Genomic DNA, 72089 nt, shown 5'->3' with positions numbered 1-72089 from the left:
CACACCAGAGACAAGCCTGATCCTTTGTTTTACACCAGTAGCATATAGCACATAGTCAGTGCCTTAAAATATTTTGAAAATTCTACCTATAACTGGTGATATCACTGTGGGAAAGAGATTAATTTTCAAAACTGTTTAGAATCCAGCAGAATGAATTGGGTCATTCAAATAAGAATATAGGGGTTCCCTGACACACTGGTTTTTAAGACAGAAATATTTTCAAACATTTGGGTTGCTTTTGATGTATCAGGAAAAGCACAGAGAATAATCCAGGTTCCAGGAAGCCCTCAGTGCAGGAGGTTGACTAATAGTCTAAAAAGTTTCCCTTCCCAACTGAAATATATGGGGCAAATTTTTGGGCCTCTTGAATAATCTCAGACTTTTGATTGTTCTATGCACTCTGGCATAAATAATTAGCTGTAATCAGGGCTGCTGTGGTGTATGAAGAACAGAAAGGAACCTCAACTTAAAAATGCCCATACTACCTCTGAGAGGAGGAGTGAGATTGAGGGAGATCATCAAAGGTTTGAAAATGCATGTAATAAGCACTTATATTTTTCAGTAGATTTGCCCATCACAAGTCAAGGTCTTATTCTTGTATCACAGGTATCTTCCCTGAGTAAAACTGTCTTTTCTTCTGGAAGATACATCTCATTTAAAATAGTTGCCAACTCTAATCAAAACCACCCACGCAACAATACCAAACTTCTTTTCTTTTCTTTCCTTATTTCCATCTCAGCCTGGTTTTTCACTGGAAAACCAGGAAACTGTACACAAGCAATTCAATATGTAGGGACAAAGAATTTAAAATTTGTGTTGCTGTTCTCCAAAGCAGTTTCTGAAAGAGACCCAAATGGTTATCCAAGGGCTAAAGTGCTCTGTTGTCATGTTCTCAGCTGCATAAGAATATTTGTTACTGCTAGTTTCATATTGGGTTTAATATATTTTTCTGCATGAAGTATTTTGATCTGCCACAAATTATTTCTAAAATTCCCACAAGACGATGTGATGGTCTTGGTAAGTATATCATAATGGTATTTTACATTATGTGATAAAACTCTTGAAGTGTTTTAAAGTGGGGCAGGTAGGATAAAATTTATTCTGGCTGTCTGGCCTCATGTGAGTGATGAGGTAGGATAGACATGCAGGCTTTCCAGCTGTAAAGTATAGCAGGGAATACCTCTACTAGTAAGGACTGACTTTTTACTGAAAGTCATGTTGTCTACTTGCTTCATATAAGGCACCAATGTCACAAACTACCTGAGCTTTCCGACTTCTTGGATTGTGAACTTCTATTTTCTATTTTGGATTTTTCCACTTCTCTGAACTCCCATTGCTCTCAAGCTGAACTAACATGCTGATGCCTGAAGTAATTTTTTGAAGACCTGAATCTCGTTTACTCTTTTCAAATTAAGCTCAAAGTAGCATTTTCTGTCATATAATGAACAGATGACGGGCTCTTCACATAATTTTTACCATGAGAGGTGAAAACATTCATATGTAGCCTGCTCATGCCCCAGGAGTGACTCATCATGGGTTCAAAATGTGTGAAATTTTACAGTGGTTGAGGATTTCCAATACTTCCATCTAACCTTAGTGACAAAGTATCTCATTTAACTTGGTCACAGATAATTACCTTGCTGAAAAAAAAGACTCTGAAAAACCATGACTAACTTTTTTGTGACTGACACTGAGGTTATGCTCTTTTACTGCAGTGTAAGTAGAGCTGCAAAACACATTCTGTAGCAAAGCTGGGTAATGGTCTCCTAATTGGAAAACAGTGACTCTTACGTCTATTCTCATGTCCACTGGTTTTATGTCTGTGTAACCATTGATGCTGGGGTTACTCCTGGCTTATACCAGAAAGACAGAAGATCAGGGCCCCTTTATGTCAACTGTTCTGAAAATGCTCCAGAGTAGGTAACCTAAACTAATTTCCCCCCCCCCACACTTTCTTTGCTCTAGCTTAAAAATAATGATTGCAGAAACTTTATTTTTTCTGGAGTGTTCTTTCAGTTGTGTTTGCAATTTACGACCATTTAATTCAACAAACAAACTGTAATTACTGCAAATTGTGGTAAGCAGTGGTAATTGAAATGCTTCAGCATTACTGGCTAGTTTTAAGATGGCCTTTAAGGATATTAAATAGTAAATTCACCACTCTAAACCATGTTGTTTCAGGTTTGGGAGTACTTAAAACATAGAACACAGCTATTTCTTGTACAGTAGAGAGTGGGAACCCGTAACAAAGTGATTTATGGAATATACAAATAGGTTACCATGCAGTGTGTGTGCAGCTGACCCTGTAGAAAGCTGCCATGTCCATAATGTGTTTCTTGGAGAGAGTCTGTCTTTACCTGTCTGTTTCTGCAGCTCACTAGAAAACAAAGGAGTTCAAAGCACCACCAGTATGCATGAAGAAATGCTGATTTAGGCCACTTTCAAATAGTTTTGACATTTATTACTCATACTTCTTTTTTTTTTTTTAACTTAAGGACTATAAAGCTATATTCATAGGCAAGTATATTAATTTTACAGAGAGGGAAATATGCTCCCAGAAACTCTATATAAACACTTTATTTCCACATTATTTCTCAGGAGGTACATTAGTCAATGAGAAGCCACTCAATAGCTATACAAACTGGGTCACCTAATCATTGTGCATCACATGTGAGCTGATTCCTCAGCTGAGTGTCAAACTACCTCTGATTTTCTCATAGTGATAATCTCTGTCCATATCTATATGAACCACAAGAGTTCTGATACTGCTATGCATTGCTCCAGTGAGCAGACTTACACACATTTATGTTTGTGTAACCATATATATATATATATATGTATGTATGTGTATCTATCTATATATATATATACACACACAAGGAATTAAGACTTGTCTGGAGGTGTGCATAAAGGCTAGTAAGGCAGAGCTAAGAAATGCCAAAAGGCAAGTTGTTATATGATCTTACATGACCATTCTCATGTGTGTGACACAATGTGCTTAAGAACACTAGCTGCGTTTTTTTCACACTCCTACATTTTTGTTACAGTCCTTTAAGCAATTCTGCATAATATAACAATTGCCACAACTACAAAAGATGAACAGTGCAAGATCCTTAGGCTGGATCTTCATAGTCCTTTATCTTATTTAACTCACCATTTTGCAGCTGGCCTGTGGTGATTTCTAAAGGATCTCAGGTTCTTTAGAGCAGCCCTAAAATAGGTAAGTCATTAAGTGTGCCATTTCTGAATAAGTTTATAAATAAATTATTCCACACAATGAATATTCATTGAATAGACAGGAAAAAAGGGGAAGAATTTTAATGTTTCTTGAGTAATGAAATCAGAAAATCATTCCAGGTGAAGAAATGGCTGTCTAAAACTGTGTATGCTCTTTGGGAATCCACTCAGTGGTAAGAAATGTTTTCAGATGTCTGAGAACATCTCAGCGTAATGCAGGTAGAAACAACAATCCTTGGTTTCTTAAATCCACTTCTGTTCTGATCTTGGCTGAGTATTTCAGAGTAATTATTTGTCCATGGCAGAGACTAAACATTAGAAAATTCTTCTTTTCGACCATTTTCTTTTTACTAATGCAGTCTTAGAGTCACATTCATTTTCTTGAAATCATTAGCTTTTTTTTTAATTTTGTCTTGGTGTAAGAATGAAATTGAGGACATCTGAAGCATCATAAACCTTCCAATCTAAACTTCTCTTTCAAAAAGTCTTTCCTTTGAATAGGGTAACTCCTGCCTCTTCCATCCTAACTCCTTAGATAATACACTTTTGTAGTGCAATACAGGTCCTCAAGAAACTTTTAAGAGAGCCTTCAGGGAGTTGTGCTCGGCCAGTGAAGCTACCATAGTCATCATATCTACAATAGTTGAAAGACCTTCACACTTGTGAGAGTTGTGTAGGAAAAGACTAAGTGGTCCTTAGTTTGGTGAAACTAAAACCTTCTTCTGTTGGACCTTTTTCTAGTTGGAATGTCTTTGATTAAATTTCATTGAATCTTTGAATCTAGGTACCGGGCAAAATACTAAAGTGAGTAGTTTAATGCTCTTGTCCATATATAGGCAGAATATGTAAAACATAAGATGTAATAAACATCAGAAAAATAGCAGCACATTTAGAAGGAACCCACTGAGCCATGTGTAGCTATAAAAAGTTTTCACCCTGCTCTTTTCTTTAAGTATACTGAGTTATGCTTAGAATGAAGATGTAATGTCAAAGGTACATAGAATTTAGAACATTTACCATGCCAATATATATTTCTAATCCCTATATTTATTTGACTCATTGATTAGAAATACTTACTGAGTTGTGCATGTTCCAGGAGTGCTTCATGATACAACAAGTGCTGTCTAGAAAATGTCAGTACTGATCTGCCTCGAACCTTTTCATGTCATTCTAATCTTTCCAATGCTTTCATAAGCTTCATCTTGCTCTGTGTTATTTAACCAAAAATCTTCTTTAAAAAAGAAGTTTATTATGCTCAGCAATTCAGTGAGAGATCTTAGCCAGACTAAAATAATATACACTCTGAAAGCACCTAAAATGCCATATTTGCATACATTTTTGTAACATGTTCAGTGTAATCATGCCATTACTCAACCTGCAAATGGATTTATGAGGAACAGAGGGAAGACTTTAGTTTCTGAGCCCTAAAGAAAACAAAATGACATCTGTCCTCCAGCAATGCCAGGTATCATTTAGGAGGGAAAAACACCAAAGTGACCCTCAAAACTGAGTGGGAGATTCCTCTCTTGGAAAGCTCTCCTTGTCATTGGCAGACATGAGAAGAGAAAGTTTGAATGGCTTCCCCTTTTGAAATTACATCAGTTCTGGCTATGTATATTTAACATCTTGTTAATTTTGTTTTCCTCACTCTCACAGCATTAGAGCATTTTGGGTTTGTTTGGTTGGTTTTTGATTTGTTTTGTTTAGATACCCTGGGTGTTGTGAATCTTTGTTTAAATGAATCAGAATGAAAATTTGCTCATTTGGAATAAAAATATACAAAGATTTTAAGTGTTGAGTCAGGATTTCAGTTTATTTTCTCTTTTCCTCTGTCAGATGGATAGGCAATTAAATTAAATAGGCAAAACCCAGCAAAATAATAAAAAATTATTTAAAAAAATAAAATAGTTACTTAGTTGCTTGTATTTCATGGTCAGTATATCATTCAGGAAAAAAGCTCTTTAGAAATAAAATCTACAAGTTTGTTGGTAGATCTTAGAGCTTGTGAAAAGGCAAAAAGTTCCCACAACCTTTATCATGGAGGAGTTAAAGGTCTAGGCGTACCTGAAGACAAGGACACACATGCCAATGTCTGCTTCTAGGCAAATAGAAATTGATGCAAGAACTGGAAGTTACAGACTATCACTTTGAGCCGAACTTTTGACTGTCTTCAGATGCCTCATGGTGGAGATCAAACTAGGAACCTTGGCATTTCAGGACAATTGGAAAAAAGTCATCATTCCATTCTTGGTCCTAAGTCATACATTTTTTTGATATTTCAAAGTCATCATGCAACCTCCATTTACAATGGAGGATAATAGAGCTATTTTCTGATAAAGCCACATTTTATTACTAAATGCCACACTATGTTACTAAAAACATTGAAGAAAACTCCTTCGGCATTTAGCTCTCTTGTGGATGCTTTCTTTTCCCTCTGCCTTGGTTTTTTTCTCCCTAGACCTGAGATGACTGAATGACAGTATCCCCTTTATGTTATCTAAGTGGCTTCCTTCATAGTCCAATGTTCTAGTCAGGCATCTTCAAGGAGGGGTGGGCTTCCATGGTTGTAGATTCTTTATACAGTTTTTGCTGTAATGGGCAAAACTCCTCCAAAGCAATGTTTAAGGCATGAACCATTTCAGTCTCTGACAGCTTATCCCTTGTCCTCTTGAAAAATCTCACTTGTAGTCCCAAATCCTGTGAGATGAGTGTCCATTTTTAGCACTAGTGAAATAGATAAGAATATTGACATTTACTGACCAGTAACAGGGAAGCTGTTTTATTTCACTCACTTTGTTTCACTGCTCAAATTAATAAAAATTGTTTCAGTGTGATTTATAACAAACGATATTTCAAAAAGAAATAGCTTTTTTTTGCAAGTTGTGACACCAAATTTCTAGGCAGCTTTGCCTAACACCAGAGTGTCTCTCCATGCCATTTTATGACAGTAATGAGTTCAACTTGACCTAAATTCACATTGCCTCACTATTTAGAGTATTTCACAGAATAATTAAAAAGAAATATTTATATTTATTAGAATGCACAAATATTTAGGCAGCATTGTTAAATAATCCAGAAAAATCAAAAAGTTTAGTAGGACCATTCCATTTATTATGGCTTCATCATTATTGTTAATATTAGTCACAGAAATACATAGTAGCTCATCCAAAATTAGAGATTTAAATCTTTTTTGGTAGAAAAAGATCACATCATCATCATGTTATATTTTACCATGGTTTCTCCTGCACTTCTGTGCAGCGTATGCTGACAGAAATTCAAAAGTTAAAAAGTCTAACTACACAATTCATTTCATTGGATAAAGCTTCCGCATGGTTTCTAAAATATTTGATCACATTCTGTGATTAAATTTGTCACACAAATTATTGACAATTCCGTGGACAGGGCAATGACCCAATATGAAGTTTAAAAATGAAAAATGCCGGATTCTGCACCAGGAACAGTGCAATCCTGGATGTATGGATGGACAGAGTGGGGAATGAGATGCTGGAAAGCAATGCTATGGAAAGGGACCTGGGAAACTTGGTTGACAGAAAGCTGAATATGAGTCAGCAGTGCTGTGGCAAACAGGAGGGTAAACCATGTCCTGGGGTTCATCATGCCCAGCATCACCATCCAGGCAAGGGAGGGGATTGGCCCCACCTCAAGTGCTGGGGCCAGTTTTGGGCACTGTAATAAAAAAAAATACGATATCAAGCTATTAAAGAGTGTCCAGAAGGATGATGAAGGGCCTGGAGGAGAAGCCATATGAGGAGCACCTGAGGTCATTCGGTCTGTTTATACTGGAAGAGATGGAGGGGAGATTTCTTTGTGAGGGGAAGAGGAGGGGCAGACTGTGATCTCCTCTCTGTGGTGACCAGTGACAGGACTCAAGTAAATGGCATGACGTTGAGTCGGGGAGGTTTAGGTGGTATATCAGGAAAAAGCCTATGACAGGATGGCTGGGCACTGGAACAGATTCCCCAGTCACAACACCAAGCTTGAAAAAGTTCAAGAAGCATATGAGCAATGCCACAATGCCTAGGATTCTTGGGTGTTCTGTGCAGAAGTAGGGCTTGATGATCCTAGTGGGTTTCTTCCAACTCAGCATATTCTGTGAGTTTATCTATAGTTTATTGTATGTTTGAAATAATGTCATTAATGTAAGGATGTTGATTTAGATGCTCCATCATGAAGACTCTAATAATGAAAGGACACAAATTTGAGTACTTGGAGCAAGAGGTTAAAAGTTTTAAGTGCAGCTTTTCAGAAGAACAGTTCTTCCTGACAGTTAAAGACTGAGCCAGAAAAAAAGGGAAACCACTTAAATTGTTTAGGCACCTCCAAATTTAGGCAGCATCAGAATAGATTTTTTACTGAATTTCGCAATAAACCCTCATTATATATACTATACAATATATACATATATATTATTTATATTTACATTTACATTTATATTTATATTTATTTATATGCATTCTGTATTCACGATTTGTGAGCCTGCACCTTGTCCAGTTCTGGGCCTCTCAGTTCAAGAAAGACATTATAGTGCCCTCTCCAGAAAAGGGCAAGAAAACTGAGGTAGAGTGTAGAGAAAAAATCATACAAGGAGCATCTGAGGGAGATAGATGTGTTAAATCTGGAGAAAAGGAGGCTCAGTGGAGATCTTATCACCCTCTACAACTGCGTGAGAGGAGGCCATAAACAAGTGGGATTGGGATCTTCTCCTGTGCAACCAGTGAAGGGATGAGAGGACATGGCCTCAAGCTGTGCCAGAGGAGGTTCAGGTAGGACACCAGGAAGAATTTCCTCACTGAAAGGATTATTAAGCATTGGAATGGGCTGCCCAGGGAGATGGTTGAATCGCTATCCCTCTAGGTATTCAGTAAAAGACTGCTCATATCACTTTGTGTGAAGGATCCTCCTTCTCATAATCCCATGAAAAGAAATACATTAAAAAGTGACATGCTTAGGTACCATGGTTCAATTTGTAGAGTGAAGGATCTCAATGCTCCATAATTCCAGAAAATATGATCCTGCCTCAGATTACATGCTATTATCAGTGTTTCTCCATTAACTACACTGCAAAATCACACACTGCCTAACTGTTTACTTGTACTTGGCTTAAGTTATATTGTTTTGCATTTGGAATACATATTTCCATTATTATTCTTCCTAATGTGGTCAGCTCCAATGAGCTAAAAAATACAAGATTTTCAAGAGTCCATCCATAGAGAGGTCCCAAATGGATTCCTCACTTGCAAATAAAAAAAATAAATATAATCCATTCCAAATTTCAATATATTTCATGTTTTTATTCCTCTTTTAGAAGACTAAGACTTCTAAAAACTATTTTGGATTTCTTATGTCTTCATATATTGTGCCAAAGTCTCAGCATTTTAACAAAAGCTTTAATCACTAAAATCTGGGTGAAAAAGTTTATAACAAGTATAATCATTATAAAAAAATGATCTGCAGAAATTACATCTCCTAAACAGTTTCCCAGAATCCCCCTTGATTTCTCTATGGGTCTCTTTCTTTCTGCAGTAAAGGAGCAATATTTTACCTAATATTCAATGGGTTGTGGGTCTCTCACACAAACTTGGACTCACAGAAGTATAAATTAAGCTAAAGGATAAATTCTTTAAGCAGTTCCATTCACATCTGAGATGAAAGATTAGGCAAAATGTCTCTGCAATTATCAGCTTCATTGTCCATCACACCACTGGAGTTTCTCTTCAGTAATTTTAGGTATCTGGATTGTCTGTACATTGTGAGATTGCCAAGGAAACAGAATTAAATATATTTTTAAAAAAATCAAACCATGATGTGGAAACTAGCTTCATACTAGACAGGTTGAATTTTGGCTGTTGCAACCCAAGCTCAAAAAACATGCAGACTTCCCAGTAACTCTAGGTGTTGCCAGCTTTCCCTTACTCCATAAACACTCCCCAGGAAAAATACCTCTAACCTGCTCTTGCTTCAGGGCCTGACTTTCCTTAGGAAATAGTGACAAGCTGAAATGCAACACAGGAAGTTTTTTTTACCTTTTTGCTTCTGTGGAGGAAGAAAGATGGAAATATAGCAGCTAAAAGGGAGCACATATAAAAACGTGACATGACAATAGTAGAGAAACTGCCAGCAAAATATCTTAAGAGGAACACTGGGAGGTACTCTACTCAATTGTCTATCCACTATATAACTTGAGATTTTGGCTGCCCTTCCAAATATACTCTCTACCCATCCCACCAAACAGTAGTGCTTTTGGTAAGGAATGTCTAGTGACTGTTACCTATTTGATAGGAGCAAGGAGAGGAATTTTTAGTGAAGTATCAGTTATGGAATTAATTTCATTGTTGGCCCAACAGAGCTCAAGAATTCTGACTCTCAGGTCAAATTTCCAGCTGAAGTCTTCCTAAGAAAAAAGAAAAAATCTGATAGGTTAAACTGATTCTTGGAGGAGCGAACAGTGTTGCACATAAGAAAAGTTGTCTAATACTTTCCATCAGATTTCAGGTCACTACTTGCCCAAAATATTTAAACTTTTACTTTTACTTTATTCATCTATATATTTTTAATTTCTCTACTACTCTCTTGTGATGGCAAAATACCAAATATTTTTGATGGATCAAGGATCCTGTTTTCATATTTTTCAGCTACTGTTATTAATTTTTTTTTTTTTTTTTTTTTTTTTACATTTTAAGGCCTTTATTGCTGGAGGTGATATACCTCAAGAACAGGAAGTAGGCAAAGGTGTTTTTTCCTTCTACTTTTGTAATCAAAGTGCTAAAAGAAATCACTAATCCAGTCAGGCTATGATCCACAAACACTGCCCTCATGGGTCAGGATGCATATTAATTAAAAATAAAGCTTGTGGAAATTAGGTAAAATCTGGGACTCTCAGCAACCTGATGTAGTGGGTGGCATCCCTATCCATCATATGGGGTTTGACACTAGGTATCTTTTGGATTCCTTCCAACACAAGCCATTCTATGATTCTGAAACTACACAAGAAACATGAAATCTGGAAAAAGAAACCTAGTGACCAGACTGTTTTCTTTGTTTCCCCTCTGTTTTCAATATATTTATCATTTGACCATGAGATTAGCTTAGTTGGTTAGACCATGATGCTAAGGGTATAAGCCATTCACTTAAGAACTGGACTCAGTGTCCTTGTGAGTCGCTTCCAACTCAGAGTATTCTGTGATTTTCTGCCTGCTTAAATTTTCCCTCTGTATATGTGGATAATAATCTTTGATCCACCACATTGGACAGAAAGATCTACAGTTTATGAGAAATGGATCCATGTTCCAAGAAGGCTTGAGGTCCAGAACCAAGTGCTGCCAAAAAATCTCTCCAGTGTTTAGAAAGGAGGGCTACAGCAAGATGATGGGAGTAAACCTCCAAAGCCACTTCAACTTTTTTTCCACAGTCTGACTTCATTCTTTTACTGGAGGAAGTCTCTTAGTACAAGACTAAAATATCTGTATATTCTGAAAAGTTTAGTGTCCCTAGGTCTTAAGAGAAGTGACACTGTTCCCCTTTCACAATTTTTGTGTCAGCATTAGTCCAACACTCCCACGATCAGAGGAGGCAATCACAGTAGCTCATTAGTGACCTCCTGAACTGCATGCACATTTGTAAGACCGTGCTTTCATTCATGGTCCATTTTAGGTGTAAAGTTGAGCAGAGACTATAGGTACCTTTATATCTACAAGAAATAATTCAGAAACTTTGGGGGAAAAAATTATTCCTTGAGTATTTTTTAATTAATGTAAGAGCTATGATATTTATAGCATTCCATAAATAAAAATACCATGAAATAAAAATAAATGCAGCACTTGAAACTAAAACAGTTCAGTGGTTTGATGGCAACTTTAGAAGTGGGTAGTGGTCATAGTGTATACATTGATGTTTATTTATGCTTTGACACCCTTGGCCTGGAGGTAGACTGTAATTTATTTCTTCAGTGGTCAGTTTCACAAAATATTCAGACATAAGGTTTGCTGGGGCACTGTCCCAAAGCCAGTCATGGTAAACATTTGGTTTAGAATCTACATAAATTTAAATGTTTTTATTGGGAATTCATTCCAATATTCAAAGATGTCATTAAGAGAACAAACAAAATTGCCATAAAAAGACAAAAGATTTTTCATATATACATACAGACATTTATGTTTTGGGGGTTTTTTTTGTTTTTTTTTTTCAAATGAATGTAAAATTCGTGTTGATATCATAGATATTCTCATTGTCTGTGACCTCTGACTAATGCAGAGGCAAAACAGTCTGGGGTTTTTTTGCTGTGGATTACTTTTCAACTGAAATCATTAGATTTTTTCAAATTTCCTACTATTTTGAGTTTATTGTCTGTACTTTTCAGCTAGTTGTTAAAAGTGCGAAATTTAACACAATGCATTTTGGAAAAATTTTTGATAAAAAGAAAAGACATTTAATTCCTATTCCTCCTGTACTCTACTCTGAATTAACACAAGTAACTGAAGATTCATCCCATTAAAGGAGAGTTAAATTGATGCACACTGGGGAAAATTGCATGTTAGTTAAAATATTTTTTTAAGAAGCCTGTAGTCACATTAATGCTACTGAAATCCTGTATTCATATCTGCCACAGCCAGGCAGTTTCCCCAAGATACAGCTTCAGAGAGGGGGTTGGATCCACAAAAGATAGGAGAAAAGGAAGGTGTTGGAGAAGATCTGGAATTTGCAGCATTTATGGAAAATAAAAAAAAAAAATTAAGTCCTCTGATAGCTCTATTGAAAAGAGCATAGTATATTAATAGGGCTGGAAGACAAGTAATTTCTGCCTCTTGTTTTAAACAAAACCTTGAAGTCAGTGACACCAGAGGGCCAGGACAGCATTTTCTGGAATTGTTCTCTCTGGGGTCTTGAAAGGTGCTGGATCACGCCCAAATTGTTTACTGCCAGAAATGAGCAGCCCAGCAGAGTATGATTTCAAGTTGTGCTTTCCCAGGAGAGTTGCTTAAGTTTCTGCCTCCTCAAAAGGCCTTTTTTCATGCAGACAGGAACCGTCTTTGATCCTGTCTAGGGGTCTACCATTTACTGCTGCTGGGAGTGGTTTCAAATCAGCAGGTCAACCTGATCTTTTGAAGAGAAGGCCATTTATTTAGCAGCTAGAACAGGAAACAAAGAGAGCCAGAGGAGCCTAAATTTTATGTCTGGTATTTGTCATTAAAACAGGGCTTTGCATTTTGTGGTCTCCAGCTGACTCAGTAGCACCACAGGAGTATTGCAGCAATAAGCATGTATTCATCTGTCTTGTATAATTTGGTTATTGAAGGACTTTTATTGTGGGTGTTTAGGGGTGGACACTGGACTGCAGGTCCATCCTGGTGCCACTGTGTAACTCTGCACAAGAAAGGTGTGAAATCAAAGGGACTGTGGTGACCGACGTGATGGATCTGCCCAAGCTGAAGGAACTGGGGTTTTTCCTGCTCTCTATGTCTTACAGATGAGCAGCTCCAGGTTTAACATGCTTGCCTCTGCTGCAAGAAGTTAGTGAAGAAGGCAAAGTTGTCAATATCAGGCCCAAAACTCTACTAATTAAACTACTAATACTCCAATGAAGGCTTTCAAAAACAATGAATATTTTTATAAAATAGGTAGGTGATGTGTGCCAGAAAAGTAGGGTCAGTTGCTCACTTTGTTTATCTCCAAATTAAGTTTAATACAGCTGCATCATGAGCATTTACCCATTACTGCCCAGAATCAGAATATATTCATGATTTATGGAATGAAGTGGGATTTGAGGTAGTTAGTGTGAAACTTGTATTTTAATTATTGAGATAAATTACTTAAATGTGTAGCTCTCAGAGGCAGTCTTACATATCTGTAAAGTTCTCAGATGAGTTGGGAGTCTATGTGTGCAATTTTTAGTAATAAAATAAGGCAGCCAGTCTTCTGGGATTGTTTTTCTTCTGGTTTGTTTTTTTTTCCATGAGCTCAAGCCAGATGTGAGAGTGTTGCAGTGTGATGCCAGTTCCTGTTTCAGCTATCCCGGTAGTTTCCCAGGTGTGGCAATACCTTCTCCCTTCCCCTCCCCCTTGCCTCCTTGCTAAGCGCTGTCAGTCAATCTTATCATTCCAGCAGGGGCATAGTGTGATTGGCAAAAGTTCAAAAGATGCCCCTCAGCCCTGGGGTCATTGGCTCGTTCAAGTGTCATTGTCCCCTGAGCCTTCCCCCCCTCCCACCTGGTTGGTGGCTCACCTGTCCCTTCCCTTCCCCTGCCCCTGAGCTTAAAAGACACGGAGACCATGCGGTTGGGATTCTGTGGAGCTGTTACAAGTTTCAGACATATGTGACTCTGGAATAAAACTCTGGATTAAACCCTCTGCAGAATCCATCTCCTTTTCCTCTTCACCTAGCCTGGAGCCTTTCCATCAGAGGTAAACTGAGTTTCTACCATGCCTGGACTTGTTCCGAGTGCCTAACTGCAACTTCCAGCCAGCCAAAAGTGTCTCTGAGGTGAAATACCACAGCTGCCGCCCAGCAGCAAGGGTCAGATGAGCCCAGGCACGTTCCACCTGGTAACATTGGGATTTTATTCCAATATGAGAGTCTGAGGAAGGCTGCACTATCTTTTCAATGCTTGCCATAGGTGAAAACTATTTTGTATTTAAGTAGATTGCGTCCTGTGAAAAGATACTTTTGCATGCTAGACTTAGTGTTAATCCACAAAAAATTTATAAAAAATAGTAAATGAATGGTGAAAAAAAAAAAAGGAAAAAGAAAAGAAAACCACCTTCTATTTGAATTGTATATTTTTATTACAATCAGGAAAGCAAAGCAGACCTAGGAGGAAATTAGGATTCTTTGCAGGTACTGTTAGTTTTGGAAGGTAGCAAACATATGACCATGTCATCAGAGATGACATTTTTGCACTCCTTGAATTCTTTATAAAAATTATATTTGCAAAGTGGAAGAACGGTGTCCCCTAAACAAAAATATATCCCTTCTGTGTCTTTTCCAAGGTTGTATTTCAGAGTTCTCTCTTATTGTCTGGTGACCTTGTTCCACTAGTGGTTTATTGATGTTCAATAAAAAGCTTAATGTGTTGGTCTATAACATGCCTGTGAGGAAAGCTGCTGTTGTGGTAAATGCAGTGTCCACAGATTTATTAGGAGTTCTTTCATCTCTGGAAGAACCAGCTCTGCTTCCAAAGTTTTTAAAGGTTTCTTGCACACATTATGGAAATGAAAGCCATGACTGTACTGCAGCCACTGAGATCAGTTCTTCACTTGTTATTGGATCACATTGTTTTACATTTATCTTGTGTAAAAGAAAATGCAGAAAGCTGCTGCGAGTGTAATTTCTCATGCCTACGCTAAGCTCTGCAACTGTAAAGGGCTCCCATTAAAGACTGCATTAAAGTCATACTTTGTAGTATAACAAAATCTACAATAATTGTTGAGGCAAGGAGAAAACAGGGAAAGGCTGACATGAAAAGGAGATCATATTTGCCCTGTGGACTACTGGTAATTTTCAAAAGGATGGGAGCAGAACAGTATCAAATTGGGTACAATGTGCACCTGTTGCTGAAGCAAGGTGTTCCAGCTTAGTTCCATGTACTTCATGGAGAAACTGTCAGCTGTGCAAAGAAAAATAGTCAAATGTTGTGCTTAACATTTTTTTTAAAATCCATATCTCACAGCCTAAGTTGATTTCAAAATATAGTGGCCATCCAAAAACTGGTTCTGGCTGTAACTTGGGAATTTTTTTGTGAAGACTTGGAGCTTCTTTACTCATTTTCATCATAATTAGCATGAAACCATATCACAGTATTCAATTACTGTAATTTTAGGATTTTATAGTGATGGCTTTCAAATTTCCTTCTTTTTCCTTCCTTATTTGCAAGTTTTCTCTTTCAGAATATATCTTGCTGTAGAGCCAAGCAAACCATGAAGAGGAAAACATCTTGTGTTCATGCCTCCATGTTTAAGAAGTATGGACAGAAGTTTGAAATCTATTACATCAACAGCAAAATATTTTAAGTGCCATTTTCTTGTCTCTGTTGCGTATTTTTGCATATGCTTAAGGCTAGAATTACTGATTTCAAGATACTACCAAATTTATTACAAAGGTATCTGGTATCCTCACCTGTTGTTTATCTACAGCTGCTGTGATTAACATTTCCTAGACTGTAGAGGAACAAAAAAACAGAAAAAATTTATCCAGAAAAATAACCAGAAGTGCTTTTAGTTTATCTGGTGGATAAAAGAAATAGTATTTTATTGCAAAACAGATCTCTTCCTATTTATGAAAATCTTGTGTTTTATACTTGCACTGTATCTTATGCTTTCGAGATTCATCTGGTGTTTCATTCTGGTTTGTCATGTCATAAATTCTCCCTTGAATATGTCCATCTTCAAAGCTTTTAATGATTGTTATTAATGCAAGAAATATTACCCAATTTATAAATCCTATTTCACAGTGAGTCAAATATTTCTTACCTCTAATTCAGTGAAATGTTTTGAAACTTAGACATCTACTCCTTACAACTTTTTGATGTCAATCTTCCTTTTGGATAAATCATGAAGATGCAAACATACTTAGAAAATTAGTAGTCTGGTGATTTTTATCTATCAGTCTTGATTTAAAATTCCTTTGTAAAGAACAGCCAGAAAACAAAAATATTGAACAGAACTGATACAACTCCCACAAAATCTTCAGAGATATGCTCCATTTTCAGATTAATAATCAAGATCTTATAAGGCACCAAAAATCCATCAGATATAAACAAATAAAATATTGAGGAAGATGAGATGAGCTCTCAATGCCAGATTTTTCAAGCATGATGACTTGGGGTGATTTTATGACGATATATTCTATTTCTTAATCATCTGCTCTATGCCCAGAAATCATTGCTGTAATTCGAAGGTGGGTCCAGTGAAGGGGCAGGAGCCCAGGGGGCTCCTGCGTGGGCTTTGTTCATACACTTACTCTGGACATGCTGGGTGCAGTGCAGACTGGACATTACTTTGTTGCTTACCTAGCTTGGGTTTTTGTTAACTTAAGCAAGAAGTTTCTCTTTTTTTTCCTTTTTCCTGGCCTCTGCTACAGGGAGAGGCTACAGCAGCAGTCTTTTGGCACCTTCTGTGGTTTTTTACCTTCAACAGTCTGGCTTGGTTTTGGTATGAGATCAGACAATCACTGAGACCTGCAGGAGTCCTGGGAGACACTCTGACCAGCCTGAGATCTCGGGAAAAGCTGAAGCAGCAAGAGAAAGGACACAAAAATCCATCTGCTTCCACTGCTGTGAGGAGAAGACCAACGCCAGAAGTTCAACAGGTTCCCATCTGTTTTGCCCAAGCTGCTGCGTGAACCCTTTTTTCCCTTCCCTGAGACAAAAGCCAGCTGCCATTTTGTCTCCCCTTTGCCACGAAGACAGCCCATCTATTTCTCCCCCTGCCATTTTGGGGACTTTGTGTTCTGCTGTGGGGGGTGTGTGGGGTAAGGTTCTGAAAGTTCAATATCTAGTGTTTATTCATTTTTTCCCCATGCCGTGCAAGCACTTTGTTTGTCAATTAAAAAAAAAAAAAGTATTTCACGTTTACTTTTTGGTAGTAATTGTTCTCATTGGCAGATAAAGGATTTATGAAGCCCTTTTTCTCAGATGAAACACTCATTCCAAAGCATTTTCTCCTAAATTTGTCTCTTAACTGAGACACATGGGCATAGATCTTTTCACACAAAATACTGTTAAGACTGGAAAAATCTGTCTCTCCTGTTCCCAAGCATATAGAGATGGGAAAATGTGTAAACTCACATTAGCAGATTTATTGAAAATACACTATTGTTCGAAAGCCAAATTAACCATTATCAGCAGTTATTAATATTAATTCTACGAAAGCACCACATGGCAGGTCAAGTAAAAAATTGTTGTAGTGTGTTTTGTTAAGTTACTAGGTTGGTTTATTCCAATCCCCTTCTGTCTGAAAATGGTTCTGCCCCAGTTCTCCCTTCCCGCCTTTGGAGCTGTCTGTCTTCCTGGCTCCACCTCAGCCAACAATGTATCCCCTAAACTCCGCCCTGGTTTCCCTGGAAACCCTTGTATTTTTTTCTTCTGATCCCTCCCCGGTACCGCGCCAATCACTCTCACTCCCCACCCTTACTGCTAGAATGTTCCAGCAGGGGAGTTCGATGGTTGGCTGAGGAACCGGGGCCCCTCCCCAGAATGTTTCACGTTGGTGTTACCCACGTGTCAATCCCTTGGACCCCACTCCCCACTGCACCCCCATTGGCCCAATGCCTGGCACCTCCCTACCCCTTAAAACCTGTTGTCAGCCCCCCCCCCCCCCCCCCCATCTTCTCCTGTCGGTCCCTCCGGATTCATTGAAGCCTGGATTAAGCCACAGTTGGAGTCCGCCGTCTTCTTTCCGCTGGTTGCCGCCTTTACTAGACTCTGTCCTGCACAAGGCGTGCCTACAGCCGCAAGCTGGGCGCTGCCTTAGGCGCTATCCCGAAGCCAGCTCTCAGGAGAAGTGCCCCCTCGTGCTGCTAGCAGTGCTGGAGCTAGCCGGATGCTGACAATTCAGAGTCACTGCTGCAAAAAATAAACCCATTTTTTTAGGATTCATAAAATATAAGATAGATTAACTGAAAAGCAAAATACATTGCGAAGGGTAAGTGAAGAAAGTGATACATAAGTTGTCCAAATAGCCCTGCAGATTTGTAGAAAGGCTTTTTGTAGAAACGGTGAAGAATTCAGGCCTACTAGTTGCCAGTGTAATGTTTTTTTCTCAAGACCAGGCTGGCCTCAAAATTTCCTTAATGTTTACTGAAGATTTTCTAAATATATTTTCTTGAAATGCCTATAGTCCTTGTGACAGGAAGGAATGTTGGGCCCTGCATGGAGAACCAAGATAGCTGTTCCAAAGACATTAGTATTAAAATTAAAAGTTAAGTCATCTCTCTTCAAAATACATACTGAAAAATCATGCCCAGCTTCAGATAATTTGGAAGATTTTCTCTAAATGTATCAATTCCTTTAAGAGTGCATTTAGACAGAAAAGCGTACTTAAGACTTAGAGTCTGATAGGTCTTCCTGAAATCTGATGAAGTGTCTGATTGATTTTCCTCTGTTTCTAAGTGGGTTAAGCTTTCATTTGGAAATATATAATAGACATGTAATACCACATATTCAGAAAAAAGTGCTGGGACTTTTTGGTTCAACTGTGCAGTTACTTTCATTGCAAATGCAACTTTTTTGTTCTAGGTCAGCCATGAAAATTTTCCCAACACTACAGCTTGGAAAATAAAGCCTTCCTTTCAAACCCATAGTAAGCTAAGAAATTAAAAAATATTTCAGCATTCAGTGAAGGCAATAGCAATTAGAGCCATTAAAAATACTAAAAAATTGCAATTCTTGTTTAGCTATGGTTATTTATCAACAGTCTAGACAAGTAAAACCTCTTGAATTTACCCATGTTGCAAAGTTTGAAGTTTCTCAGGCACTCTCAGCTCAGCTATCAATGTCAAAAATGTGTATGTATGGTATAGGATGAATGAACATGCTTTGTCTCCCCAGTGCTTCTAGGGAATCATAATCACTATCCAAGGAAACTGTATACCCTGCAGAGGTAAACAGCCCCTTTGGTTTAATTCTTTTGCCTAATTCTTAAGCACCTGCACCGAAATCCTCCTGTCTGAGTAAGGTGGTAGCTCCTTGTTTGGTACATCAGACAGGTAGAAAAGGCTGAAAAGTGAGAGGAGAAATTAGGGTAGGCAAGAAGGGAAAGAACATAGGGATATCTTCAAAGCATTCTGTCTTGGGACTTAGGAGCCTTTATCAGAGCTAACTGTTAATTGTTCCTTTTGTTACCATTCCAAAACTTTTCCAGAAGAGATACAATGTTGTCTTTTCTTAAGAAAATAAAACAAACAAACAAACAAAAAAAAACCCCAACACAGCAACAACCAAAAACAAGCAAAAAACCAGAAAAGAGTGGCTAATTTCTTGTGAAATACAAATAACAGAGAAGGTGGCAGGTTCTCCATCACATAATTGCTCTGTGTGATTCAAACCATCACTAAACATATGGGAGACCTTAATTCAATTAATTTCTTGGCCTCCAAGGTTTCCAACCCATACCTCTCATGAGGGTTGCTGAACTGTGAAATTATAGTAAATTTATGGTAGGAGGGAAAATGTGCTCCTTGTGCTGTGGTGGAGCAGTTTCACTGGCTATTGGAAGGTGACTCAGTGGTCCAGGGAGAAACAGCAAAAAAGGTCTGGATCACCCAGCAGAGTGACTGAGGTTTCTCTCCCAGAACGCATGCCAGTCTTGTCCTGTTCTGGGATTATTTGGATGATTTTTCCAGTGTTTGTTCCCCTTGCACATCTACCCAAAGAGTGGTGAGTGGCCTCCAAGTCATCCAGTTTCTGTGCATGAATAACTATCATATTCTGACCAAACTTGTTTTCTTTCTTGCCTACAGTGTCTGAGGTTTTAGGGAGGATGCAGGTTGTTACTCTGGGGCTCTACAGGAGTCGATCAAAAAGCTGTTCCTCACCTACCTTCAAGAAATGCAACTAAAAGTAGCATCACTGAAAAAGGTGTGATATTTATTATAAATTATTTACATCCTATACTTACTCTACCATCTTGATTAGTTTAAGTTCAAGAACTTCAGTGCTTATACACTGGCAGGCAAAGTATTAACACAAATCTAGGTATTATATAGGTATTGTTAAACAATGAACGATTAGACTCTATAAAATTATAATATCACAACTCTTTTATTACTGGGTTGCTAAGAATGTGTTTGTACAATGCATTTCACACAAGAAAATTTTATTCAGAGTCATAGAAATTAAGTTTAAAGTATAACTATTCTAATTCTGTAGAATTTTTGTTTCATTTTGCCATCATTTTATCCAGGTAAACAAATGTAAAAGGTGCTTCCTAGTAATATTCCTTGGGATTTGTTTGTTCACTAAGCTTTGTCCTAAAGCAGGATTGATTAAGTTGTAGGAATAGTAATCTGTGGAGCATTGTGAGCTCCTCTAGATAACCACTGAGGAAAAGAGTTATTTATTTATACACTGATCCATTGGTTAACAGTCAAGAAGAAAGAATATTTAAAAAATTGATACTCTCAGTGTAGTCTGGCTTTAATTTTTGAATTTACAACACTACACAGAAAGTTCTACGCATTTTTAAAGATTATTAATTAAATTTGATTTAAATATACATTACATATAAAAATAATATTTAACTAATATTTAAAAGGTTGGATGTGAGATATTTCAGTGTCCCAAGCTTTTTAGCTCTTCACATCATCTCTAAAGTGAATAATGTAACAACTCTATTAGGAAGAAAGGAAATGCATGGAAAAATTACATAGGCTGTAAATTCAATATAGAGAGTAGGAGGGGAAGAAAATTCATTTTCCCAGTTACTCTTTCATTAATCAAAATATTTTCTTGGCTAATCCTGTCTCCCCTTCCCTCTTATATCCAAAGATCTATTGCTATATAAATTCTATAGTATATTTCTTTATAATCTTGAAAAATTACTTCCTTTTCATTTTAATTATGGAAGTTGCACTTAAGTCCCCTGTTTATAAAGATCATTTATATATTAGGGTTCTATTAGAAGAAGTAGGAGACAATCAAACATGGTACCTATCCTTTGTTCTCTTATATCTTTCAACAAATAATATTTTCAATTACTAAAGTAATCTAGTGCTTTTCTGTCTTTTGAGGGTGGCCCTGGATGCACTATATTCTTGAACTTCTTTGTACAGCACCAACACTGCAGATAAAATTCCTGTTCTACTGTGGAGCCTCCAAAATGATACTTCCCAAACACTGCTACTGTTCAGTTTGTGCTGACCAAGGGTAATCATGTTTACTTTTGTGGGCTCACCCACACAGATACCTTAACTGAGGCATTGAGGTGATCCTTTCACAAGAACCAAAAATGATTGATACACTTTTTAAATGTCAATCCCTTAAGGCCTGAACAGATGCTGTGTTTCTGAAACCAGAATCTAATTTCTATATTCTAATAGAAATATTAGGTCATAATTTTTTTTACAATAAAGTGTAATGACTGATAATCAGTCGTAACCACAGCACATAAAAATAGATAGTGGCTATTTCTGCTAATATTTTATGCAGTCTGGAAAGTGATCTAGACATTGTTATCTAGCATACTCAAATTATATTTGTGATTTTACTGTCCATCTTAACTACATGCGACTGTTGTGCCTCTTTCTTCATCTATGAAAATGGAAAGACAGTAATGAGTTCTTGACATCTCTAAAAGGATTTCTGTGTCTGTCTAAAAATAATTTTCTATATAATTTATCCATCTATGTATCTCTGAATACTTAGAAAAATATTAGCCCAATCTGTTTCAAGCACCAAATTTTCACATTAAAAAATTAAATGCTTTAGCACAACCATAAGTAGACATACATTTCAGTAAAATTTTTATTTGGTTGGAACATTGAGAAAAAAACAAATTCCCCTTTACTAGATTGTACTAAAGCAGCTGAGGCTTTTATCCAAAACCTGACTCTTAAAACCTATTAATTAAACTTTTTGGGTTTGAATATACCATTCTCTCTTATGCTTGTTTCTTTGTCAAACACCAGTGAAGACAAATCTAGGGAAGCCAAATGGAGAAAGCAGACTGTTTTCGTGACCCCTCAACTGTAATATTTACTGTGCTCATCCTTTCATTGACCTTTATTAAACAATTTTTGAAAAAAAGCCTATTCCCAGTACTTTAAGTATTAAAATATCTATTTGCTGCAGTATATCCAGGATTTTTCACCCCAGCAGTTCTACATTAAGATGGAAAACAGTCTGATAAAATCCCTTAGGCACCAGGCTGCCATGTGTTGCTCATGTATGAGACACTGCACACAGTTCTAGAGTTTTTTTTCTGATTTTGGTGGGTTACACAACCTTACTAAAGTCAGTAAAATCTGTTGTGATTAACAAACGAGGATTTTTTTTAATGGCAGTGATTCCTGTTGAGTAGTACGCCATTCAAGCCTGCACAAAACAATACCTGGGCAGTATGTCCAGAACAGCCAGTCTTTTTATGGCCTTTGGAGAAGAGTTGATCCCTGTTCACTGGGAAAGTGAATCTCCTTGCCTTTGACACATGCATTTATAGCAACTTTTTGGGCTGGGTTATTGAAAACACATGCCTGCATTTCTCCCATTACCCTAGTGTTTCTGTCCAATGTGGGTATTTCAGCTTTAAAACTTGACAGTAACGGAGTGGAAGTGCAAAGTCCACGTACACAGAACTGGTAAGCAGAGGTTAGACGTGTGCCTCACACAACTTGTCAGTTGAGGATGGTGGTTTTTCTCATGACATACACAGACGTTTGCATACTAACTGTGGAAGGTTACTGTGACCCACAGGAAGGCAGGACAGTGACAGATACAAATAGAGTTGTATGGAGGAGGAATCTTAGAGCTCCCACTCACCCTATCCACCCAGACCACATTTGTCTTCCAACACAACACAGCTCTCTGGCAGCAGCTGCAGTCTCTGCACTCCTTTGAGGCTGATAAAGTGAGCAAAATGCAAGATATCCACATTGCTCTTTGGCCAGCTGCTAGAAGGCAGCCTCCCACAGGAGGTGGAGAGCATCCCATCCCTAACATCTCAGCATCTTACTGCAAGCCAGAGAGGCTCCAGCAGCATGGGAATAGACAGTTCCAAAAATAAGATGGAAAGATCTGCAGAACTACATATTAAAGCTGCATTCCAGGCCCAGATACTTGTATGTCCAGCTCCAAAACATCATACAGAGAGAAGAGTGGGAGTTATTTTGACCACCTGTCTCTGGCAAAGATCAAGACATAGCATGATGGCTTATGCCAGTTGTTGCTTTGCCTCTCTGCTGCTGGTTGAATATCTTCATGTATGGACTTTGCTAAAAGATTACCCCTGTTGTGCTATTGCCTTTGTTATTTGTCAACTTCTAAAAGCTCACCAAAAAATGGTGCTCTTATTAGGCACTGAATTCCTCCAAATATTACATCTCTGACATAAATATTTCTACTGTCCTCTCTTGTTCCTGTTACTTTGAGTCTTTGCAGACATAAAAGTCTAACAATAGAAAGGCAGAGATGTGAAGGTGAGGGATTGAAGGAAAATAAAAAGAGGATCACATGGTCTTTCTGCTTCTTATCCTGACTTTACACTTTTTGAAATGTGTCACATCTCAAAAGCATTTTTTTTAACTCCTGTGACTGCTAGAGCATGGTATTGGTGTCATATTCACCTTGTTATGGGTTTGAGATTTTTTTTTTTTTATATCACAAGAAAACTCTCACAAATATTGAGGGAAAAGCTGGAAATGAACTTGTAGTCAGAGGTTGTTTAAAATATAGCAGCTGTTGAGTGGCTGGTGTGCTGTTATCTAATGCTTTACAGAATGGTGGCCAGAGCCCAAAGTTCAGCACCAGGTTATTCCAGGTTCTTAGACAGGAGAGTGAAGCAATTCAAAGCTTCAATGCAGTTCAAATCCTCTTTTGATGCACCAAAATAACCTACTTTCTTTCCTCTTGAAAAGCTTTGATAAGATATTGTACTGCTGGAAATTTGACAGCATCGTATTGGTGGAAATTATTTAACCCAATTACAATATGGTGATGCAAACCCCTTGCTACCAAATTCTCTAATACAGAACCACAAAGGTCTAGGATTTTTTGTAGTCATCTGTGGACATTCAAATATTTGGAAGCATTTGTTAGTTTGCATGCTTGACAAATATATTTTCATTATACACAACAGATGCCAATACTCTGCAGTACTATTTTTAAAGGACGGATTAAAAATTGTTTTCATTTAAAAACATGTTGAACATGAAAACTGTCCATCTAAAATAAGACTCAGCAGTCATCATCTTACTGATTGTGCCTGAGTTTACAAATAACATCAGCCAAATAGCCAAAGCAGGAGAGAAGCCTGAGGCTTGCTACGTAGCTCTTCTGTAACACAGGAGCCAAAGTAGGATCCAGTTTCATTTTTTTTCCTAAAGCAGATTGAAAACAGCTTCCATCTCTATACTGTTTAAAGCTTTTCTCTTCATCCTAGAATGTGATTATAGTCTAAGCAATGATTTCCATAATGCCATGCTGGCATGCTGGGCTCTCTCCCTGATTTATATGACAGATATAACCAGTTTACAAGGGAAGCACATGGATCAGCTCATTGGCTAGCATGAATAGGTGATGTGATTCTTCCCCAGCTAGCATAACTTCCTAGGCAAATTCCTGAGATCTAAAAAGTACAGCCGAATAGGATCTAATGGATTTACCAATATACTGACATCTTTTTGCATTATCATGGTGTATAAAAGTTAAGGATATTGAACTTCAGTCTTACTGAAAAATGTACATGTAGATGACTCATTCATACACACAGTTTAGGCAATTGCACAGATCAGATGATTGAGTCCTGCTCACAGGATTGAACTGGCTCCTGCAAGTCCTGTAAAAAACTAAATCAAGAATGGCTAAACTGAGCACAGTATCTTCAAGGTAAATGCATTGTGTAGTGCACTGTATGTACAAAATACCTTTTGAAGATGAGGCTGTATTTTAGACAGAGTTCACATATTTCAAAAAAATCAGAGATTTTTTTAAACTAACCTTCTATTTTCTTATTTATATATGTCACAGAAATAAATCTTATTCTTATTCTTAATTCTGTTCATCTACTGGAAATACAGGTATCTTTTTTCTCTCTTTTTCCATTTTAATATATTCATTTCATATTTAGAAGTTAATTTAAAGTGTTTTAAATTTATGAACTGCAGAGTTGCACTGTTTTAAACACCATCATCCCATAAAATGCAGAGTTTATTCTTATTCCAGAATGACTCTTATTATGGAAAAAAAAGAAAAGACCAGCAAACATCCTCCTGACCAGCAAAGTCATTTCCTGACAAGCCTGAATGATAATGAGAGTTGTCTAGTTTTCTGCAGGAAAAAAAGGAAGAGACCTCTTGGCACCCTTCTTTGTGGAAGCAATATCTTTGTTTTCTTCTTTCCAGGGGGCACACGCCTGCCTTGACTGAGACTCAGCTCTTCCCATATTCCCTCTCTTATCAGTGTTAACACTCAGAGTCTCTCATAAGTATTCTTTTGCTTACAGTTTCAACATTAGTTTCCACTATACTACCTTGGACTGCACTGCTTGGCTACTGCATATATGGATGTTTCTCTCAGTAGTTCTCATCACTTTCCTCTAGATAAACTAGCAAAAAATATTTGTTTGTGGTAAACTTTAAATACATGACTTCCCAGCAGCAACTGTAATGTCAAATAGAGTTAGAGAAACATCAAGTGGGTTCTGTGGCAATTAAATATTCTACTGCATATTTGCATGTGCAAACTGAGGTTTTGTGGTAGAATCTGTATTTTTTTCAAAAACACACATTTTTGGAAATGATTGGGGTAATAGAATAAAGATTCTCAGCTTTTTCATTTGATTTTGAATTCATTCTAGCTTCTCTGATAACAGACATGATCAACTACCTAGGAGAACATAAAAATTTATTTACATATAAAGAAATGCTCTTTTCCTTTTGTCGTTGCTAGAGAAATTGCAAGGCAGGGGAATTGCAGGTGTCTCTTCTATTTTTATACATTTCTAGAGGATAGAATCACACACCAATATGTACCCTCACAAGTCACACATTTCTTCCATCCATCTTTCATCCTGTTATTATATCAATCAACAGTTTCTCCTTTTTTGTTTTTCTTCCCTCTGTCCCTTCATTTATGAAAGTGATTATGTTGTAGCTGGAAAAACAGGGAACTTTGAAGAAACTAGAATAAACTGCAGTTGAAAATCTGGGAAATTGAGGAGAATGTGCAACATATTTTCCCTTGATAATATTGTGAAAAGCACAAAAGTACTCTTGAGACATATGTGTTTCCTTCTGCTGAGTGACAGCCTTAAGGACAGTACATGTGAGAGAGAAGTTTTAGAGGTAAAAATATTTTTTCTTTTAACTGAGTAGCAGAGAAACAGGGGTATTTGAAGCATATGCAAATTGGCAGTACAGTCTTTGTCCTCTTATATTATTTTTCCTCTTTCTGTGCTTGCACAGGTGGATTTTGCCCTTTGCCGTTATATGCTTAGAACAAGAACCAATCTCAGAGCAAAATTAGAGGTATAAGATATAGGATTTTGAGGAACTGTAATAATAAAAAAATAATGTCAATTTATAAGGATATTTTGTCTATTTTAAATAAAGCATCACTTCCACTATCAGTGTTGCATAAATAAGAATTGAATGATTTGTTGGAAGGTAGGATGGCTCTGCAGAGAGACCTGGAACACTTGGATAGATGGGCAAAGTCTAACAAGATGAAGTTTAATAAGTCCAAGTGCCAAGTCCTGCATTTTGGCCGCAATAACCCCCTGCAACGTTATAGGCTGGGGATGGTGTGGCTGGACAGTGGCCAGGCAGAAAGGGACCTGGGGGTACTGGTTGACAGCTGGCTGAATGTGAGCCAGCAGTGTGCCTTGGTGGGGCCAGCACTGTGCCCTGGTGGCCTAGAAGGCCAAAGACATCCCAGCCTGTATCAGGAATAGTGTGGCCAGCAGGAGCAGGGAGGTCATTCTTCCACTGAACTCGGCACTGGTGAGGCCCGCACCTTAAGTACTGTGTCCAGTTCTGGCCCCCCAGTTTAGAAAGGACATTGAGACACTTGAGCGCGTCCAGAAGAGGCTGGTGAGGGGCTTGGAACAGAAGCCCTATTAGGATCAGCTGAGGGAGTTCGACTTGTTTAGCCTTGAGAAAAGGAGAATCAGAGGCAACCTTATCACTCTCCACAACTTCCTGAAGGGTAGTTGTAGTCAGGTGGGAGTTGGTCTCTTTCTCCAGGCAGCAACTGACAGAACCAGAGGTCACAGTCTCAAAGCTGCATCAAGGGAAATATTAGTTGAATAGTAGGAAAAAGCTTTTCACGCAGAGAGTGATAAAGTTCTGGAATGGTCTGCCTGGGGAGGTGGTGGAGTCACCATCCCTGGATGTGTTTAAAAAAAGACTGGATGTGGCACTTGATACCATGGCTTAATTAAGGTGTTAAGGAACAGGTTGGATGCGATGATCTTGAAGGTCTCTTCCAACCTTGTGATTCTGTGGTACAGCTGATTTCCTCTCATAGCACAGATTTCACTGAGTGATGACATGGTGGAAGAAGAAGAGTGCTGGCACAGTGGTATTACTGACAGGGAGTAAGACAGAGAAAAATCTCTAATAATGGTATTTTTTGACTGAGTGAGAAGAAGCAGCCATGAAACCTAAAGAAGATCAAATGATGTTGAAAGCTGCTGGTGGTTTGAAGGAGAGCAGAGCTTAACCTGATAGCATTGTTGGAAGACTTCATGAGACGCCTTGCAGAGGTTAAATGCCAGATCTTGTAGGAATCCTGGCAGGAAGTTACTTGGCACAAGTAGATGAAAGGAAGAAAGTGACATTAAGCATGGAACTAGTGGTTCAAGTTTCTGAAAAAAATCAGAGCAAAACCATTTTCATTGGAAAGAACATATCTCAGGTTAAAACTACAGAAAGTGAAGAAATAAGAAGAAAAGAGAGCTGAAGACTCATGTGCCAAAAGACCGAATTAGAAATTTCCAAAAGGGTAAGAAGGATAAACTAAGAAAAAATGAAGGCAGGAGGTGGAAATCCATTGTCTAATGGATTTAAGAAAAGTCTTTGAATAAGCAGGAAGGGAGTTGTGGTACATATATGAAAGTCTTCAGCCAAACTGGAAATGTTGGTGAAAGAGATGTATTGTTATGAAATTCTTGATAGAAAGAATTCTTTGATTTTTTTTTTTATTGGAAAAGCTTTGTTTAACTGAAAATTGGCATTCCATCTGAATATGATAAAAAACTTCACTTTGAGTGCAACTGAGCACTGGAACAGGCTACCAGAGAGGTTGTGAAGTCTCCTTTTCTGTAGATATTCAAAACCAGATCCTGTGCAACCTGCTCTGGTGAACCTGGTTGAGCAGGGGGATTGGATTGCACAGTCTCCAGAATTCCCTTCCAATCCCAAACATTCTGTTGTTCTGTGATTCTGAATCTTCTGTGATATATCAACAGAGCAGACAGCATGAACAGAATTTAATTTTTGAGTGAAAATAACCACTTGCTGATAAATATTTTCAAATTTGACTTCAGTACTATGGAATTTACAACCTGTAATTGGTTGTAAATTGTGCATAAATTACCTTAAAATTAATCAAAGGTCCTGTGAAAATCAGTCTCAAAATTCTGCCCCTTTGTCAATGTGTCTGCAACTGCACAGCACTCTCCATTGTCTATTTTTCAACACAACTCTACTTAGAAAGATGTGAATGCTCTGTACCATCCAGAGACAAAAAATTCTCATTAGATTCAAATAAAATTACCGAATGGCAAATTTTGTTAGCAATTCTAGAGAATGTCTTTACAATTTCCAAAATGTTTTTAGGAATCTTAGTTGGCTGGTTTCCACTCTGGCCTCAGAGTAAAAAAAAAAACTTAAATGGTCCAGAAACAAATAGAAAAAAGGTTTTGAGGCAGTAACCAAAACTAGGTTACAAAAGGTCTCAGAGCAGCAGCTTTATCTGCTGGTGAGTACTTGCTCAGTTCAGTAGTCACATGATTCACACACTGGTTCTTTTTTTTTTCCCAGAAATAGAATCAATAGAGAACAGACAAACCCACAGTTGCCAGTTTGTAGAGTTTTGTGGCTTTTCTTGAGGGCTCCAGGCATGCACAGGTCTACCAGATATTAAAGAAAAACTGTTTCAGTTCCTGCATGTCCATATGCTGCTCTACTGGGGAATAGTTATCCAATAAAGGCACTAAAAATAAGTAGTGGTGGAAACTGTCTAGATAAAGTTTACAACGAGGAAAAAGAGTGTTATTTAAAAGTCACCTTTACATTTTCAGCGATATTTTATTTGCCATGCACTTAATTAATCACTTATAATTTATGTTAAAAGTCTTTTAGCAGAAAGTTTTAGTCTTGATGAAAGCATATTGCAGCATTAGATGTATGGTAGTAAATGTTAAGCCTTTTGGATTATGCACAAGAATCTACCTTTCCTGACAGCAGACCATACTAAGAAAATGTTTGAGTCTTTCAACAATTTTCAGAAACTTCTATGACAACAGATTTTGATGTCTCTAAATATGTGTATTCCACTAAATAGAATACTGCAAGCAGCAAACAGGAAAGTTTAAATATGGATGTTTAGACTGTTTAGACAAACGATAAATTTTTCTTTAAATAGTGAGTGAAAGGGACATCAGAGTAAAAAAAAAAAGAAGACTCCCAGAACCAATGAGATCTGCTAAGACTGTAGATTCAGAGAAAACAATAATTTTCTTTGCTTTTAAACCCTAATTTCTGCAACTGTCCCTAGGAACCTGGATGTGTATTGCTTAAATCCTAATTGAAACTCTTTTCAAACTCTTTGAAAGAGATGCAAGGAAAAAAAAGCTACAGATGTTTTTCAAAAGCAGGAAAATTTTCCTCATGATTTTTTAGAAAAAACTGTTAATGCACTTTTAATACCTAACAGTGTGAGAAAGGACAAAGCATAAAGGACACAGGAAGGAAAAGGAAATTATGATGCTTCTAGAGAGCTGGTTTATACTGATCCCAAATTCATCACTGAATCTATTTGGAGGTCCACATCACACTAAGATATTCTTCTGCCTTTCTATATTTACAGCATTCCAGCTGCATGATAACTTTCATTTGTGAGCAGGTACTAAAGGAGCAGCATTTAAACACTATGTTTATAGTCCCAGTCTGCTGTCTTCTAACACATGTTGTAAATGGCCTCACACCACCAACTTCTGATCTTCTGCAAAACTTACATATATTTCAAGCATGGCCCAGCATGTATAAAAACCAGCAAAAACGTTGCTGTTAGGATTAAGTATGAATTGTAAAGAGCCTGCATTAAATATTGCCTGTGATCTGTCATTACAGAAACAGACATCCAGTGAACATTCTTTCCTTTTTAGAACACAATTCTCCATAGTGCTGAACATTAAAACATCCATTAGTTTCAGTAAGAGCTGAAAGTTGCCTCATTAGCTCCCAGCATTAGGCTTAAGGACTGAGCTAAGGGATATTAACAGAATCCCTGTTAAGATGCTGGGCAAAGATAAGACAGTTTCAGATCGTCAAGTACACTTGAGTAGGTATTTCCTGTTTAATTGATTTGAATAAGAGAGAGTCTCGGTATCAGTGCTGTAACCTTAAGTGTATTGTATAGTAGGATGCTTTGTGAGCTGCTCTTTTAAGACAAAGACTCATAAAATAAGAACTGTTCAGACCTCATTTGTTTTGAAATACTGGTTGCACCTCTCCTCAGTACTCTTGCAGCGTGGGGTGGTGCAGATTTTGGCTTTCAGAAATGCCTCGTACACTCTAGTTACAGCGCTTTCAAATCAGACAGCAAAAAAAAGAAAATAACAGAGATCTCTCAAAAGGACTGAAAGTCTCTATTCACTCATATTCCCGAGGTCTGGATGGGCTCCGGCAAGTAGTGAAGCTTTTGAGTAGCTACCCAAAGGGATAGTCAGAGCTTCATCCTGCTGCTTTGTGGATTCATTTCAGGGAAAGTTCAGGTCTGCTTCTGCAACCCCTTTTGGAAAATGTTTCAAAGTCATATGAGGTTCTGACCAAGCGTTGTAGCTTGCAGAGTTCAGACAATGCTGAGTACACTTTCAGTTTTCTGAGAGGAGTTGTGATTTTCTACGGGAATGACAAACTCTAGAATTTCATTTCAATTCAGAATTTTAAAGTCAACATTTTCAAAAGGTTCCACACAACAGAGATACACTTTAATTAATATAGCTGCAAAATTCCATTCCACTACTTGTTCCTGAAGAAACAAATGTATATTTCTAAAGCATACTGATGCACCACAATAGCTTAAAAACAGTGATATATTTTAATGCACAGTTATTTGGATCTCTCTGATCGGCAGACTCTATTTGCACTTTGCTTCTATTCCTCTTTTGTATGTAAGTGATTTGTTTTCACTGAGAACAAGATCAGAACTTGCTAATATGTACTGTAGCTTGCAGGTTCACTGGGAAGTATTTATTTCTTAATCATGTACCTGTTAAATTAATTGTTTGGGATGATCAAAGGCTCAGCAGGTGGTGGGGATGATTTAGAAAGCAGAAAATTGATGCTATCTTTCTGATTGACATCCTATTATTGTGGCATATATTTCCTGTTTGTCAGGAACGTAAAGCCTGAACATTCAGTAATAATATCTAGTATTATTTTGGAAAGGGAAACCATTGGCTGATTGCAGTTTAACAAGATGAAAAAATCTTCAGATTTCCTTCTGTCAGGTTTGAAACAGAAGCTGAGCACATGTAGCCCAACCTTTCCTGAGAGAAAGAAAAACTAGCTACATGGCACCTGCTGCTCCTTTTTTCTGCTAGCCTGAAGCCACAATCCCTCTCTTAGCACCACTCTTTAAAAACAATCAAGCCTGTGAGGTTTTAGAAATATACAAAATAATTATCACAATAAAGTAAAACATATTGTTTAAGACAGGTTTGAGGCACAACTGAAAAAAAAACCCCTGTCCTGAGATCAACTTCCTCTCACCTCTCTCAAGCTGCACTTCTCTCCTCCATTTTGTGATCAGGTTTTTTAAGATCATAGCACTTCTCCTTACAAGAATAATTGCAGCCTCTGGAGAAATTTCAGGATGCAGCCATTCAAGCTCCTCTCTGAAGCAATAGAAATTCTGGCAGTTTTCTTTCCTTATTTCCCAGAACTCAGACAGCTCAAGATATGCTTCACTTCTTTTTTCCTGTTTGATTTTGGGGTTTTTTCCCCCAAGTTATTGTCTCTCTTTTTTTATTTTTTAAAATAGAACCTTAACTCAGCACTCTTGCACCCCATGCTCAGTGTGATTTTTTTTTTTAATGTTGCTATAGAGAAGCATGATCCCATAAATTTCCCATAAATTTGTGGGATTAAAAAAGGAAATGAAATAAAGTAGCTAAATAGTCTGAGTGAAGAAATAAAGAGAGCAAAACTGGAAACTAAATGGTGTTTGTCAGTCTATTCTTTTAGAAAAGAAGCCTCTCTGGGGAGAAATCAAAGATATAATAATATCTTTGATCTCTTTCTTCTAGTAAACAATTTGCTTTAACTTAGAAATATACATTGTCAAAAGCAGAATAAGCTATCACAGGGCATGTACAGATCTAGAGAAAGATCTGTAAAGATCAGTAAAGAAAAGAAAGAAAATCAAATTTACAAGATACTATATCTTCTCTCATGGCATGGAAAGATGAATAAAAGGAATCTGCTCCAAGCTAGGGGGGAACTAGGTCCTGCAAACACCCTTCCTCTCCTTCTCCTCCAGCCACTCCAGAGTGGTGTGCTTTGTCTGCCACCAGATCCATTCCCTGAATACAAAGAATGGCTGCCAAGTGTGGTCCCCTAAGGGATTTCATGTGGTGTTAACTGGATTAGGTATGGGAGACATTTAGGGGCATCCTGGAGACAGCTGAGGTATACAGGAAGGCTCCACAGTTTTCAGAATTGTGGTCTCCATGTTGTCCTAATAACGGCTGTTGAAAAGTGATGAACACATTGAAAAATTTTACTGGTGCCTTTTGGACAAAAAGGTGTGCATATGTTATAGTATCTGCCCTCTAAATGACACCTTTTGCTTTATGAATCAAAACCATAGCAGAAATAACAATGCTATCTTCCTTACAGGTTATTACAGCTGCTAACCAACATCCTGACTTAGCATAGAAGCTGTTGTACCTTTATCTGGGCTTAACAAAAACTGATGCTAGGAAATAACACGTTCCATATCTTTCGTGCTGAATATTTTAGGTACACTTTAATTAGAACTTTGATTTTTAAGACTTGTAAGATTCCTCTCTATGCTTTTCCAGTAAAATTCACATGGCAACACTTATGTTTATAACATCAGCTCCAAAAAGCTCAGCAATGGTTGCTGAATATTACTTCAGTCTCCATTTATCATAACAAGGAAACAACCCCTCCAACAAGATCTGCTGTATGCCAATGCAAAGGTTAGAAACTATCTACTTGTGGGTAAGAATGTTATTTTTTTCAGCAGAACATAAACTAATTTCTTGCTTACGGAAAATTCAGTAGGAAATGCACAAAAGCTGGACACTCATGTCTGTTTTGTGTATGTACATATCTAGGTTTGCAGGATGCCATGCTCCAAAACTGGCTCCTGAAAACTTTTTGAGTTGTACAGGAAAACTGTTATTTAAAATAAGCTCAGGGTGGTACTCACCAAAGGTGTTTAGTCATGCCCAGGCCATTCCTCACCATTTCTGTTGTCTCTTAGAAAACCTCTTAATAAGGAAAAACACCCTTCCTCTTGGGAAGAAAGGAAGGAACACTTAAATCAACATCTCATATCACAACAATTTTGGGGTACTAGAAAAACCCTTGTACAGTTCTCCATCAAAAATATTTGGTGTGGTCTTCTAAGAGTCAGAGGGCCCAAAAAGTCATCAAATAAACTTAATGACAACCCCTGCACTGGGACTCTCACACTTAAGCTGAACCATCTGAGTTTTTTGTGCATAAAAGAATACACCTGGCACTAGGAGTATTGGCCAGCATTTGGAGTCATGGAAGTAAGCAATTGGACAATGCAAGTGAAGGATGACTTGGATATGTGACAGCAGTGGTAGCTGCAGAGAAACACAAAATCTGATACATACCGCACATGGTAATAGATGATCTGGGATAAAAAGAAGGATACTGGATATTGCCAGCAGGATGCTGAAATACCAGGTTGCTCAGTTTGAGCCAGACAATGTAGAGTATAAAGTAACTACTACTTTAAGTCCAAGCCATGTTTTTTCCAGGCTTCAGAAGAAGCCCAGAGAACTTTGTGTCATGACTGCTTAGTAACCATTGAATAAGTGTGTTCTGGAAAACCAGATCTCAAGAGCAATCCCATCCAGGACCCAGAATTGGGCTAGGTATTCAATGGGAACCTCAACTCAGGTAACAGAAAACCAGGCTTTACTTTTTAACACATCAGCACCAAAAACAGAATTAATGACCTTACCTAGAAATCACTGAAGGAAAAAAGGTAAATAAATGAACTGATTTAAAGTATGTTTTTGGAATAATACCTGCCCATGGAGCCATATGAAAGAAAAGGCAATTCATTTTTGGTGTAGAGTTCTTCTACTAAACACAAAGAAGAAATCAAAGAGAGTGAAAAAACTGAAAGTCATTGTGATACCCTTATAAAGCCCATCAGTTTGGGGACTCCCCAGTTAATACAGGGAATCAATTAGCTGACCAAAAAGCTAAAGAGTTTACTGAAAAACCTATCGTTGTAGTAGTACCTAACAAATAGTTGAATGTCCTAGAACAAAAACGAAATCAAGACAGGTGGTTAGCCCCATCACTGAAAACAAGGGAAAATCCCAGCAGGGGATTGGTAAACTAATCTGGGCAAGTAATTGTACCTCCAAAGTAGTGTATTATAGCAGAACTAAAACATCAGGAAACACATTAAGAAGTAGAGAATAGACTAATTAGTTTACAAAGGAATATAGTAAACATGAAGATGACAGAAATTAATAGATCAGTTGAAAACATTATTTTGCTTATTGAAAAATAAGTAATTTGTTTTGTAAAATAATCTCAAGGAAAAAAGCCTCCAGAGCTAGTAAAACAGAGGAATTCACCACGTAATTATTGGCATATTGATTTTGCAGAACTGTCCAGGCAGAACTGGGACTGGCACATTTTGATATTTTGGTACCTTTTCTAGATTGCCAGAAACTTTCCTATGTCACACCAACAAGTCAACGGAAGCCTCAAAATTCTGCTCAAATTAATATAATAATGCTAAAATTAAGTCTTTTAAGTTTTAAAAGGTACATTGTTATCAAGAAATGGTCAAGACTATGCTCGCATGTACATTCTTTCCAATGAGAAGATACGGTTTGCTCCATAACCTGGGGTTTTGGACCAGTCCAGGAGAAGAGGAAGGGACCATATCAAGTCTCCCTGGTAATTTACATCACACCCAAGGTGGAACGAATTGAACCCTGAGTACATCACATTAAACACAGAGCAGAAACAAGACTAACACCATGACGTTTCTACGTATATATGTAAACCCTATTGGTTTTGGTATAGGATGTTATTTCTTTCTTGGGGGATAATATTAATTGGATCTAGATGAAAATGATACATACCTAGATATTTATAATAATAGAAACAATTTTCTTAATTTCTGAGAAGGGGAATGTAGTCTTAGAGTTAGTGCAATATTTTGGTAGATCACAGAATGAAATTTCTGGAATTGCTTGTTTGCCAACATTAACCTTTAGAAAATCCAGTTCTGTGGGGAACTTCAGTGAACAATTTGACAAAAATTTGGGAACACATGTGCAACTTTATAAAACAGATTAGGTTTTGACCTATTATTGTTACATGAACATAGAGTATGGGGTTACTTGAATTTAAACAACAATACTAGTTGTGTGCACATTTCAAATGTGACTCCTAAATTGGATGATCTGATAGGATAAAAATCTGTTGTTGCATCTAGCAGAGAACTAATAACAGGGTTAGAAAGTAATTAGTTAAATAAAATACTTAAAGAATTTGGATTTTCTCTAACTGGTTGGTTGACCTCACTTTTGCAAAGTATACTTATGATCATAGTAATAATTGTAATTATGATACTTGCCTTAAAAACTTATATGATGTTAGTAAAAAAATAGAACAAAGTTAGGCTTATGAAGGCTTGCAAGGAAGACGAGCTTCACAAGCCTCAAAGGGAGGAATGTTACCAGATGATAAATTACCTGCACCTGGTGAGTTAACACAATGCTTGTTCTCCAAAACCACTGGTCTATAAAACTGAACAGTGCTCATTGTGTAAGACGGAGAACTGGAAGTTCATGAGCTCCAGTATCCTGCCAACCTGAGTATGTCAGCTGTAACACTGGAGTCTGTGACCATTAGGGATCCCAAGAGAGAACCCCAGGACAGAAAAACCCATGCATAAAGGGAAGAGAAAGTGTTCATGATTTTGAGGAAATTATTATTATATATATGTTTAGTCTGGGACAATCAATGAACGTGTACGTAGAATACAGTACACAAACAGAAACTTCCCTGTATTCCGCATGCACAGATACGGGAAGAGCTATTCTCCCATGCATTTGGCTGAGTAAAGAATGTCTGCTTCTTAATGTTATCGTGTTGTTAAGGAGTTTTTTTATTTTACCAAACTTTTGGTAACAACTTAAATAAACACCTAATATCACAATTTTCTGCTTATGTAACAGGCCAGTGATAATAATAATTTTTAAATAGTCCTACTACAACACTGTCTAGTCATCCAGACATCCTGAAACAAAATCATATTTGCTGATATTTTGTAAGGTTTATGAGGTGATTAGTTAGTGGAAAGATAAGCTTTAAACTAGGAAGTCATTCCTGTTTCTGGGAGATTTCCAAAGACTTTTAGATCTAGTAGAAACAACTCAACTCCTCAAAAGGCTTTTGAAACAAATTAAGAAAGTTAATCACGGTATTGCTTCTGCACCTTCCTTTGTGCCAATATTACATTTAAGCTCCAGCATGAATAGTTAGACCTCCTTATAATGGTTGTGATTAATCTTCTACCAGTTAATCCCTTTCAAGCCATACCTCTCCACTGCATGTATAATTTTAAGAATGGCTTCTCCTTGTATCCTATTCCATCACTAAAATCCAGGTACAAAATAACCTCCCAACTTTAGGAGCTTTGTGTAAATATTATTCTGTTTTCCTAACAAAACCAGATATTTTCCTCTGAAGTATAAGCTGTGCTTAAGCAAATTCAGCTCATGGCTCTTAGTGCAAAAAGCAGTACTGAAACCAGCCATGTAAAGGATACACTGGTCTGTGGCAGTGGCTGTGATGGCAGTGCAATAGTTATGTCAAGTCTTTCTAACTGAAGATGTTAAACACTTTAATAAACTTTTACCCTCCAAGTCTAAGGCTGACTGAACTTCACTTTTGTTCCTTACTGCTTTTAATTCCCTTTTTGCTTTTCCCAGCTTTAGGCACAATGAATGGGTTATCTTACTGCTCCTTCATTGTATTATTTGACTGCATGGATGTCTCATGACTATTTTCCAACCTCTAGCAAAGTTGCCACTTATTATGATCCCAGTCTCATTTTGCAGAAGAAACAGCTCACTCATTAAAAGTCTGGAAAACCAAAGATTTCTATGCCCAATGGGGATGCTCAGAGCCTTTAATCAGTGACTATGAGAGCCTAAAGCTGCTGTGAGGCCCAAAGCCCCAAAATCTGGTGAGAGTTGAATGTGTTACACCTGATAAGAACTTTACACAACAGAAACAGAGTCATCACCCAGGAGGGCACTAGCCAGTGTTTTGCTCTATGAAAATATTTCCAATTACTTCAAGAGTCTTTGGTTCAGTCCTTGACTCGAAGATTCTGGGCATTTATCTTTTCAATGCGTTTAGGGCTTCAGTGTGGTTGACTTAAGGATTTTAGGGGGTATTGTTCTTTTTGTTTTAAGGAGATTGTTTATATTAAGATATTTTTGTTGAGTTTTTTTATTTAATGTTTTTATTGTACAGAAACACACATGTCACAGTGGGAAAACATTTTATATGTTCAGGCTTATTAGCAGTATTTATTATTATTATTTCAAAAGGTTTGATTGGCTTATTTGTAAGTTAAAGGCACAAAGGTATTATGTGCTCGCTTTTCTCTAAACTTTAGATTATGAGAACAGAAGAAGAACAGCGAACTGGATTCTGAAAAGTCAGTCTTACCATTAGTATCCATAAACAGCAGTATTTATGCAAAAAATAGTGTAATTATGTATAAATAAACAAAATCTAAAGTAAAATTAATTACATCAATAGCATTATAATAAGGACAATATTTAAAACTGGAAAACAGAGAGCACATCCTTGTTACTGGAAGCTCTTAAGAGTTTAGAGAGACAAGGAGAAGTGGGTCAAGGAGGAGAAAGGAAGGAGAATCATTCTCTGTGTTTCACAGTGGGGAAATAAGGCAGAGGGGGATGAAATGGCTTGGAATAGGCAGCAGTAGAACAGTAAGGCATTGATTCCCTGTCCTTTAGGTCATTTTGCCACATGACCTGGCTCAGGCCTGCTTCATGAATTCTGCTTCATGAATTCAGGTTGCATTTCATACTCATTTGTGACAAAGGATGCTGAGTGCTGGGAAAGAGGGGAAAATTCTGGTTTGATATATTGAGAGTCCCTATAAATGTGGTTTCAAAAGAAGAAAGAATTTTTCTTAAAATAGTAGAGCTTTCATACAATATGCTGAATTGAAAGGGGCTCCCAAGGATCATCAAAGTCCTCTTCCTGACCCTGCACGGGACACCCAAGAATCACACCCAAGAATAACAATATGTGCCCAAGAATATTGTCAAAATGCTTCTTGAAATCTATCAGTCTTGCTGCTTGCACTTCCCTAAAGAGCCTGCTCCAGTGCCCAACCATCCTCTGAGTGAAAAACCTTTTTCTGAAGTCCAACCTAAACCTCCCCCACCTAAGCTTCAGACCATTTCCTCAAGTCTGTAACTGGTCATGAGAATGAAGAGATCAGTGTCTGTCCGTCCTCTTCCCTCCCAAGGAAGTTGTAGACTGCAATGAGGTCTCCCCTCAGACTCCTCTTCTCTAGGCTGAGCAGACCAAGTGACCTCAGTACTCCTCATTCAGTTTCCTCTCCAGACCTTTCATCATCCTCGTGACCCTCCTTTGGACACTTTCTAATAGTGGAATGTCTTTTTTATACTGTAACTCCCAAAACTGCCCCCAGCACTCAAGGTGAGGCCACTCCACTGCAGAGCCAAGCAGGACAATCCCTTCCCTTGCCTGGCTGGCAATGCTGGGCCTGGAGAACCCCAGCCAGTCATGAAAAGGCAGAGCCTCCTCTAGTTAGGATGCTCCTGGTTTTTGCCTACAACTCCTGAAGTGATTGTGTTATCAGTCGTAGTAACACTAACACTTAATTCGTTGACTCTTGAGAAATCTCTGACTTCATTGAAAGATACATCTTGTCCTAAACATGGAAAACCAGTCCTGAGCGAACTTAGTAGAAGAATGTACCAGATATTTTGCCTTTCTTTTGTTCATTTTCTTTAGGAACCAAATCCTCAAGAGTCTCTGCAGGCAGAAATGATTAGTGTTCTATTCTTAGGATAAATGGAATTTAACACACAAAGAATAAGGCTTCACAAAGTTTGACAACAGCTTTTTTGTTAACCTATACATAATGTGCCTGCTTAAAAGATGAAATTACTTTGTTCCTTCTGCCTAAAAAAAGTAATCTAAAATTATATTAAGTAAAATTATATTATATTAGTTCAATTCATCAAAAAATGTATGTTGTGGGACATTTATAGAGACACTTGTGACAGTCAAACCTGGATGGAAAATAGCTGCCATTGTCCCATCACATTATGACATAGCTATCATTTATTTTAGCCTAGAAATGGTAAACAGATATCAAAAACATTGTGTAAAAACATTGCACATTAATCTAAAACACCAGAGTGGTGAATAAGTCCCCCTGTCCATTTTCACTTTGTTAACTTGCCAGTATAAATAAAGAAAGAGTGCCCAAAATGTAAGTATTTTGTTTGACTTAAATTTGCCAATTTTTAGTTTTGGAGTGTAAATTCTGTAGTACAAACCCTATTCATATATTCTATTCAAATCCAAGAAAGGTAACTTCCCTGAGCAATCTCAGTTGATTGCTTTTCCAAACACAAGGTGAAAATTTCATGTGAATTTTTTTTTTTTTTTGCAATATGATCTATAGTTTGCCATTTTGATGGCAATTTGGCATCATTCTGAGACACATAAATGAAGGCAAGTGGGGGAAAAAAAAGGTGAAAAAAACATTTTGAACCCAAAAGACAAAACTGACCTTATGTAAAAGTTTACATCAGCTCTTAATTTACCTTTAGGTGATCCATGCTATTGACACTAATATTCATGCACTGAAGTTATCGTAAATAGTTTGCTGCAGTATTTCTGTTGAATCAGAAGTATAGAATAGACCTGCCCCAGCCAACTTACCAGAAAAAGCTCAGCAAACTGTAGCAAATAGAGGGAAAAATGAGTAACTGCTACCCAGTTGCCTTATCACCAAGTTGTAAGAAAAATGGACAAGGCAGAAAGTTTAACAGGAAATAGTAAGGGAGGAATAAAGTAGGTCAGCTCAAATAAATGAGACTAGCAGCAGGCATGGAGGGCAATGACTGAGACATTCCAGTGGCTCTCCTCTGGGATGACTTTCTACAACTGAAGAGTCTCATGCAAGAAAATATATTCCTGGGGGCTACATCTGAATGAACCCAAGGATGGTAAGCATGTTGGCCCCAGCTGACCAGAACAGCTGCCTGCAGTTGTTCAAAACTGGCATCAAATAAATATTCTTAGAGCCTTTGGCTATAAATGTCTTCCAGCTTAATATTTGGCCCTAGCATTCAAAAACTTTTATGCCTTTCTTCTCTGCTTTCAAGAGATTCCTCTTACTGCACTTGAAGACCTTGCTCCCACTGGAATCAATGGTAAAATTCTTACTGGCTCTAATGGGAGTGGGATCAATATGGCAATTCTCCCATCTCTGCCACACAATTTAAATCCTCTTCCTCTTCCATATAATAGTATCTGCACTCATTTATAACCTTTCTTAAGGAAGGCACTTGCAGAGGAAAATATCTTGTTTCTGAGACTAACAGAATTAGTTTCAAATCAACCTCCTAATTTTAGAATGGTGGGTTTTTTTTTTTCCTTTCCTGAAGGATTTGGTGGCATGAAATCATATTCTGGAAGGTGGGAGAAGGCAAGTCCTCATTTCTGTGTATTTGCTCTTATGCCCATATTTATGCCCTTAAGAATTTCTCTTTTATTGAAACCTTTTCAGGTTCCTATGCATTCATTTTGGCCTATCTGTGTGTATCACAGCATCATTATTATTCCTCAATCTTCTAAAGGCTAGCAATTTTTACAAACACTTTACTGGGGTTTTTTGTTGTTGTTGTTTTCCTGGTGGGTATGTCTGAAGTCTCTTAGTCCCAGAGACAGATACTGAGGAGTCCAACTCCACTTTTACACTAAACCCTGTTGACATCAAATGAGAATTAGCTGTTTGCATTTTTTTTTTTTTTTTATCAGGTCCTTATCTCAAATGAAAAAATTAGGCTCTTTCCCCACATACTGACTGGCATGTTCACATCAGCTGTTTAAAAAAATTCATGTGTCTGATGGGAAAGGAGGGTAATGGATGATTTAGGATGTTATTGGCATAGTCCCAGGCAAAGTATGGTCACAACCCTTCAGAGAAGAACAAAACAGAAAGAAAACAATATATAGTAAGGTGTCTTTTCTACCCACCACATAAAGCCTCTTTCAGCTAGGAAGTATCCATGTGGTTCTGAAAGACATTCAAGAGTGGGCAAAAGTCATTCTCAGTGCTCTTGCTTCCTTACTCCGGGTATCATGTTCGCAAATAATTGGGACAGTGAGGCAGGAGTCAAGGGACAGGGAAGCCAACCCTCCACTTGCCTGAATGCTACCTGGCTCTGGGCCAGACGAAGGAAGTTGTGCCTGCTTCATCCGACCACAATCATCCTGATTTTCCTCACCTGCAAGACTCTGAGGTCCTGAGGTTTGTTTTTTGACTAATCACCAGCTTCAAAATTCTGTCAGTTTTGCAGCTCTGGGCTATGCAATAGTCTCAGGCAATTAAGCATATATCTATGATAGTAGGGGTTTTTAGTATGGCAATATGTAGTAAAAAGAAATAACAGTATAAATGCATAGTAAAAAACCCAAATTTTAGAATACATTTTTAGTAAAATTTAGTAATTTTTGACTGATAATACAGAAAAGCATCTCTTAGGGTACCAGCTATAAAGAAAAATACAGACAGTCTTTGTGAGCAAATGTCAATGCTGTTGCCTTTGGGAGCAATGTGTCCACCTTTCAAAGCCTTATCTTTGTACACACTGATTTTCATAAAACATTAATTTCTCCTGTTACTTTTCTGCACAATCAGGTTACAACCTCTGTGTTGTTTCTACATGGTGGTGCTCCTAGTTCAAAAAGATGCAATCAAACATAAGCCAGGCTGTCAGAGCTGACTGTTCAATGAAGAGAGTGAAAGTGAAGGTTGTGCACTCTGTTCCTCCAATTCACCAAGAGACACAGAGAGAGTTTGGGCCTTCTATATTTAGCTCGAGGGCAGCCTTGCTATCTGCATGCCACTACTGAGAGCTGGGATTGCATCAGTCTAGTCTTCTCCATGAGAAGAAGAAGACTTCTTCCACCATCCATGTTTGTAAGAAGTCTGAAGTAGGTAAATAGGAAAATCAGCAAAACACATTCACTCAAAGGGATGATATGACACCAGCTGTGACGTTGCTCCTCCAAGGGATATATTGACTGTTCACAAACATGATGAGTGATCCTGCCTAGTTTTGTGCCCAGCTATCTTTTGGATGCTAAATATGTGTCAGGGAGACACTAAGTACAGCAGGATGAGTTGCACCAGCTAGGAGCAGCCCTTGCTGCAGGAGCATATCAAGAGTCTTTGCAACACCCATGAAGGCCAAGGTCTGCCACTGTGCACAGACCTTTATGTGGGATTTGCAAAGAGAAGGAGAGTTTCTCACTTGTCACTCCATCCTGGCAACTGCAAGGGTGGAAACCAGTTGCAGAGCTTCCTGGGGAACAAGGGGGAGGCTCCTGCTGCTTCAGGCCTAAGCGACAATACCCACGTAAACAAATTAAAAAAAAAAACAACTTACTACTAAAAAGTAGTAAGTTCAATGACTTTAACACAATCTATGGATTCAAAAATAATTAACAAGGATAATTAGCTTTTAAAGGGAAATCAGATTATGTGTAAGGAAAAGGTGGAGGTGATTCAGCATAATTTGTTCTTTTTAAATTGATAAGCTCTTTTAAGACTCTTTTAAATAGATAAGCTTACAAATCTGTAACCAAGATACCATACCAGCATCAAGCACATCAAAGTTTTTCTCTGTCCCTCTCTGCATGGCTTTAGATCACGTTTCTACCCCTGGACCTGAGCATTTCCTAAAATCAATCATTTGTTGAACAAATATTAACTGGACCGGTAGCTGAAGTAACCAATGTACAGGCTCATTAAAAAAATCACTTAACATTGTGATCGGTGATTCAGTCATTACCTTAACTTTACATTCTTAACCTGGCTGACATGATTTTAGTATCTGAAATGAATTTTCAGGCAGAGAGTTTGCCTTCCTGTCATGATGGCTGTGTGGATGGAGGCGTCCCTGTTACAGACCAGCATTCATGTACTATCTCTAAGCTTCTGAAAGGTAAGACTCTCCTTCATGGCTTCTTTTTGCAATACAATAAATCCTCTCAAGTTTCTTACAGTAGTCCTACCACCTTCCTCAATGTATGCTGACAATATCTAGAAGCACTAAATAAATAATCTTAAAAAAAAATCCAGAATATCTTTTCCTGATGGTATGTATCTTTTTCTGAAAATTCTATATCCAGCATTTCTAACTAATGTGCAACCTCTAGTTATGCCTGAGAGGTTATGCCTGAGAGGATGAAATTTTGTGCAACTCATCTTCCAGCTTCACCAGGACCCCTATTTCCTTCATTTCTATTCTGCTTAAAATATATTTCCAATTTGGCACAACTGTGCCTCTCCTCCACATCAATTTGCTATCTGCAGTCACTGTAGGATCTTCAAAAGCTAACAGGAAAACATAACAGAGAAACAGTCTTTCCTTCATTTTCATATTTATTCCATTTCAATTTTTTACAAAATATTGATTTTTTGGTGAAAAGTGCATTTTTGTGAGATTTTTACCTCTGTGGTTTTGTTGTTTGGTTGTTTTTTTCCATATTCATCTTTATTTAAACCAGTGTGTGGAAGCTATACAGGATTATTATGGCCTCAGAAATTTTCACAGGAAATTTTCCTGAAATTACAAGGAGTTGTAGAAGAGTCAAAGTATGATTTCCTCTTCTAAGACTATGATCCTTAGACCAGTTCTCATTTTTTTATAATGTGCAACCAATAAGAGTGACAGTATCAGATGGAAAATGAAGCAATTGACAAATATTTTCCATTCCAGTTAATAAGCCCCCTGCTTTGTGTCAAAGTGAAACACTAAGGGCAGCAAGGATTTTATTTTTTGTTTGAAATTCATCTTTAATGTTCTTTGAAAAGAAAAGAAACAAAAAGAACTTACAAGCAACTCAGTTTTCCCATTTTTAATACTTAAATTCTTCCAAATTTAGTGGTTAGGGGGCAAGTGTTGAGATACTGCATAATAAAAGTTCAGCCTGGAAAAACTACAGAAGAGGAAAAAAATTTGCCTTTGGACTTTCTATCAGTACTCGGTCTATAACACAGAGTGACATTTAATGTACTGACCAGTGTGATAGCTCAAGATTTGAATAGGCATGTTAGGTGAAATTGTGTGTATTTCGTGGTATTTTACAGGACTGTTTTATATACAAAATAATGAGATATATGCAAAACCTAAATGACAAAGTTTCTGACTCACTGAATTTTATACTTTTTCCTGTTAAGAAATGATGTGTTTGTGCATGTCCAGAGTACTTTCAGTTATTTTGTTCAGTTTGCTTTTACAGGCTTCAAAAATAGCTTCCCTTTTATTTTCCTTCCCTTTCTTTATATTCTTTTTTTTTTGTCTTGATATGACACATCTACTTTTCAAAAAAAAACCTGCAAAAATTATTGAATTTTCCAATGGTATCAGACATATACTTTATTGCTGATTGGTTCAATTTGACATTCATAATATATATGCTAATAAAAGTTTTATGTTAATAAAAATTATATGTTAATAAAAAATATATTTTACAGGCTGGTAAGAGCCCTTTATTTCTTTAGCCCTTTATTTTTTGCAGATATTAGAGGGAAAAACACTGTGACGTTCAGAAAAAAATTTCAACTAGACTTTGGTTCTCTAATGGCTTCTCTTTATTAGTGCTGATTTTTCTGATTTGGTTCATTTTTGTAGGTCTAGTGTTCGTTCTTTCTTTCTTTCTTTCTTTCTTTCTTTCTTTCTTTCTTTCTTTCTTTCTTTCGTTTTGTGCATTTATTAGTCATGAAAAATGATGGAAGTGCTCTATTGTATCTTTCTACTACTGTTCCCAGTGACTCCACAAGATACAGGAATCTAACTTTGGATATGCTAAAAATCCAGGTGTAAGCCCTTTTCCCTCACTGTTTTTTTTCCTTAATGACAGTAGCAAGAAGGTCCCTCTCTAGGTCTTGACAAGACTACAGTTTCCTATGGGTAATTTTTAGCAGACAACAGATGAACTGTATTTTAATGTAGAGTGGCAGAGATCTGCTCAAGACAGTTGGATTCTTTATATTTCTGATTTTTCTCACAGACAAAATTTAGGGAGAAAGATTATGTTTCTTTCCAGCCCACTGCCTGAAATAAATAAAATGTGGCAAAACTGCTGGCCACCTCCAAATATAAAATTAATTTCTACAAATACTAGAGAAGTTTTCACCAAAAATACTTTTCTGGCTCACTAAGTTAAAAAAGGTCCTTTGATCTCCCCATATCCTTGGACCTGTAGGATATGCTGCTTGTCAAAGTTCAAATTACTCAGAAGTCTGGCTTGGCCCATGATGTTGTAATAGCTGATGGTGCTATAGCTGAAGGAATTTCTTCAATTCTCTGTTGCCTCTTAGTTTGTCTACAAAGTTTTAACATTGATTCATCAAGTACAAAATCAACTTGGGACATGAATGCTCAGTTGTAACTGATCTGAGAGGAATGAATATTATACAAAAGAAAATCTTTTGCTCCTTCTTCATATATTAATTTGAAAGTAAGCAGTAGGAAAATGTCAAGTAAAATAAAGAAGGAAAAGCAAGGTACTTAAGTTAGCTTCATTTCAAAGTGGTGCATGGGTGGTACTGTATAAATTCCTGTTTGTGGGTAAGATTTGCGTATGCTTCTCATGTATCATTTTGAAAAATTATTTTTAGGCTTAGAACATTTGTTTTTGCCTTTCATTTAAAAATTTAATGCCGTGTGTCACCTGTTGAGGAGAGGGCTACAGAACCACTATGATCAAACCCAGGATTGTTAAAAAGAGGAACTTTGTGTATGAAATATCATAATTACAAACTATGGAAGAACGTTTCTTGCTTTCTCTATCAATTCAAAATATAGATATTTGTGCTTAAACTCGATCTCATTATGATATTTTCAGTATTACTATTATCTTTAACTTTTTTATACAGACCTGCAACTTGCTAGGTACATTCTATGCTGACGAAATGTACATTATCTGCCCTAGATAACATTCTATTTTTCTTATCTCTTATTATTTTCCAAATTACTCTGTGAGACACAGTCTCTAGGTACTGTATGCCATTAGCTAAAATTTCAAATATTGTAAAGATGGAATTAAGATTTCAGCCAAGAAGAAGAAAAAATGAGATATGGTGGAGTAAGAAACTGTCTCTTTGCAGACAAACACTTTAATTATTAACATTTGGATGAAAGAACAAAGAACTCAGAACTAGACTCAAATATTTAATCACTTGTCATGCACAAAATGCATTATTTAAACTAAATTTTTAAAAGTGTTCAATTGTGAATTGGATACTTGCCCAATTCCACTGAATAAAAAGCAAGTTTGGTCTTGGGTGTTGGTCCTAACAACAAAGAAACCAAATCAACAAAGGAAGGTGAAGAAACAATGAGCACTTTATTCTGCTGCCTGAAGCACTGCTTAAAAACATGGTTTGTCTCAAAATGATACATAATTTGTAGACTGCTGCAATTCTGTTCTCATCCATCTTAAATGACACTTGCCATTCAAATTCCACTTTGCTAACAGCAAAGTAGCTACTGCTGTGCTTTTCAGTGGCAGGACCAGGTAGACACCTTTACACGAAATTTACAGCACAGACACAGTTCAACCCAAGGGGCAGGGAGAAATTTAACTGAGCATATTATTTTTAACTCTGTCAGAAAATATTGAAATACAGGATGTATGGCTCCTCAGCAGACTTGACACAAGGACCTATTTTTTAGGATCCATAGAATCTCACCTACTAATTTCAATTTTGTTTTCCTCTATTAGGGATTTGGAGGTCTTTTTCTACTTTAGTTTTGTTTTCTGTGCACCATAATATAGTTTGTGATGTTTAAATCATTATCAGTTACTTTTGTGCAACATATTTTAAAGATACCATAGCTGCAACACATACATTCAAAATTGTAATCTATATGCTAAGTTACTACTGCAAAACTATTGCTGTTAAATTTTGCACTACTTTGGAATTTACATTACATAAAGAAAAAAATATTGAGCAAGATTAAATTAATATGTCCTAGAAGAAAGTCAAACAAAAAAATAAACTGTTTTATGGTAAGTAATAGATGGGAAGACAAAACTACTAAAATGACATCACAGTAACTTATCCTCTAATCTGTGACTTCTATGAAGGTTTTCAGAGCTACAGACCAGCAACATTACTTACCAGGGATGATAAAAGCATTATCACCCTTGCATTTTTGGTAGAATAATCTCATTTCACCCACAGCTCCCACAATGACTTAGACCTGTTGAAGAGATGCCTGTGCAATCCTTGCACCTGCTGTGGCCACCTAACCTTATTTTACTTGTGCTTGATGAAGAAGCATAATTCCTGTTCTAAAAGTTGAGGAGATGCACAACACTCTCCCTTCTTTTCAGTAGATATATGGGATTAATAGGGGAAAGAACACCATTCACAAGAAATGAACACAAAACTCACTTCACTCTCTTGGATCCTCTGTACACACATCCTCTGCAAATGTACTGCAGGCAAATACAAGCAGACATTTTCTGTCTCTTCCCTACTGAAGAGTTGCAAAAAACCCTTGGAAATAATAGCAGATGCTTGTCAATAGCAATCCCTTGGAACAATTTCTTACTATATGGCAGAACAGATGTAAATCTCACATATCTATCAGCAAGAGATATTTTCTATAACCCAACGTATTTCTTTATTGTGACTGGAAGTAAAATATCTGCCTGTTGTACAAGGTTTTCTTTGATAGACATGATGAGTCCATTGGAAGGGCCCTTTGAAGCCTAATTTATTTCCAGTACATGAATTCTACCATCTCATCTGTAAGTGAGTCAGTCTTTTGAGCAGTACAAGATTATTTTCAAGTACAGGAAAGAATATTTAAAAATAATTGAATATAGTCCACAATAAACACCACAATATTATATAAAATTAATATAAGGCAATATATAAGGCAATGTACTATGAGTGTGTTCCTACATAATCACCAAAAAAAAATTTTTTTAAGAGTGAGATGGGGAATAAATATTGTCAAATATTTATGTCAGATGTTTAAAGGAGGAAACCCCCTTTTAATATTTTTGAATTTATATGTTTTCTTTTCACTATTCCTTTAAAAAAAGGACCACAGAATGTGTAGTCTGCCTGAGCACAAAAGATGTATTAGTACAGATAAATATGAAGGGGTTTATATTATAGTATTTAGCATTGCATTTGATTTTTTAAGGAAGTCAGCTGTTCAGAAGGTCAGATCTCAGAAAACACAAATATTTTTGCCCATATTTTATCTGTTTTCAATAATAATTGCAGGTTTTGTATAGTGGAGGAATAACAACTTTTCAAGAATTTCCCCATGGCTCAGTTTGCTGTTCTCATGCACAGTCTCATAGTTCAGAGCAGCTTTTTTGGTGTGCCTGTGAAGTCAGATTCAAAATGTTGATCTTGAAGGGTAGTGGTAGACGTGCTGAAGAAAGAATTTTCTTTCAGGAAAGACAGTAGTTCACTATGCAGTGATATAACAAAGTCTAGCGAAACCATCTTCACGATATACATAACTGTTATAGCCTTTCAGTCATTAAGTATGTACAGATATTCTATTACCACTCTTCAGTTATGTGTAGCAGTATTTCTAAAAATTGTTGTGGTAGAGGTTTGTTCTGTTTGTAGTCATTTATGCCATGAGGAAAGAAATCTTTTTACTGACTTTTATAGGGGTTGGATTCAAACTGGTGGTGTACTTGCAGCTAAATTGATCTCACTGCACAGAAATATTCTACCAGAGGACTTAGCAATTGTTTTTCTCATAGAGAAGTCAAAGCCATAATGAGGCAAGTCTCTTTGACCAAATGTCAAGAATATATTTTTGCCCAATGTCTGTGTCATCTCTTCTGCAAAAAATGAAACTTTTTCAGAGCTAAATTATTTTTTAAAGTTTTATTGGCATAAAAAAGGAAATTTAGTACATAATTCTGTAATTCATTTTATGCACAGCACTGTTTGATGAATATATATTTTCTTGCCAAATACTTGAATACTTGCCAAAGTTTAACAGTTAATTAGATATTTGGCTTTATTCATTGCTTTCTAAAGCTACCCCAAAGATGAAATTGGCCCAATATTTATGAAATGCTAAATAAAGAACTAAGTAAATTGTTTCCCAGTTAAGGGGATGAGTGGGTCTTGTGAAGTGGAGTCTACTATTAATTAAACAGAAAGTATGAAACCCACTTTTCTAATATGAATTTGACTTAGTTTAAAACTAGGGTTTGAGAAACATTCCTTGACTTTCTGTGAGTTGCATCCATTTTATTTTAATTTTCCAAATCAAAACACATTACTTTTTAGTTATATACATTTTTAAATTATTTCCTATTTTAAAAATCTAATTTAAAAATCCATTTAAAATAGTAAAAGGTTTGGAAAACTTTAGAGCCAAAGACTTGAAATCAAATGACTGAAACTGGCTGTTTTTCAAAAAAATGAATTAGAAAAACAAATTCCGTTTCTGGAGTGGGCATAATGTCATAAGCAGAGCTTTGGAATAAGGAAATAAAATTGCAAAGGGCAGGAAAAGAAAAATCAAAATCTTTGTATAACAGCCATTGTTTACTTTAAATGTAAAGCATTTTCTTTTGAACTGATTATTGTGTTAAGACTTTGATTCTCTGATGAAGTTTTAAAATTCCTGTAGATAGTTTGATGGCCTGTCTTTCTCCTTATAAATAAACTATAGCAGTTTAGGATATATGTTAAGTCTTGACTGATTTACTTCAGAATATCCAGAAAAAAATAGACCCAGTCAATATTACACAGTATATGGACTGATAAAGTAAACTGTGGCCAGTATAATACATCAAACTTCTTATGCTGGACAGATAGACATGTTTACATTTTTCTATAAAGGTGGCTTTTCCTTGGCAATTTTTTCAGCAGCTCAGGTGGGAATATGCAATATGTGGCTTGGAGGACCTACATTACTATGATGGCTCTCAGAGAGGAAAGATTGTCACAGATGATCAGATCTGCTTTCTGTAGTTGTTTGCTGGCTTTTGGTTGGTTGGTTTTTCTTGTCAAATGGTGTCATTTCTCTTTAAATCACAAGGCTGTTGGCAAAAGTAAAAGGCAAAAAATTTTTTCATTTCAACATGGTGAAATTGCAGGATAGGTGTTAGCAGCTTTGGGGTCAGCACAGAGTGAGCCATGTGCTTTGTAAGATAAAGATGACTCAGAAACATAATCTCTTTTTTCTTCATTTTTGTCTTTTTAGTTAGGTGATATTTACCTACCTATTCTACTACCCACTAATCTTCACTTGTACGTGGGTCTCCTTCATTTTACATTTTCTATATCTTTCCTGGCTTATTGAAAATATTCTCTGATGCCTTTAGCTGAAGCTTTGTTCCTTCTAGGAGAGTGTCAGAAAAAAAATCCTGAAAAGAGGGACTGTACTTAACTCCTGTGGATGGACAAGCAGAAGTGAGGACTAAAGGGATCAAGAAGAAGAGTTTTGACTCCAACCCTTGTTCTAGCTCAACTCCATTATGTTGTCCTACCCAAAGCCTCCGAGGCTCCATGTGTGATCCTCTAGACCCCAGCTCTGAGCAGTTCTGCACAATTCTGCAGCTGAACCAGTTCCACAATATGTCTCTCCACATAGCTGCACAAACAGCTGCAAGGCCCCAGGGGAGGCAATGGTCTGGACCAGCAGCAGAAACACATGTGTATATTTGGGAGGCAAGACTGTTGATGCAACATGGAGCTAGTATCCAAAGTAGCCAAAAGATGCCAGTTCTGAGGAAACCTACACAAGACTTTGCAGCACAAAAGTCGCGAGGTTTTTTCTGTAAAGCAGTAATAAGAGGTTAGAATGTGAAGGTTTTCACTAGCAGGAGAAAAGTAGCAACAGAGAGACTCCAGCAGTTAATTTTTGCCCGTATTATTTACAGTATGTCTATAAAATTTTTTATCATTTATTATAAATCATTATCAAACTCTACTTTGGAGGGATAGCTCTGCTTTAGTTATCCAGTGGGCACTGATTGTCTTCCCTTCATTTTCATTTAGGTTTTCTGCACACTTCATCATGGCATGATGTTAGCTCCTTGTCCCACCACCTCCAGTGCTTCAAATGTCTATTTTACAGTTTTACCAAATATGATGTACTTCTTCAATAGGCTGGCAGCTTTTTGGGGTCTTGGATTACACAAAGTGTATAACCCCAACAAGACAGGTATCCTCACTTGTGCGTCATGTACCACTGTACACCACCAAAGGCTGCTTCATGGACAGGGTTCCTTTACCAAGGGTTCTCAGGGAAAAATATCATTAAGAGTCAAGGGTATAGGTCTGGCTCTCTACAGAGGGAGAATATGACTTTTACCACACAGATAGCTCATAGGAGTTATCTCAGTTCCAGTGATCCTGCAGTGGCTTCATAGGGTATCTGGAGGAATATTTTTTCTCCTCCTTCCCTTCAGAGGAAGGAAATCCACCTCAGATAGAGGTGCAGAGACTGTGCTGGTCGATTTGGCCCTAATCTAGCTCCTCTATGATTGACAGTGATAGCACACATACTTTGAAAGCTCTAATGTTGATGATTAAGCCCTAATAAAAGCAAATAAGGTGGTGTCTCTGTGTACCCCAGTCAGCCAAGCATATATCTACCTGGCAACTGGTAAATTAATCTGGGTGTTTATGCTGTAGATCATGATGAACAGGTTGCTATAGCAACCAACATTTCTTCCATTTTTTCTTGCTGCTAATTATCCTAACATCACCAACAGCTACTAAATCTGAATTCTTAATGAATGCATGCGGAAGGCGGTTTCTTGATATATCTCTCACACTACCTTTCTTGATATATCTCTTACACTACCTCAGCAGAATGAGATAATTAAGAATTGGTGGATATTGATTATTTAGGGTTTATTGGAGCCTGTCATTCTGATACACATATGCTTGTGCACCCAGAGGATCTGCCCAATTTTGCTCGGCTGGTTCTGCCAATCTGCACTAATTATTGACAAAATAGTGGTAGGAGAGTACACTTTCTGTCAGATATTCAATGCACTGCTTCCACAGGCTTCAAGTCTTTGCCAGCATGGATTGTGGGGCCCTGAAATCATCTCTCTTCACTAGCAGCACTCTCACAACATCTTCATTGGTGTTGGTATACTCTAATTTTTTTTCTTTTATTTTGGTTTGGGTTGTTTGGATTATTTGGGGTTTGGGGGTTGTTTGGATTGTTAGTTTGGGGTTTGGGGAGTTGTTTGGACTGTTAGTTTGGGGGGGGGTTTGTTTATTTTGGGGGAGGCATTGATTTTTTGGCCTTTGTCTTGTCTTTTCTCCTTAACTACATTGCACAAACCAAATGTTTTTGCCATTATGAAAAGGATCTCTGAGATTCTGGGTGACATTGGAGCTGTGAATGCTGGAGAACACACTGGGCAGTAGACTACTCTCAGAGTACTTCAGGCTGATAGCACATTAAAACACGTCTGTAACATCTGGATGTTACCATCTGAGCTTTCACTGCAAGGTATTATGAAACTCAGAATGAGTCTTTAATATGTGATCCTCATAAGACCCTGATGAAATTCCATTTTCCTCTAGAAATAGTGTTCAGTGCACAATGCCATCTGTGCCTAATATTGCTCAGGTATTTCAGAGTTGCTAAACTCATAAAAACACTGAAATGCAGATAGAAATATGACAACATTGATTTTTTTTCTGAAGAACATAGTCAAGGAAGAAAATGTTTTGTTACAATGTTTTTCTTTGAATCTGATTTTTTAAAAACTGGTCATTCTATATATTTTATTTCTTTTTATACTTCAGGGCATGCTGATGTAAAGGTATAAAAAGTGTTTCTTAAAGGTCTTTTGTAAATAAGATTCTTACTAAATTGAGGCATAAGAAAAGACAGAAAAAGGTATCCAGAAGGTCATAAATGCATCAATGTCTGTATTTAAATCTTTTTTCCAGTGTTAAAGTCCAATTAAAAAATTAAAGTCCAATTAAAGGTACACTACATATATTATGTGCTGATTTTATCTCCCTGTTTCATTTCTATGTATAATGGCTCAAAATTTAACTCTCCTGAAATTTGTACTGGTATAAAATAAGATAGATGCCACCAAGAGCACCAAAATTCAGATCAAAGTAGAAATTTTATGTATGAAAAGGATTTTTTTTCTATAAAGTAATTGTAAAGATAAGAAGGTGAAAAAAGTAAAAAAAGTTCTGAGGAAAATGGCTTCCTAACTAATACCCTGAATACCAGTTTCAGTGTCCTTTCAAACTTACCAAAGGAGCAGGAGCACAAAAATTTTGTTTGATTTCTGCTCAGTACATTTTGAAAGCAAGCACCTCAACAGTGATTCATACCACAATCATGTCTTAAAACTCATTTATGTAAAATAAGACAATGAAATTAAGGGTTCCGTCTGGATTTTTTTGCATAAGGATTAAGGATGTGCATTGTGGAGTAGAGTTCCAAACAACTGAAAAATACCAGTTCCTTAAAGTGAACAAAACAAGCTGGTGCAAACAGATTTAGAATAGATGTGAGTTTTTTCTCTATATACAAAAAAAATCTTCTCACATATGTATTGTTATGCTTAGCATATGAGTTCTATATGAGAACTCTATAGAGTTCTCATTCTATATGAGTGAATTTTAGTCTTATATGTATATTAATAAGTCATCAAGTGTCCTAAGTTTAAAAAAAAACTTCAAAGTAGGTTCACCGAAAAGTTCTATAGAACCTGGGTGCTAAATTTAAGCTAAATTTATTTTAGACCTGGAACAAGTTAATTTTGAGTGAAAATTATGTCTGTCTCTGGTTTTGCATACCTTCCAGCATAAACCAAGTGAAAAATGTTCCAGCTGACTTTCACTTTGAGTTTCTTAGTTCATATGAAAGTCAAGAATTGTGTGAACTCAAACTGGAAAAAAATGCACACAGCTTCAGACAACCTATTTCTTGCAGAACAACTGCGTCATCACAAACATTGAGGGCAATGCCTTGGTTTACCTTCCATGAATACAGAAAAGAAGAAGGAAGACTATTCTGATTCCCCATATGTTTTTGGTGAGTTCCTGTGCAAAAAATACTAGATAGGATTCTATTCATCTTCTAAGTGTAAGCTTTGGGCATCTGTGGGCTTTATGCATAAGGGAAACAACTTGATGAGAAAGCTAACAGCTGCAGTCTTAGAAGTGTACATCTATTATCTAAAAAGTGCAAGCCTGTCCCTCACACACACTTCAAAGTATAGTTAGAAGCCATTTGTTTGATATATTTTTAGTGGACATGTGAAAATTATGAGAAAGGCTGAATGCTTGTAATATTAACTCTTCTCATCCACCTCCATCTACCTCCCAAGTTTCTTTCACTGGTTAAGGCATTAGCAATTCTTACTCCTCCTACTGATTTACTGTTTACTTATCATTCCTATTATAACAGCACTACAAAGCCCAGACTCCAGGGTTTGAGTTTGGTTGAATCATACAGCACTTGATAACCTCTCTGCCTTTAATACTGGTGAAGCATCAGGTGAAGAGAGGGAAAGGCACAGCCCAAGGTTGTTAAAGCCAGAATATTAAAGCCAGTTAAAGCCAGTTCCTCACATTACAGCCTGTAGTAATACATAAACCTTGAGAGTAACACTTCCCAGAGGCAATCTCCCTCCCCAAGCCTTTGCAGAGATCTCTTCATGTCAACCCTGTACAGCACCTTCTCCCTGCCTTCTCAAACACTGTCTTCTCAAGCCCTGTGCTGGGCATCATATAATTACATCATTGTATTTGTCAGAAAACTTGCCAAAGAAAGCATACTCATGATGAATAAACAACAACCACAATATATTAAAAAAAAAAGAACAAAAAAAAAAGTAGTGAAGGCAGAGAAAATAAAACAAAGGCCCATCCTAATCATATTATTTATAAGTTCAAGATTTTGTGTTTATTTTAATTGAAGAAACATTTTAAACATTAATTTAGGCCTTCAAAAGCATATATTAGTCAATGACTTATATATTCTTCTACATGTACTCAATATTTAGGCAATTTACTATTTTTATCCTAATTAAGATAGATCTTCTCAGCCAGCAAAAAACTAATCATCTGTACTGTCATAGCAGTCAAGCCACCAAGGCGCTGAATTTTGAGATGTGTCTGCCTCAGTAGGAGGATTCCTAGAAGAAATATTCATTTCTGTGCTGCTGTCATTTAGAAATAAACATACATAAATGTGCCACACGAATAAAGGCTGAAGTAACTCAGTCTACTCATCTTAACAAACAGAAGGTTAAGGAGCAAAGTCCATACAAAAAAATGTCAGGAAGGGCTTTTCAATCTACTAAAGACATGACAAGATGCCTGTCACCAAAACCTGTTCTGAGCAGAAGATGCATTTTTTTCCCAGTTATTTGATAATAGGTACAACAAATGAAATGCTCCCTGTCATGTGATGTTTCTGAGTCAAAATATATTTTGAAATATATTCACCATATCTCCTGTATGCTTTGCGAATGGATTATGTGGTAAAACACCATCACCTCTAGGCAGATTAGACGGTTGTTGCTGACTGAAATTTCTATGCATTCAGGTCTATTTTCAGTGTCAGGTGTAATATATATTTAATATACAAAGACTCCAATACATGAAGTAGTGGTCTGTGCTCAATCTGAAACATTTTCATATTTTACATATAATCTAGATAATACAATGTGCAAAAACAAAATGATGGCTCATCTTTCAAAATCATCTTGGGGTCTCTACTGTTGAAACAGACAAGTTAATTTATGTTAAATTGTTCATATATTATATGTTCATGATAACAATCAACAGCATAATAAAAGTTTTACATGCTATCTTTTTTTTTAAGTTTGTGGCAACATGTCCAGAGCTTTCTTCAGCAGAACATAAACTAGAGTTAAATTTAGAACTGTTTACCTGGCTCTGGCAAGTAAATTTCACAAGTTCTATAAATTCCATTTCCTCAGATAAATACTTTGATATTAATGAGATCTGGTGGAGGTTCACAAGAATTGATATGTAATTGTTAGTATGTCTAAACCTTTGTAGCTTGCTCCACCAATTGTAATGCTTTACTAGCTCTCCTCCTATTTCTAATGGGAACAAATTAATATGGAATAAAAAAAGTAGTAAGAAATTAAGAAAGAAACCTTCTCCTGAAAATTAATGGAACATTTTGAGAAAAGGTTTTGGGGGAAATATTAAAGAAATAATTTTTTGTTTCATTCAGAGCAGTTCTAATATAGTGTTCACTTATCCATTAACGGTACAGAATCTGAAATGATTCCTGAGATGGATGCTATTTCCCCTTTTGCACTCCTTCTTCCATTAAGAACATGCTAGACAGGGAAAGCCACAATGTCCTGTGGTTAATGGAGTGCAGGAAGGTATGGCAGGCCTTTTTAAGATCAGACATTTTGCTTTTCTAGTCTGCTTTTCATACTTCCATCTGCAGTCCTGAAGCATGTGGCAAGCACAAATCTTGCACAGAATCTTGCACCATCTCTCCTATTTAAAACTCCAGTCATCCTATTATATTTGTGGTTTCCTTCAGCCTTGATTTGCACCCTATGTTTAGTCAAAATCCTTTCAGTACAAAAGGAAAAAGATGCATATAACTAGACACAATATATATAATTACATATGCACACATGCACATAAACACACACATATATATTTATATATCATATAGGCATAGGCATTTATATGCACATCATTGATCTACAGTGATAACAGGCGTAGCAGTTTAGAGGGGTTTTTTCCTACTGTTGCTCACAAAGAAGACTATAGGGAAAAACAGCCTTGAAATCGCCACAACGTAAATTAAACAATACTACATTTTGTTTTAAGTATACAAATTGTTTACAGCAATTTATAATATGTGGATTCATTTTAAATGGGCAAATCCTAACATTGCCCATTTGAATTCTAATAGCTAAGTGTATTTCAGTCCTACTTTAATTTTCTATTATATTCATTCTAAGTGATTTTCTTGCACGTCAGATTCAGTATGTGGCCTGAAGTAGAAAAAACTAAAATCCTTCTAGCTGGTATTGAGAGATAAAGAAACTGAGTTAGTTTTAATATTAGAATTAGATTTATGATAAAATTAGATGAAAGGCTATTTCCTAGACACTCTCCACTCTTCCTTCATAGAAAGGGTTCTTTTCTTTACAGATTTTGACTACATTCATTTAATATGTTGTCTTCTCAACTTAGCCATCTCTAAGTGAAATGTGCGGGAAATATAATGAAATTTGATATTGACAGGGGATATCCAAACAGCTGTAACACAGATTTTAGAATATCTGGGTCTGATTTTCTTGTTTAATAGCAGATATTACCACTGGAGTGTGTAAAGAAATTCTTGGGGTCTCTATGCAAATTAAGGAAGCCCCACTGGGCTCCTGGACATTGCATCATAAAAAGAATTCAACAAATCGTAATAGGGGAAAGCACAAATATACAGACTCTGCCATTCTGTTGTTGGGATAAAGGATCCCTGGTTATAAAAGCTGAATCTCACTGAAATCAGAAAAGGGAGCCATTTGTCCCATGACGACACTTCAGCAAGACTGAAAAAAGGAGATATCTGCCTATCAATTACTTGATTTTGTTTTTATTTTTTAACTGTTGCTGTTAGTAAAAGCACTATTATTTATGTCTTTCGTCAGTGGTTGTGTACTAAGCAAACCCACACAACAAAGAGTTTTGTCCACCAAAGTAACTTACCAATCAACAAAATTATATGAGGCTACCTGTTAAGGAACATTGAAAAATGCACTGATGACTTCCAAACACCTTCCAAAAGGTTTTACAGGTGTTTCTTAGAGACCCAGCCCAGGCGGCTGTGGAAAGGTTCATTGTCTGTGTGGTCTGTGGGACCATTGGCATCCACACATAATGCCACAGAGATGACAAGGGGACTAGCACCAAGAGGTGATGATAAAAGTGTTGAAGCCTCCTTTTGACCCCCAATATGAGTAAAGGAAAAGTATATTGCCACGCTGTTCTGATCAAGAGAGCCTTGAACTCAGCTATGATAAGATCAAACCAGCTGCATACACAGAACTGACATTTTTTTAATGTACTAACTTAATTGAAAAAAAACCTCCGAACATTTTTCCAGATAGGTTTTACCACCATGTTCTGGACTTTTATTACAGAAGCTCTGTACCTATCATTTTCATATCCTCCCTTAAACAGCAAACAATGTGGTAAAATTGTGGGTAGTGGCAGCATGAAAAACAGAACCATTTTAATTTGTCCCATCTGGCATATTAACATTAATAAAGTTTAAAAAGAAATGCCTTGAAAGGCTTTCACCTACTGATTTAACAAGATAATGAGTAAAGCTTGCAATCTGCCACTAAATATAACTGATAAGAATAAGAGCAAGTTTAAGAAGATGATAACAGAGATTAACCTCCAAAACACTGACATAAAAAGGAAAAAAAAAACAACCCTGCTGATTACAACACATGAGCATTAAAACTGGCAACCAAACTGTCTATTATTTTTGGCTAATAAGGTTTATCCAAGTACAGGCTGTTGTCAATTTAACAAACACAGCAAACCATCAAGGGACTTTACACCAATCAGGTCAGAGCAAACACAAAGCATTCCTAACCCTGTAAATGCCCAGTGAGGGTACCCCATGCTGGGGAAGTAAGTGCTCTTTGATTGTTCCATTAAAATTTAACCAATGAATCGTCCCATTTTCAGGTTGCTCTAAGGGGGAAAGCAACATTTTAATTTGTGTAAAATAATTATATCATTACTTATTTTGGTTATTTGTACTCCAGTATTTAAATGCCCTGAGTGGTTTGTCAGAGACAGAGAGGGCTGGCTGTGGAGACCAGAACAAATAATTCCTGCATTACTCCTATTAGTCCCAGATTTTGGTTGCTTGTGCCCAAATTTAAATTTAATGAAATAAATTCAGTTAAATAAACTTAGGGCTCTAGAAAGGGCAGCACAAAATTTTGTGGTACTTCCCATATTCCAGTGTTGAAAATAGGTTCACTCTTCTCTTTCTCGATCACCTGTATCAGAGCCACATTTTCATCCCTGTCTTGGTCTGTTCCTTGGATCAAAACAGTATCTTTTGCTTTCATTGTTCACAAAGAAATTTGTATTTAAGTCTGCAAGAAGGCATTTGCTCAATTTTTCTTCTCAGAAAAACAACAGTTGGTATATTTCATGTCTGATACTGCAAGAATGAGATTCAGCTTCTGTGTTCTCAGCTTGGATAACAGAAGCTGGTGACATCCAAGTATGACTTTTGAGGTCATAGAAGTGTGCAATAAAGCAGTATTTAGCAGATCTGTATGTTTTTGAAGTTCAGAAATGGGCATATATTTTATGACTGATCTCTTATGTCTGGCCAAATCCCACAACGCCTTATTAGAAATCTATGGATCAAGATGCAGTTGTAAATAATGTAAAAAATAGATGAAACTGATATAAATGACCAAATATTTTAAAATATAATAATTTCCATTATCTATATATATAGAACAAGGAAAAAAATGCAATGGGGGTAATATAGTTGTGACACAGAGAGAGAGAGCTAAGTAATATTAGGTATCGATATTTACAGAAATAATGGGTTTTATCTAGCAGATCTATTTTTAACCAGTGTATGATTTCCAGTGTGCTCCTCTCTCCAAATAGTGGATCAGATTACAAAATATGACAGATAATGAATTAGGGACAGAGGACAATAAGGAGACGAAAGTTTATTAAAAGGTTAAGAGCTCTTAAAATCAGATTCAGTCTAGTCAAATTATGCCAATGTAGGAAACTGCAGGAAAATTGAAGAAAATACACAAATTTTAACAGAGGTTTTTAATGCTTATCCAAAGGAAAAGGGTAACTGGATTATAAAATGGCTGACATTGAGGATTATTTAATGACAGCCTGAAGCACAAAGATTTTTATGAACTATTTCTTCTCTTCTTTCTCTAATGGTAAGCATCAAATATTGATGTAGGTGGGAAAAAAAATATGACAAGTGGTTCATGTCAAAGGAGTAGTCCTAAAATCAAGCAAAATCCTTTACAGCTGTAATGTCTCAGGTGTTTTTAGTGACACCCTACTAGTGGAGCAAAAATTGTAATGGCATTCCTATGTGAAGTATTTCAGTATGTTTGTTTCCTTTGTTTGTTTGTTTGTTGGGTTTTGGGGTGTTGGGGGGGGGGGCAGGGAGGTGGGAGGGTGGTGGAGTGGGGGAGTGTCGTGTTTTGGAATGGGAGGAAATTTAGGGAAGTAAGGTAAAAAGCTATTTGTGTAACTGCAAGTCTGTTGAACCACTCAAAAGCTGGACACACCTCTGTGAAAGACACATGTTAAAGATGAAAGAAACCCGGGAACTTTCACTTCCTTTTCCAGTCGGCAAAGAGGTAACAAGCTCCGGCCCCCACTCCCATCTCGGCCAAGCCAGGATGGGCAGCCCTGCCCCGGGCCGGGCCCCTTCCTCACCCTGGGCCACCCGCTGGCCCCCATGGGCCCTGTTTTGGTGAGGCTGGGCCAGGCGGCCCTGCTGGGGGGAGCGGGCCCCCTTTCTCCCCCGAGGGGCGGCTGCCGGGCCCTTCACTGGCTACCAGGCAAGAGAGCCGGGCAAGAGCTGCGGGGCCAGCCCGTTGTGGGAAGCCTGCCTGCTCCAGCAGCTGCCAGGCAGGAAGAAAGGGGAGGCTGCGGAGTCCTGGCTGGAGCAGCCATCAGATCTTGCCATCAGGTCCCCTCCCCACAGTGTGGCTGAGACCAGAGATCCCTGCAGCCTGTGCAGAGTGGCCCTGCGGTTGGAATTTAACACAGAGAAAACCAAAGACCAATCATGAAGCCGATCCTGATACAACCCAGCTGCAGCTCCCTCCACAACTTACGAGCAGGTCAGGTTGTGATACAGGCCAGGAAACCAACTCCTTTAAGAGGCAATTATTAAAGACACCTCTGGGTGGGGAACCCGAGGAGTCACGCACACCGCTACTGCTCCCACTGAACGACGCTGAAGAGGTGGCGTGCAGTTTTGTGCCTCGGCAGAGGTAGAGCTTCCGTCCTCACATCAGTCCATAAATACACGACATTGACTCGTAGCCCAGGGGTATCCTCCAAGCTGGGTCCTATGCAGTTATGGAGACAGGATGGAATCCGGCTGTGGTCAAGAGTGGGTGACTTAGTGTGGTTCTGGGGGGTTAAAGTCAAAGTTTATGTGCTGGTTTGTTGTTTTGAGAGGGTTCATATAGTTCTCACAGCCTCTCATTTGAATTCAGTCCGGGTGCAAGGCCTCCTGGGAGCAGGGGAAGTGGTTCCCGACGGGAATGGATACAAATCCGGGGTGAGACCGAAAGGGGTACAAATACAGAGTATGACGGGGAGAGATACAAATACAAGGTAAAATAGTAACATCTAACTGCAGCAACTAAAGGCAAGTTTTAGAATTCTAACATTCAATTTTTAACAGCAGACTAACATAGGGTACAAATACAGAGTATGATGAGGAGAGATACAAATGCAGGGTAAAATGGTAACATTTAACAACGGCAACTAAAGGCAAGTCCTAGAACTCTAACATTCAATGTTTAGCAACAGACCAACACTTCAAATTAAGACTTTATCAACTTCACTAACATCAATACCAATTACTACTCTGAAAAAGAGCTCTCATCACCAGGATTTCATTCCTCATAAGGTGATTATTACTAGGCTGCACGTTGGGTGCCAATAATGTATTTGATCTGGTTCAGGGCAAATTTGGGACAGAACTCCCAAAGAGGTTCCTCTAGAAAGCAGATTCCATCGGCTCCTCCCCCAACCAGTTCAGGAAAAATATCTCCTTGGAGAAAAGTGGAAAAAACTGTTTATTAAACAATAAAACCTAAACAATATTAAACAATAAAATCTCTTGCTGCTCCAAAAGAAATGACAAACTCAGAAAGTCCCCTCCGTGGGCTGTAGCTCAGCTCACTCAGTCTCATATTAGTCCCTGCAGCGCTGGAAATGTTGCGGCCCAGGCCTGGCCCAGTGGGTCACAGGTGTGAGCTGCTGATGCTCTTCTGGGTGTTCAGTTCACCCAGGTTTAAACATGTCCAAAGAAAAGGAAAAAAACCACAATCCAGGGAACTTTCCCTCAACTAGCTAAAACTAACTAAAAGCAAAGGAGAGCTCTGTCCTGCTTTGTGACAGTGTTCACAGGGGTTTTCGAATGAGGGAAGAGACAAGAATGTTGACTCCATATTTCAGAAGGCTTGATTTATTATTTTATGATGTATATTACATTAAAAGTATACTAAAAGGATAGAAGAAAAAGTTCTCATCAGAAGGCTAGGCTAAGAATAGAAAAGAATGAATAACAAAGGCAGTTGTCCTAGACTCTCTGTCCAAGCCAGCTGTGCTGTGATTGGCCATTAATTCCAAACATCCACATGAGACCAATCACAGATGCACCTGTTGCATTCCACAGCAGTAGACAATCATTGTTTACATTTTGTCCCTGAGGCCTCTCAGCTTCTCACAAGGAAAAAATCTTAAGGAAAGGATTTTCATAAAAAGATGTCTGCGACACTGCTTGTCTGTCCATTCACAGACAACACAGTCCAGGAGCAGGAATGTGGAGGAGTGAGTGCAGTGTCTGAAAACAAACTCCGTGCTGCTTCTCTCCCCTCTTTGCTCTCAGAGCAAGTATTAAAGGTGTAAAACTTATTATCCAGCAAAAACAGAACAGATGACTGGGGATATGAGCAACCCAGGACAGGGAGCTTCCTTTGCCTCTCATTCAGATGTGTAAGTATGTGCCTAAGATGTCTTTTTGCTCACCACACTAAATGTCTTAGTTCCCTCCTACCAGATGAAGGATCATCACGTGTTTTGCTTCATAACAGATGTTACTATCTTCCAGTATTTTTTATGCTCAGATATCTAAACTTGTCTAAGCCTGGTTAAACTATGTGATAGCAGAACTTAGGCAGCTGCCAGTATTTTGATCGTACTAATGTTTCCACCACTGTTACCACCAGAGAAGTTAATTTGTTTGACAAGTCCAATGAATTAGAGAAGTGATTTGTCATATTGTGTCATATTCCTTCTCTGAGTATTTTGTATGCAAGATATTGTATCTTGCATAAAAAAAAGAAGAATGCAGTCCATTCGAGGGCTCCATCACCCACTCCCTCCTCGTTGTAAGCATCGCCAGCACTACCCAACACCGTCATTCAAAAAGGTAAACACATTATATTTCATAACATATTCCAATATGTTCCAAACGTATTTTGACATGTTCTTCTTCCCCAGCTAGGCCTATTTTCCAAACACCTTGGCACATTGTCAACACTGCTGATTCACTGTGGTCTTTCTTTGATTTCCGTGATATCAATTAAAATTGGAAAGATGGCACAAAGAACTGCTGGGGGGGGGGGAAGAAATTACATTTATGCCCTACAACACAAACGTATGTGCATATCTGATTTTTAACAGGATTACAAATTCATAACACAAATTTATCTAAGGCTTGCAAACTGATGGTTGTGTAACTGACAAAACTCTTAAAAATGCTGTGAAGACTTGACTCAGTAACCTAAATGAGCATAGGTGAATAATCAAATACTGACGCACTGATCTGCCAGTTTCTTTCTTTCATATGAACACTTTCTGTTAAAGAAATGGGAAATACATGACTAAAACACTGTTGTAACTGTCACCGATATAATAAAACAAATGCTTATTTAAAGCACATGTTGGAAGGAGGCCGTCTCCACCTGTCCCTGTTGTCTTAAGTGGAGATGGACTTCACATGGAAATCAGAGTGAACAAAGAATTCAGGATTCTCCCATCTCTAACAGGAGATAGAGCTTTTCTAGATCCTTCTTCTAGGCATTTTTTTATCCAAGCTTCTCCGGATCCAATAAATCACACCACAGAAAAAGCTCAGTGGGAAGGACCCACAAGGATCATTGAATCCATCTCCTGGACCTGCAGTGGACACCCCAAGAATCACAATATGGGCCCCAGAGTGGTGTCCAAATGCTTCTTGAACTCTTTCAGTCTTAGTTTTGTGAGCATTTCCTTGGGGAGTCTGTTCCTTCTGGGTGAAAAACCTTTTTTTATTATCCAATCTAAACTTCCCTTGACACAATTTCAGGCCATTGTCTTGGGTTCTCTCATTCATTACTACAGAGAAGAGATCAGTGGCTGCCCCTACTCTTCCCCTCACAAGGAAGTTAGAGTCACACACACTACAGAACCTGTAGTGTTTCAGTCTCTTACAGGATCATTTTGCCACAGTAGTCTGATAATAGCAGTTCAGGACAAAGCTTTCCATCATAAATCAGAATCGCTGATGGAGTTGGTGTTCAAAGGTTTAAATGTAATATACATTGCATCATCTAAGAATTTGCGCATGGAGGAAAAATGAGACTTTAAAGGCCAAAGTTTAACTTTTTGCCCGTTTACTTCACCTTTCCTTTTCTTTCCCTTAGAAACCTTTTTCATTGAAACCACTGTTCATGCTTAGTAAATCATACATGATCCTACTAAAGCATAGACAGAACAAACTGTGTTAAGAACTAAATGATTGATTTCAAGATGCTGACTTGGAATAGAAAAAGATGTAATGAAAGCAATCAACATTTACATAGGAGATTCAGGTTGAATAAACTCAGGGAGAGGAAGGTGTTCATTCAGACATTAGAGGCTATTGCTTTTTTGCCTGCGCTTAAGTAATATCAATTCTGTCACACAGCATTTGATCAGTGCATGTTCATATCTTGCAAGAAAAAAAATGTAGAGCATACATTAGAGGAAACATTTGTAGTGCAGCTCTCTCCAAAGGACACTGGGACCGGAGTGTGCCTAAATAGCTTGAGGACCTGGACTCGAGGCCTAGCTCACAGCACTTAAAATTAATTGTTGCCTCTTATGGGCAAACACATGGTTCATACAGAGAGAGAGCTATTTGACTATTAAAATTCAACACCCTATCTTCAGTCTTATGGGAAGGTAATATATATAAAATAAATAAATTTATCTATAACTATCATTGTAGACTTCTCTGAATATCTCAAAAAAAGTGCTAAATCTTCCATATTCGAAAGTAAGATAGGAAAAACATATAAAGAGCTGCAAGGAGCATAAAATTGTGGGGTTTTTTGAAGGTGGAAGAATTTAGTTCCTATGTAATCTTCACTTATTTAATGAAATAAACTTGAAAATTGAGTATAGGAACAAAAAATCTTATTTCATCAGGATTTTGCAATATTTTATTTTAGTTTAAGATATTATACAACAGCCTTGATCAACTGGGGTTTTTTCTCCCCCTTCCCATAAGGTTCTACTTTAAGACCTCCATATGCTCAGTTTTAATAATTTGTTTCTAAAACTCAGGAATTATTCCAAATGTGAACTATTACGGTTTTTACCCAAAAAAAAAAAAAAAAAGAGAGAGAGATAGATAAATCTGAAGCCCAGGTATGGCATCTTCAGAACACACATCATAGAAAAAAATGCATTTAATCACATTCTCAGATTCCGACCCTTTTCCTCTAGAAATTCTTTTTCCACTCAAAAGTATTCAACCACACTAGTAAAATTTCTGTAAATGCTATAGGGATATTTCCTCTTATTACAATGTGGGTTTGTGAGCTGCCTCAGTAACTGCATAGCTAGCCATCACTTGCTGTGCAGCTGCGACTCAAATTATTGATATAGCAAAGTGTCTCTACAAAGGTAAACTGAAAATTTTGGACATTTTTTCTGGGGAAAGAGGCAACTTTTACAGATGTCATGTTAAGCCAGGAAGAAATTTATAGAAAAAGATGATATTTCTTGGTTTACTTTTGTACTGGGACTAAGTACTACATCTTTGGAAGGGGGTGTGGAGGATGACTCACTACAATCACCTGTTTAAACAGAAAAAAAAAGAGAATTCATAAAGTTTGGGTGCATTGCTTACTGAAATGTTCCATCTACTAACTTGTCAAAATATATTTACATATAGTCTAGATAAAAAAGACAGATGAAAGATTCTCCTCAGTCTGGGCAAAGGAAGACTGCACTAAGCACAGACCGTCAAGGTTGCTGTGTTCTTGCAGAAGCTCTTGATGTTGAACTTGTAACTCAAGTCTAAAAGACCAGAAGTGAGTGTTCTTTAAAATTTTTCCTCCAGGTGCAGAAACCCTTTCTTCTACATCATGAACAAAACCTGTGTTTTAGCCATCTTTTTTCAGTATTAGCAAATTTAGATGAGGGAGAGAAGAGGTTTAGAGTTATTACTTTACAGGGCCTAATCTGTTCCATAGCAATGCTCCTGCTGCATACAGGCAGGGAGGAGACCGAAACTGTGGTACCAGTCCTGCATAGTGTGCTGTGTTACAATGCACAACTGTTGGCATCCTGGACAATGTGTGTCATTCATCTGTAAGAACAGAGAATCTCCTTCTGTTTGAATCATGCAAAGCATGCCAGAAAAGAGCTACAACAAAATTACACATCAATTTTCAAACAAATTAACCCACTTCCAGTATTTGTTACTATGAGAAAAAAGGCCTGTAAATTGAAAAATGCTCTGGAAATCCACTTCTGCTATCTGGACAAGCTGGAATAGCCATCTCCTAAACGCACCAATGGGAGGAATATCAAGCTGTGGCTGGTCATTATAAGTGATGACAGAACTGACTGGAAGCTGGAAGGCACCATCCAGAGCTTGCTGAAAGCAGTGAAAATATTTCTAAAGACTTTCATAGACTTTGGCTTAATCCTGGAGTGAGCAAATGGGGAAAAGGCAGTTTTTTTCCTCATGGAGTTGGAATAAGGGAGTGTAGCTCAATGAACACATATGTTCCTACCATATGGAGAGCTCTGGGATTTCTGCCATATTGATCCTGAAATCAAATAAAATTTGTCTTTCTAGTTTAGATAACCTAGATCCAAGTGAAGAATATTTAACTTCAGGTAAATGCTGAGTGTCGTGTCTTCAGAGACTAATTTGTAAATCCACAAGCCTGTCTAGACCAAGAGAATGAGACCACAGCCAAGGTTAACTGGTCTTGATTGTCGTTATAATTGAAAAGCTAAATAGAGCGCTGCCCAAATTTCTGTGTTCTCTTTGCATTCATTATTTTTAAAGAGATTTGATTTGATTTGTTTTACTCTTCATACAGTGGTCACTTTTCAATAGCACTGTAGGAACTCTACTTCATAAGAGACAATTTCAATGAAAAGTAGGTGCTAAATGGATGTGTCATAGGGTATGGATCACCTCTACAGAAAAATTTGTAACTTCTTCCAGACATACTACATTTATTTACTTAAAGTAATACTAGGGCTGATGTCCAGCTCATTTAACTATAGATGTTCCTCAGTATATCAACAAGCTGGTGCCGTAGTCATCAATTATTTCGGGGCTAAACCCTCTATGCAACAGATTTTTTGGCATTGGTGAAGTCTAGTTAAGAACTTGCACTTTGGGCAGTGGCTCATTCACAGATTATTTTGGGTCCAAAGAGTTAGGAGTGCATAAATCATTAACAGCAAGACATTCACTTTTGAAAGTCCAGTATTTCTAAGCTGAAATATGTCAGAGCTCACAGAACAATAAATTTCACTATTCTGAAAGCTCTCCAATAGCCTTTCCAGACAAAGAGTACTGTAATGATCGCACCATTTAAAGTTAATTTTGTGTATTTCATCTTCCAGGCATGTACAAACATATATGAAATTAAAAAAAAAAAAGACAAATAGCAGAGAAGTTTTTAACAATTTTTCAAAACTGAAACCTTTAAGTTAGAGAAAAATCTCAAATGATTCTTTAGCTGTCTAAGGCAGTCTATCTGTCTGTGTACAAATGAACACAAGCTACTACTACTACTCTATATTAAAAGAAGATGTACAGATTTGCTTAGATTAATTTAGACATAATTCAGATGGACTGGGATGTTGTTTGAGAAAGTGATTAGCATGAAGATTACTAGCCGCAAACACATTTGATTGACATGTGTTTCAGACTGCAATTAATTAACAATATGTTTCTCTTATGCCACCAAGAATTTTTACACACCACAGCAAATACAAAACTTTAATTCATACAGCACCTCTGAGGTGGGATGACCCAAATAGCTTCTACCCAGGGGACTATTGCATTTTTCCTCTGATCCCTGCCAGCTGATCACAGAACAGCAGCCTCTTACTCCTCACTTGAGGAAGTGTGGTGGGTAACATCTTCAGTATCAAGTAGGTGGGAGGAAGAGAAAAAAACAAATGCATGGCCCATGCAGATAAGTCTGGTGAATAAGGGGTAATAAGGGGTACAGATAATGTGACACACAGAAGAAAAAACTAATTGCAGAGAACCTTGGCTTTTTTTTTCTCTAATAGTGATGACCTGATACATTATCTCTTTGTGGGACTGTACAATTTATGTTAAAGATAGGATCATCCAAAAAAATTGCAGAAGAAATTGCTAGAAAGGGTTTTGTGGTGCTTTGTGGACAGAGCACTAATTTGTAGATTAGCTCATGAAGCAGTTGGTAGCTGTATAGAGCAATCTGGATTGGAAACTGTTTTTGAGTGGCTAAAACGTGCTGAAAACCCATCAAAACTCCACAAATACTCCAAATTTAGTGCAGGCAACTCCACAACTACCATGGCAATCCCAATGGACAGCAACAGCTGAAGAAGCAGTCAACAGGCAGCTGTTCCAGGATGCAATCCTCTCTCAAAAACAATATTCTTCTAAAACATCTTGAGGTATCTACAAATCAACTCAAAGAATTGCATCTCCTTCAAGATAAACAAAATGTAGTGTTACCCTGTTTTTTGTTTTGATTTCTCCAAGCTGTATGATCAGGGTACATTCACTTTCCACAGGAATTTTCAAGATCTTCCATAGAAGTTTTCATTTGGAGACAGAGGAATAATCTGTCTGGGATGAGCCGGTGACAAATGGGCTTTCTTTCGGGGCAGCCAGTCCCAGCTCCTACACTTCCTTTTTAAAAATTCTTCCCATTATGAAAGATACTTAAGAGCTTTCCTGAAAAGTTTGAGAAATTTAAACACCTGATTTGGAAAGAAGGGTTTGGAGTTTGGCAAGGAGCAAGCATTTGGGCTGGAGAAGAGTATTTGTCCCAGATACAAATATCTGAGATATAATTATCTGCTGTGTTTGTCTTTTTCAAGAAAATTTTTCAAAAGGGTAACTGCACATGAATATACTCATCAAAGCCCAAATCTCTACCACTGCCAGAGTAGTAGCAGCAACACTACATGCTACGAGAGTAAAGCACAGATATGGCCTGGATGATCATCCTTAGCTGTGGTGAGAAAACAAATGGAAACAGGTCCAGAGTTCCTTAGACTCTGCACTGGACACTCGGAGAGTAGGCAGAGGTTGCATGCTCCATATAAACAGATTCAAAAATAGGATTTGGATTCAGCATTCACCTGTCTGTACTTCTGCTATACCTCTGACTTTGGGAAGGGGAAATAAAGAAAAGATCCAGGCAGGTTCCCAGTTTGAGAAACTGGTATATGGAGAAAGAAAAGTATCCTGTTCATCCTCAACATATGCATGTGCATTATAATATAGCCTTTGGTTGCACTATAATGATGTATTTTTTCTACCAGATGTGTATGAAACAGAACTGATGTTTCAGTGAGTCATGTCAATCTGATGAATTGTCCATGGATCCTGAAAAACATCTCACTCTCCTGAAAAGAGCTTGGAAGTCCTTAACTCCCACTTGGTTGACCATCAGAGCCATGCAGGTGATACTTTGATTCAACATCTTACCCAAGCCACATCTGTTCTAGCAGTGCAGCTCTCCTGCTATTGCACTGCACTATTAGTTTGGATATGAACCCAAATTCTGATGTGGGATTTAACTCACTTGTTTTGGCCTACAGGCAAACAAGTAATCCTGGCAATACATTGTAAATGGGCTAAACATACATAAATCCTGTATTTATTAACATGTATACCATCCAAAACTGTCCTAAAGATACAAAGCTTATACCCCTCTTCTATTAGCACTAGAAAATCCTCATGAAGGAGGCAGCTAGCCCATGAAAGCTGAGATTTTAGTCATATAAATAATCTGGTGTTTTGCTCCTTGTTTGTTCAGTTTTGTAAACAGCTGGTAAGAAGTTGTAATTCAGATTTTGACCTGAGAACTTTACTGCTCTTTCTGATAATGTAAAAATAGCAAAATTGTTGGGCTGTATGTTCTTAAACCAAAGAAAATACTGAAATTCACATAGTTCTTCTCTTAACATAGCCCCCTGGAAAAGGCTTACAAAAAAAGATTGTAATGAAGATTGTAACTGCATTGTCAGAAGGACCCTAGTGCTAAAATTTGTTGCAGAGACATTAGGGTAAGTGTTCCCAGTCATGAGCAGGTGGTACAAACATGAACCCTACCGAGATATAATGTGATGTGTATACAAGGGAAGTTTAGGAACCTCCTGGGCATCTTTTTGAAAATGGCATAAAACAACTTGCACTTAAACTCACTTTGATGCCAGATGAGAAACAAATGTTTGGGGGCAAGTAGTTTTTAAAACAATAATAATCCACTTCACATGTGCATCCCAGGAAATTTGCATGCTACTTCCCCAAAGAGTGAGAAGCCTTACAATTGTTTGTCAGGAGATGAGATCTTCCATTTCGCATCTCTTTACAGGGATATTTTCTCTAAATTGTTGAATTTCTTACAATGACAACGACTTAGTGCGCCAGATCTGCATTTTCACTGTGCAAAGACCTCAGACAGAGGAACACTTCAGCACACATTTAACTTTAGAGACATCAGTATTGATCATTAAAGTAAAAAAAACAGCTTCATTGAAACCAGATACTAAATGTGCTTTGATGGACTGAAGTCAGAAGGTGCAGAGCATGATGTCTTCACCCTGATTTTGTGAGTGAAGTGCAATGGGATGTGTCACTACTGTTTCCTATAGAATTGGTTTTCTTCTCTTCCAGAAGCACATATATGTCAGAAATGGCATATATGACATTCAGAGAAGCATCTCTGTTGCGTATAGGTAAAACCTTACAAAATAAGGCCTTGTTACCCTTGTAAAATCCTGCTCCAGCCTGCTACTTTGGCTAAGTAGAAAAGGACTATAGGAAAGTGACTCAGCTGAATTAGAGGTAGAAAAACAAGTCATATAACCATTATGCGCTCACATCATGGTGTATGGTAGTTGGTTGGATTATGTTTGTTAAGTTTTAAAACTATGTAACTGATAAAGGTCTAACTGCTTGAAAAGGCCTGGTTTTTGCAGTAAAGCATCTCTTATTTGGACCTCCCTGGGTCACTCTGTGTCACTCTGCTTTGTAACACATCTCCAT

The sequence above is a fragment of the Molothrus aeneus genome, chromosome Z, assembly GCF_037042795.1.
Source record: "Molothrus aeneus isolate 106 chromosome Z, BPBGC_Maene_1.0, whole genome shotgun sequence".
NCBI classification, from domain to species: domain Eukaryota; kingdom Metazoa; phylum Chordata; class Aves; order Passeriformes; family Icteridae; genus Molothrus; species Molothrus aeneus.
This window is presented reverse-complemented; position numbering follows the sequence as displayed.